The sequence below is a fragment of the Nicotiana tomentosiformis genome, chromosome 11, assembly GCF_000390325.3.
Source record: "Nicotiana tomentosiformis chromosome 11, ASM39032v3, whole genome shotgun sequence".
NCBI lineage: Eukaryota > Viridiplantae > Streptophyta > Magnoliopsida > Solanales > Solanaceae > Nicotiana > Nicotiana tomentosiformis.
In genome coordinates, this window is record NC_090822.1 from 8,793,657 (window position 1) to 8,865,745 (window position 72,089).

Below are 72,089 nucleotides of genomic sequence, written 5' to 3' on the forward strand. Positions count from 1 at the left end.
TCAAGTATATTGTATGGTTGGAAATAGGCCATGCATGTGACAATGGGTTGTAGTATGTGGGGTTAATGAACCGTTTTGGTTAGTTTCTTGCTGAAATTGGTTAAAGGGAGAAAGGGATTACCATTATAGAGCTTTGTAGTCTATTTTGTATACTAGGTGTTTGACAAAATTTCTAAGAGAGTTACACCATGGGAATCCTTCTAATTATTAATTAATTTCGCTATCTTCTTATAGATTGTTATTGCTAGAAGTGTTGAGGCATGGTAGTAACTTAAGGAAAGCTCATACAAGGTAGGTTGGCTAAAACTTCTCTCTTAGAATCGAATCCCATGTTGTTCCCGTAAGTTTCTAGTATGGTTGGCCCATGTTCCTAATTCTTATGTTCCGAGTTGTTCCTAATAATTTTGATTATCCCAAGTAAGCGTTATGTTGAAAGACGTACATACTCAAAATGTGTCCCAATTATTCCTATCTCAATATGATCTCCTTCGGGAATATGTTCGAGTATGGTTTAGGTGTTAAAATGTTATAACTTCAATTCATGTTTCAAATGAAAGTTCATTATGCTCAATTTGGAAAGAAAACTCAATGTGCTTAAGACTCATATCGCTCATATACATATTTGAGGTCTTGATTCCAAATGCCCTTAATTGTCGATAACCTATAATGATGTTTGGGAAGTGAAAGAAAGAATAAGATGTAAAATGTGGCCATGGTTGTTATAGTCAGTGCAATTGATTTGTATTCATGTTTCAATCATAAATCACCATGCTCCCCTTTATAAATATTTCCAATGTGATTTAAGTTCTTACATACTCATGAGTTGAGATTGTGCATTGCCCATTTTGGAAAAAAGTATTACAAGAATAATTGGTGTACCACTCATTTATGATTTTAACTTGTGCTTCAATTGCTAGTAATTTTGCTCCATTCTTTGGAAAGAAAACTATTGTATTTAAAGCTTTCATTACTAATGAACTTGAAGTTATGATTACCGGAATATTCGATATGTTGATGTTTGTGATGATGATCCTTAAAAGTAAACAATTGAAAGTGTGGAATATGAGATACGACCACCGTGCCATGAGTGAAGAATCATAAGTATGACCAAGAGAGCCAAGGAAATAACGATATTATGAATGGTTGAAAGTACTAATGAAGATATATATATATATATATAGGTGAATATAAAATATATTTGTACTTTTGTTTCCCTTATGTGCAAAACAAAATATTTTTGGGAGTATCATTAGTCACCGAGGAAGGGTAGGTTGGAATAACCTAACCCCGAAACTACGCGTGCCGGTGTAGGGTGCATTGTGATTATTTCCCTTATTTGAGATGAGATTGTTGTGATGAGAATATTCCCCTTTATTGGGATGAGATGATTACTAGAAAAGGGTGATGCCGATCCACACAGCATTGTGGTGAGACGGCCTAGCCGGCCGGGTCGTGATCGGATGCCATGCCGCACACATGGTTGTGATTGTGCTGGAAATTGTAATTGAAATTGTGATTGAGATTGCGATTGTGATACACCTCCACCCGCACCCATTGGGGTAAGGCAGTGGGGCCGCTTTGTGTAGAGATTGTGATTGTGATACACCTCTACCCGCACACATTAGGGTGAGGCGGTGGTGTCGCTTTGTGTAGAGATTGTGATTGTGATACACCTCCACCCGCACACATTGGGGTGAGGCGGCAGGGCCGCTTTGTGTAGAGATTGTGATTGCGATTACACTTTCACCCGCACATATTGGGGTGAGGCGGCAGGGGCACTTTGTGTAGAGATTGTGATTGTGGTTATACCTCCACTCGCACACATTGGGGTGAGGTGGTGGGGCCGCTTTGTGTAGATCGAATGTCTTTGGGTGAGACGGACTAGTCAATCGGGCCGTGATCGGACTCCGTGCTAAAACACGGTGGTATATCAGTACTAATGATCTCCCAATCATATATATATATATATATATATATATATATATATATATATATATATATATATATATATATATATCCATATTTTGAAAATTGTTATGTTTTAAACTTGGCATTTGGATATTATTGATTGTTACTTGTCGTTTCCATAGTTTTTCCCCTTCTTATATTGGCGTTCTATTTCGACAGAGGACATTTAGCTTTGCATACTAGTACTATTCCATATGTACTAACATCCCTTTTGTCGGGGGCTCTGCATCTTCAATGGATGCAGGTGATTTATCAGCGGGCGGTCGTGATCCTCGTTAGCAGTTACTCTCTACTCAGCAGGTTTTGGTGAGCCCTACTATGTTCCAGGCTTTATATCATTTGACGTTGTATTTTGTGCTTTGAGGTATAGCCAGGGCCTTGTCGCCGGCACATCCATTCTTCACTTATGTTGTACTTAGAGGCTCCGTAGAAAGGTTGTGGGTGGTGTTTGATGTTGGGAATTGAACTAGTTGGTATTTGGCAAATCTGTTTTTCATCATATCTATAAACTTGTAATATTTTGAAAATCGTAAATGGATATCTTTTGAATAATGGGAAAAGAATGTGGAACACTTTATTCTCCTCAGGTATATCTCTTAATATTGATTTTATATTGGTCATGGGTAAGATTGGATAGAAGGCATCAAGTAGGCTTGCTTGACCGGGGTATCTCGGTTGAGCGCCAGTCGCGTTCCCCAAGGTCGGGGCGTGACATGACCTAATGAACAATAGTCATCGCTTTGCCATGACCGTTCCTAATTTTTTGGCGTTTTATGTCCATAAAACAAGAACTCACGACGATTTTCAATTTTTCATGTGCTAATGTCCGCGCCTTCTTCATGAATTCGGGCGATGGCCTTTGAATCGCCTAAAATTTTATGGGCCCATCCAAAATGATTTAATGAACAATAGTCATAGCTTTACCATGACTGTTACTCATTTTTAAGTATTTTAGAGCCATAAAATAGGAATTCATGCTGAGTTCCAATTTCTTGTCTGTTAATGTCCACACCATCTTCATGACTTTGGACGACGGGCTCTAAATCGCCTAAAATTTTGTGGGTCAATCAGAAACGACCTAATAAACAATTGTCATCATTTCATCATGACCTTTCCTCATTTTTTGGCATTTGAGGGCCATAAATAGGAATTCAGGATGTTTTCTAATTTTTCGTATGCTAATGTCCACGCCATCGTCATGAATCGCCTAAACTTTTATGGGCCCATCGCAAATGACCTAATGAACAATAGTCATTAATTTTTCATAATTGTTCCTTATTATTTGGCGTTTAAGGGCCATAAAATAAGATTTCAAGATGATTTTTAATTTTTTGTGTGTTAATTTTCACGCCATCTTCATGAATTCGGGTGATGGGCTCCGAATTGCTTAAAATTTTGTGGGCCAATGAGAAACGACCTAATGACCAATAGTTATCACTTTGCTATGAATATTCTTTTTTCTTTTGCATTTTAGGGCCATAAAACATGAATTTGCAATGAATTTCAATTTTTCGTACGCTCCGAATTGCCTAAAGTTTTATGTGCCATTAGAAATGACCTAATAAAAAGTATTCATCGCTTCGCCATGACCGTTTCTTATTTTTGTTTTTGCGTTTCAGAGCCATAAAATAGGAATTCACGACGATTTCTATTTTTTCATGTGCTAATGTCAATGTCATCTTCATAAATTCAGGCGATCGGCTTTGAATTGCCACAAATTTATGGTCTATCAAAAATGGACTAATGAACAATAGCCGTCGCTTTGCCATGATCGTTCATCATTTATTGGCATATTAAGGCCATAAAATAGGAATTCAGTACGATTTAAAAAATTTCGTGTGTTGATGTCCACAACTTATTCAAGGGCTCTAAATCGCCAAAATTTTGTGGGCCCATGAGAAATGACCTATTGAACAATAGTCATCGTTTCGCCAAGACCATTCCTTTTTTTTTTGGTGCTTTAGGACCATAAAATAGGAATCTAGGACGATTTCTAATTTTTCGTCTGCTAATGTCTACGCCATCTTCATGAATTTGGGCGACGGGCTCCGAATCACGTAAAATTTTATGGGTCCATTAAAACCGACCTAATTAATAATAATCATGGATTCTCCATGGTTGTTCCTTATTTTGTTTGCATTTTAGGGCTATAAACAGGAATTCAAGACGATTTCTAAAATTTCGTGGCTATTGTCCACGCCATCTTCATAAATTTGGGCGACAGGCTCCAAATCGCCTAAAATTTTGTAGGTCCGTTAGAAACGACCTAATGAACAATAATCATCGTTTCGCCATTACTGTTCCTTATTTTTTGCCATTTTAGGGCCATAAAATAGTAATTCAAGATGATTTCCAATTTTTCGTCTACTACGCCATCTTCATGAATTCGAGCGACGGGATCTGAATCATTTTAAAAACTTTGTGCCCATCAGAAATGACCTAATAAATAAAAGTCATGGATTCTCCATGACTATTTCTCATATTTTGATATTTTAGGGCAATAAAACAGGAATTCATGACGATTTCCAATTTTGAGCAAGCTAATGTCCACACCATCTTCATAAAATTTTGTGGACCCATCAGAAATGACCTAATAAACATTACTCATCGCTTCGCCATGACCGTTCCTTTTTTTTTTTGGTATTTTAGGGCCATAAAATAGGAATTTAGGATGATTTCTAATTTTGTGTGTGCTAATGTTAGGACCGTGATGGCGCCTAACATTTCACTTGCTAGGCAAGCCTACGTTAAAATAATCGTAACCATTTTTTTTATTTCATTTAAACAAATCGAATTAAATGGAAGTCAATTACTGAAATAAAGTGCGGAAGACCATAACAACCGAATCATCCAACTACATCCCTGAATCTGGTGTCACAAGTGTACGAGCTACTAGAATTATACAAATATAGGTCTGAATAAAATTCAAATTATTTGAAAGATAATACACAGCTAAGATAAGATAGAAGGAGACTTCAGAACTGCGGACGCTGTGCAGTTATACCTCAAGTCTCCTCTGGGTAGCTGAATCCGAGAAGTCTATGGTACGTCGCTGGGACCAACTCCAAAATCTGCACAAGAAGTACAGAATGTAGTATGAGTACAACCAATCCCATGTACTCCGTAAGTGCCGAGCCTAACCTTGACAAAGTAGTGACGAGGCTATAACAAGACACGTACGTAAATAACATGTACAAGCATATACAAATACGAAGCAACAATAATACAAAAATTAACAATTTATAAATTTGGGAAGGAACATACGAAGGGGAATGATATAGAAATTTCAGCAGGAGAAATGTCACGTAGCATCCAATTAATTCATCAACAATAAAATGAGCAGTTGATAATATGAAACTGGCACGGCACCACCCTTCGTGCTTTTACTCTCATTCTTCCCATAAATTTATAAATAAATAATAAAATTGGCACGGCATCACCCTTCGTGCTTTAACTCTCTTCTGGCACGGCATCACCTTTCGTGCTTTAACTCTCTTCTGGCACGGCATCACCCTTTGTGCTTTTTTTCACTTTTTCTTACCATGACAAGGATAATATAAATAATATAAATGGTACGGCATCACACTTCGTGCTTTTACACTCTTCCTTATCATGAAAATAATAATATAAATTCGGAAGAGTATTTAAATGCGGGGATATATACTTATCAATCAATTCAATACCAGAATACCAACCTCACTTTCCAAAATATTCAACAATAATTAAACTAGCAATAATCTCATGAAAATTGATCAAATAAACAATAATAACTTAAGCAAGAATATCTTAATTAAATAGGTAATTATTCACAATAAATAAACTTTACTCGCATGCTTTGACTCAACCACAATGCATAAGTACTCGTCACCTCACATATACATTGTACCCGCACATTAAATCACGTAGCGAATAGACAAATAAGTCCTACTCCCTCAAGTCAAGGTTAACCATGACACTTACCTCGCTTTGCAACCAACTCAAGATTCCAATAAACCTTTGCCTCGCAAATTATTGTCGGAATGCCTCAAATCTAGTCACAAACAATTCAATATACTCAATATAAATTATAAAAACTAATTCTATATGAAAATACTAGATTTTTCAATCAAAATCTGAAATTCAATTCAAAACCCGATAGTGGGGTCCACGTCTCGAAATCTGACAAAAGTTACAAAATATGAACGCCCATTCAACCGATGGTAATTCAATATTATTCACTAATAATGATCACAAGTCACTTATCTCAAGTTTTTCCGTGAATTCTTGCTCAAAAAATACCCCAACCCGTACTTGAAATGTCCAAAAATAAAAAAAATCTAGGAACCCCTCTGGTTTTAACACTGCCAGTGTTTTCGCATTTGCGATGCATTTGGCCGCATCTGCGGTCTCGCAGATGCGAGGGTGGAGGTCGCTTCTGCGATTGGCTCGCTTCTGTGGACAAGAGTCCGCTTCTGCGGTTCAAGGCCCCTTAGCCCAGGCCGCATCTGCGACCATTGCATCGCTTCTGCGGTCGCGCGTCTGCGATGCCCCGTCCGCTTCTGCAGACCATCCGCTTCTGCGAGGCCAGGCTTGCTTCCGCGAGCTCGCACCTGCTGTCAAAAATCCGCAGGTGCGATTGCACCAGAAGGCCAAAATTTCAGATTTTTCTTAAGTCCAAATTTTGATCCATTAACCATCCGGATTCCACCCGAGGCCCCCGGGACCTCAACCAAATACACCAACAAGTCCCAAAACATCATATGAACTTAGTCGAAATATCAAATCACATCAAACAATGCTAAAACCACGAATCATACCCCAATTTAAACTTAAGAATTTTTAACTTCTACATTCGATGCCGAAACCTATCAAATCAAGTCCGATTAAATTTTGCACACAAGTCTTAAATGACATAACGGACCTTTTTAGAACTAGATTCCGACTCCGATATCAATAAAAGTCAATTTGTGGTCAAACTTTGAAATCCTTAAGCCTTTAAGCTTCAAATTTTCGTCAAATGGCGATAATTCAAGCTAGGAACTTCCGAATTTGATTTCGGTCATACGCCCAAGTCCCAAATCACGATACGGACCCATCGAAATCGTCAGAATACTGATCCGGGTCTGTTTGCTAAAAATATTGACCGAAGTCAACTTAGTTGAGTTTTAAAGCATTATTTCTCACTTTTATCAATTTTTCACATAAAAGCTTTCCGAAAAAATATACGGACTGCGCACGCAAGTCGAGGAATGCTAAGTGGTGCTATTCGAGGTTTCAGATCACATAAATGAATATTAAATTTAAAAATGACCTTTCGGGTCATCACATGTCCACGTTATCTTTATGAATTCGGGCGACGGATTTCGAATCGCCTAAAATTTTGTGGGCCATCAGAAACGACCTAATGAACAATAGTCATTAATTCTTCATGAATGTTCCTCATTTTTTGGCATTTTAGGACTATAAAACAGGAATTTATGACAATTTTTAATTTTGTGTGTACTAATATCCACGCCATCTTCATGAAATCGGGCGACGGATTTCGAATCGCCTAAGATTTTATGGGCCCATCAGAAATGACCTAATAAACAATGGACATTGCTTCACCATGACTATTCCTCATTTTTTGGCATTGTAGGGCCAGAAAATAGAAATTCACGACAGTTTCCAAATTTTTATGTGTTTATGTCCGCGCTATCTTCATGAATTCGGGCGACGGACTCCGAATTACCTAAATTTTTGTGGGCCCATCAGAAATGATCTAATGAACAATAGTCATAGTTTCTCCATAATCGTTTCTCGTTTTTTGGCGTTTTAGGGTCATAAAATCTGAATTCACGGCGATTTCCATTTTTTCATATGCTAATGTCTATGCCATTTTCATGAATTCGGGTGTCGGGCTCCGAATTACCTAAACTTTTATGGACCCTTCAGAAACGACCTAATGACAATAATTATAGTTTCGCCATGATCATTTCTCTTTTTTTTGTTTTTTGGTTTTAGGGTATACCCAAAAATTTTGAGAAGCAATGAGTATTTATCACTAGTCCGTTTCTTATGGACCTGTGAAATTTTAAATCAATCGGAGTTCGTAAATTTTATTTTTTTACAAAATTAATATGTACTAATACATACGAAAAAGTGAATAATGACAAATTCGTGTTGCATGACTACAAAACACCATATAATGAACAAGAAAGCCATGACGAAGCAATAATTATTGATCACTATGAAGGTTCATATAGACTTACGAAATTTTAAACCAATTGGAGTCTGTCGAAAAAATTCTACAAAAGCAACATGTACTAATGCACAAGAATAAGTGAATATAATCACAAATTTGTATTGCATGACCCCAAAATACAAAAAAGAAAATCCAAAAATCAAGGCAGAGCGATGAGTATTGGTCATTAGGTTGTTTTCTATGGACCTACGAAATTTCAGACCATTCAGGGTCTATAAAAAATTTCTACTACTGTAATAAAAAATTCTATTACATTCGCAATAGGAAAAAAGGAAGAGAAAAAGGAGTAATGAGGATTGAACTTTAACCTACTATGAAAGGATTTCCATTAATAACACGATGGTTGGTGGAAGAAGAACTAATAAAGGGGACAATGAATTCACGGTTAAATTAAATGATATATATTCTCAGTTTAATTTTTAATTACTAAAATTATATTACTTGATTTAATATAAACATCATGTGTTTGATAGTTATGAGTGCATTTGCATGAATAAGTCATTAAATATTATCTTTCTTAAAGGCATCTCGGAAATTTCATAAACTTATGAAATATTTACAAAAAGATCAAGACATCAAGTATTATCTTTATCAAAGCCGAAGTGATCAAAAGACGTTTTCTCTCGAGAACAACTTAAATATAGTCGAACGCTTCTTGACAATCAAATACTTTAAAGAAAAAAAGTCATTATAATCTGTATCACTCTATAAATAATGAAAGCAGGAACCCTAGATGTGGGCAGATTGACTTAATATTTCAATAACAATCATGCCAACAAATACAAAATTTATATGGAAATCCATGATATTCATTGCATTGTGGTTCAGGGTTAAGTTCATTATAATCATTTAAGCACTGTGTAATGCAACAATTTTCATCACAATACTCGTAATTGCATGGACCTAAATTCCCAGCACATCGATAATGGTAATCATCCACTTTTGTCGAATTTATTCCTCTAGCTAAAACCCTAGTCATTTCCATAGGAGCCAAATTGCTATTTCCCATGCCAACTACAATAAGAAGAAAAAATATGAAAAGCAAAAAATGAATCTTGATAAAAAGAATTATATGATTAAATGTAAAATCATATATATGTAGGGTTCTTTTGATTGATGGTATTGAGACAATTGACCCTAGCATGTATATTGTGTATAATTAGTATATAATTTATATGTACTGGGTAAAAAAAGTAAACATGAATCGAGCCGGCTATCTGTGTAAAGAATCCAACATATACAACGTCTTGTTGACCATATAAAAAATAATAATCACCACATAACTAACGCAATATTTGATCGACGATATTAAATGATATCAGTATTAATAGCTTGTTTGGCCAAGCTTCTCTTTTGGACAAAAGTGCTTTTTTTTAGTCAAAAATGATTTTTTGCCAAAAATTTAAGGTGTTTGGCCAAGTTTTTTGAAGTAAAAAAAAAGTGATTTTGAGTAAAAGCATAAGCAATTTTGGAGAAGCAGAAAAAAGTAGTTTCTCTCCAAAAGCACTTTTGAGAAAAATACACTTAGAAACACTTTTTAAAAACTTGGCCAAATACTGATTGTTGCTCAAAAATACTTTTCAAATTAATTAGCCAAACACAAATTACTTTTTACCAAAATTACTTTTTTTAAAAGCACTTTTGAGAAAAAAGCTTCTCAAAATAAACAGATTTTAGAATTTTGGCCAAACAGGTTATAAGTCATGTGTGAATCTATTTATTCTTTTATGCATGATTGAATGAGCAATAAAAATATGTGTATTAACAATGCGGAATTAAGTATTAATTTAAAGATAAAAATATCCTTTTAAAATAAGTAATTTATATAACAATCATAACATTATTAATGATCGCATAAACAATCAATCATTATAATCCCAGCATAATTAATAAGTGAACCAAGCGATCCCATAAATGTCCTAAATCAACATTTCCTTAGCCTATAAATTAATGACGGCTCAGAAGGCCTAGATATTATTTTCCTATCCCACACTAGCTTTCTTTAAAACCTAATTTTTCTGTTCCAATTCATGCGGTACTTTTCGCTTTTCCAAATTTAAACTATGTAATTTTAACCATTATTTTAAGATGTACTATTTTTAAAACAAATTGGCATGAAAAGAATTACGACTTATATAGTACTTTTGTATAGTTTTTGAGCGAAAAGTGCCATAAATTGAGACGGAGAGTACTTTTTATTGATATTGAATCACCAATTCCTATGGGAATAAAATCAGATACTAGACCGAGAAAAATGAATTTTCCAAACTTTCCACCGGTATGAACTGTAGTAATTATTTAAAACCAACTGATGAACATATATGATGTCTTAAAATGTAAATTACATTGAAGTTTGAATCCAAATATAGCTGAACGAATTTGAACTCTTAAAAGTTGTAAAAATCGTATAAATAATGTCATTAAATAGTAATTTAATGGTGTCAAATATTATGAGACGCCATATAACAGATAATTTTATCAGAAAATAAATACGCACCTGACAAAAAAATGTGAAGAAGAAAGCAAACCGTTGTAGAAGGAAACAAAATAGCCATTCTGAGTTGTGAAAAAAATGGTATTGATTTTGCAGTAGTTTTATTTTTCTTGGAAAAGTTTGGCTATATATTGCTGAGAAATGTATTAGGGTATTGATTGGATAGGATTTAGAGTCAAAAAAAGGACTATATTGGCAAATGCATTATATATATTTGTATTTTGTTAATTTTTGTAGATTCTCAAAATCTTTTTAACAAATTTGACTGAGTTATGATGAGTTGACTGTTTACTCCATTTTTTTCTGATAATTTGTTGAGATTTATCTAGTCATTTAAGAAATTCTATTTTATTTCTGATTCGCATTTGAAAGTTTTTCAAACAATTTTAGCTAAAATACATACTAGTAAATAGTTACTATTATTATACTATAGAAACTTGGTAAGTATAAGTTAATTTAACCAAGAATTACAAGTTTGATAGCAATAATATGACGTCTAGAAATTAAAATTTTCGCTAAGAGTGTTTAAGATCATATAATAGAAAAAGTAATATTTAACCTATATACAACATATACAATATATTTTTCGACGAAGTATATTCCACCAATTACCTTGAGCTTATGTGGCTTTGCCACAGATCATATGAGGTTGGACGAACGTCTAGAAAATCAAACAAACAAATAATTCATAAGTCTAATTGACAACCAAAATACTTCGTATCTTTTTTTTCTTTTCCTCCCATTACAATATTAATAATTCAGAAGAAAGTAAAAGATTATAACTAGGATATTATGTTTGAACATGTTTTAAAGCAGTAAGAATCATTTGATGAGAAATGGTTTCTTGTTATCAATAATATTTTCTTGGTTATTCCGCACTCCTTTTGTTAAGTTATATAGCTGATAAAATCACCTATGATTGTGATAAGATGAATAGCATCTCTTTATCGTTAATTAACGATCTCAAATTCGACCTATGAGTATGAAATATTTTTAGTAGAAACATTCCCTCCTTAATTGGCCTTACACAAGATGATTACGATATAGTTTGGACTCAATAGATATACCGATCACTAGGTGAAAAAGCAAAACAAAAAAAAAGATAGATAATAGAAAGTTTTTACCTATAAAAGTGACTATTTAATTGGAATTTAGTTCCTTGTTAAATATTTGGAATTACTTATTGCCAACAAAGCTTATTGTACACTATTTTGACCGTTGAGGAACAAAGTTTTATTTCTTTCAGGTCAAGAATTTACTATTTGCTAAGTGGACGATTTAGCCTTCTCTTTTTGTTGTGCCTTCTCCACGTGATATATAATTATTTTTAGTTTAATCATATAGTATTCGAAGTTCATCGACATGATTAACAAGAATTCACGTCAAGCAGGCCCAGCCAGGGCGGTCCAAGAAGATTGGTGGCCTAAAGCTAATTTTTAATTTAGGGCTTTTCAGAAGGAAAAAAAAATTATCATAATATTGATGATTCATTCCGATGTTCCTACACATAGAACAACACAATTTAGCGCAATTGTCGCACAATAACTCACTTAAACCAACAAAATATAGAGCGAGTAATGTGCTAAAAGTATAGAATTTTGGCCTAACATCAATTGTTAATAGTTTCTTTTATAAATAATTTAGTCTCTCCTAAGATATTGTTGATCTTAGATAATAGAACCAAATTCATATAGATACCTCACTAATGATGTCACTCGTAAAATTTAAATAATGAAAAGTTTTATATTCGTGACAAGGGTTTAGGGGGAGTGATTCTCTTTATGCATTTTTTGCTCAAACGGTTACATCACTACTAAATTAAAAGTTATCTTGAATTTTTATAAAATATTTTATTTTTTATTTTAACATACTCAATATATTTAGACTCTGCCTCTAAAGATTGTTGTGAGATGTATTTGATCCAACTTACCTTAATTAAATATATTAGGTTCAAGTCCTGTGGTTAAAAAATCTTGTTAAAACGTGTTCTCTCTTTTACTAGGTCTTACGCGGTACGAATCTAGATTAGTCGGGATCTCAATACAAATACGAGTAGAAAAACAAAAGAAAAATTGAGGGCCTAAATCCTTTGCTTTAGTGGCTTGACCCTTGGCCCAGCAGGACAGTAAAACGTTTCACATAAAATTTCATTCTCAAAACTTGAATTCAAGATCTCTAATAAACCCAATTATCTCACGCACCTAGTGATCGTTTTTATTTATATCTGATGACAAAGAGTGCTTTACATTATTATTGGTGTTTTTTTTTTTCTTTACTCATATTTCAACTCCAATTTTATATCACTTGTTTCAATAAGCTTGTCAATATTGTCAAAGAATTATCATGCTAAAGCATTATCCAATGCTAAAACATTTTTGACATGTCATTTATGTGAAATCTAAAAGTAGTAGGGGGAGTATTAAGTATGATGTAAATGTTTTCTAAAAATTTGTTTCATTGATAAAATCGTTTTTCCCGTATTTGTTTGCTCTAAATTATTATAAATATTTTATTTAAGTAAAAATAATTTACACCAATAAGAAAGGATAACTTATGTCATATATTAGCATTTTTATTATAAGCATCTCAATTTTTACGTCGTATCACTCGTTTCAAGTCACAAAAAAAATTTGTTTTCAACTTTTAATATTGGTACTTGTCTATTTAATTTCTGAATTTCGACCTTCTTTTGAGTAAAATATTCTTGTTTTTTTGTATGGAAAACACATTGTAGAAACCAACTTTATGATGCAAATCAAACAGCTAAATTAGTAAGATACCACTAAACTAAAGTGACATTGGCAGAAGAAAAGCATTTTTTAAAATCAGAATTCATAGCACTTGGAGTTTAAAAAAAAGTTCTTTATGAAAGGGAGAAAAAAAAAGAGAAGAAAATCAAAACACGTTTACTTTTCGTTTAAAAAAAAAAGAGAAGATGATAAAATGGATGGACGGGTATATCAGGAGAGATACGATTAGAAACGAAGATATTCGGGACAAGGCAAGAGTGACCTCCGTGGAGGATAAAATGCAGAAAGTAAGGCCAAGTTGCTTCAGGCATACGAAGAGAAGGACACAGATTCCCCTGTAAGGAAGTGCGAGAGATTCGCCTTGGTGTGCATGAGAAGAGGCGGAGGCAGACTGAAAAAGTATTGAGAAGAGGTGATTAAGCAGGACATAGTATAACTTCATCTTACCGAGGATATGACCCTTGATAGAATGTTAAGGAGCTCTGACTGGCGGAAATAACATAATAGAGAGAGACAGGAGTGAAATGAAGGAAAAGAACAGTTACTCCAATATCTGGAAAATGAAAAATGTACAGCTCACTCTTAACGGTGTAAGTACTGCTAGTTATAGAAGCTAACCACTCACTCTATTGTTAATTCACTTAGTAGTTATACCTAACTACCTACTATTTACTGAACACTTAAATACGCGGGACCCACAGCAGGTAAATAGATAGTTGAGTGTATTTTTTTTTCTATATCGATAGTATTAGTATTAGTTTTGTATTTCCTTATTTACTTCTTGTTGCATGTTGCCTGCTTTTTTTTAGTGTCTATTCGAAATAGTCCTTCTGTCTTTACTAGATAGGGTAGGAGTAAGTTAAAGAGTCCTTCTGTCTTTACTAGATAGGGTAGGAGTACGGTTTATATAATTGTGAGATTATATTGGATTTACTTTATTGTTGTTGTTTATTACTTTTCGTCCCTTTTGCATTTTTTTTTTAATTATCTCAACTAAATTTTGTTTAAATAATTCTTAAACAATGGGAATCCGAATCGAACCCCAAAATTAGGTGGGAAACCCAAAAAAAAACACCCACAAAAAGCCACCACCAACTAACGTGCTGTTCTTTAGACCATAAACACAGTTAGTGTAGGATTAACTATAAATTCGAGCTGAGCTCCACTCAACTTCCTTCACTATCCCCTGAATTTTGGATTGATGCAGCAATCTTTGCTTGTTTCAGTTCCGGGTCAGTTCCAATTTTATCTCAATTTCCATTTTTTATCCTGTCATTTTTTAGGGGTATGTTTGATTTGTATGAAAAAAAGAATTAATTTTTTAATGGTTCTTGAAAATATAAATTTTAAGTTTTGGATTTGTAGCACTTGATTTTGTTGAACCTATGGTAGTTGAATTGTGGGTTTTTGGTTTTTTAGCACTTGATTTGTTCTTGAGTCGAGATCTATCGAAAACAGTCTCTCTAACTTCTCAACATAGGGGTAAGGTACGCGTACACTCTACCCTTCCGAGACTCCACTAGTGGGATTACACTGTGTTTTTTGTTGTTGTTCTTGTGCGTTGAATTACAATACTTCTGTTGTAGGTACTGATTGCCTAAAGAATAACAATTTACATATTAAAGAAATAGCAGCTTTTGACAAATGACATTTTATGAGTATCATATTCTCTTACCTGCTTAGAGAGATTAAGAACATTTGATGAAGTTATAGATTGTGGAGAAATTGACATCCTATAATTCTTCTGTTATTGTTTTCTTTAGTTTTTTTAATAAGTCTGACATTCCTTAATTCTGATACTGACAAGTAGGTCAATGAAGTTCTTGTATATGAATTTATAGTTATCTATTTACAACAACAACTACGTCTCAGTCTCAAATAAGTTGTGTCGGCTATATGAATCCTCACGAACCATATTACTACATTTAAACTTATCTCAGGCAATTTATGGTTATCTGTTTGATGAAAAAAAATTGGGAACTTGGGAAATGAGTGATGTTTTCTCAATGTTCTTTTATTTTCTGAAACTTGGAATGGATAAACAGCTGATACGATTGGGAACTCTAGCAACTGACTTTGTAGAGACAACGTAGAACAGTGTAGATGCTAGCTAAACTGTCTTTAACTTTTGGAAGATTGGAATCTAATTCTTCTAGCTTAGACCTTTGATTTGTCCTCTCGCATCTTGGGAATTTGATATGGCAGGGCTAGACATCGATCGCACTGAAAAATGTGTGTACCTAAACTATTTTGTGTAATATATAACGTATTATTTTTATAACAGTGGTGTCTGAGCTAGCTTGCGCCGCACTCTCACCTATTCCATCAAGTACTTGCTATCTTCCGCACGGTAACTCTGCCCACCAAGGCTTAGACAGATAAGAAGAAATCACTTAGTGTTTCTTGTCTGTGTTGGGACTTGAACCTTGGTCTCCAAGGTTTGCACCCATTGTGTGCTTGTATAATTTGTTCCTATGTAAGTTTAAAAAAGGAAAATTAGGAATGAATGAGTTAACATGCAAATTGGACAAGGAAGATATAGACCTTATGGGTAATATGCAAATTGGAAAGGAAGATAGCGAGAAAAAAAAAAGAAGTAAAAGAAAAGGAAGATCAGTAATGAAGCCAGGATTTTTATTAGGGGGGTAAAATTTTAAAAATTAAATACACGAATAAGTCAAGGGGATTCAATACATAGCATATCTACTTAAAAAATAATTTTTACCTATCTAAACAATATAATTTTCCGCCGAAGGATGTCAAAATGACACCCTTTGGAGCTATGTGGCGGAGCCACATTGAACTTGACACCCCTTCGCCGGAAAATTACATTATATTGCTAAATAATATTTTTTATTTTATGTATATTTACTATACGTTGACTCCCCTTAACTTTTCGATATATTTAATTATTTATATTTTGACACCCTTTGATGAAAATTCTGGTTCTGCCACTGAGGAAGATAGTGATTCTATGGGTGTAGAAACAGGAAGCTGCAGAGCTCAAATGGTTACTTGACATTCTGTAGAAATAAAAGTCAAGTTAACAGCCTTAAGACTGTTGTGTATCTTTTTTCTCTCTGATCTAGTTAATCTTAAATTGTTACCATGTCATTAATACTAGAGTATTTTAAGTGCAATCCAATCATATGGTTTTTGCTTATTTTTCCTTTTGTTTAAAGGGGAATAAAAAGTGCTCCTTAGATCTGCAAGGTGGCACTACCTTGAATGTTTAATGCATCACATTGGTTAATAGTTGGTAAGCTTTGCAACTTCAAACAATTACCACTAGTCGTAGTTTGGAGGCGCAAATGTGATGCCCTTTTGAGAACCTTCTCCTTAGCATTGTGTTTCCAGGTCGAAAGATTCAAACCTCTACAACTTATGGCAATGCATACATAACTCTGAATCTCAAAGTCTGAGCTACCTATGTATGGATACAATATTGAGTTTCATATTCTGGCAGTGGTTACTGGTTAGGCACCTGAAAAATTTAATTTTAGCTTGAGATTGCTGATTGCAATATGATGTTGACTGCCAATGTCTATAATTTATCTTCTATTTATTTATTCCAAGTCCTTAACTGTTAAGTGGTTATTTATTTGTAAATCCTCACTTCAGGAAGACCACCAGTATAAATAGCGATTACGCATTGGTCATAAGCTAGCTATACACTTTCCAAAGAAACAAAAGAAGTTCACAACTAAGGTGCTTGACCCCAATGGTGTGTCGTAGTGATCAATGAAGTGGGTTGAAAACCATGAGGTTTCAAGTTCAAATTTCAGCGGAGACAAAAAACATTAGGTGATTTCTTCCTATCTATTCAAGCCTTGGTGAACACTGAACAGAGTTACTTGACACACCTGTTGTTGGTGGGAGGTAGCAGGTATCCCTTGGAATTAGTCGAGATGCGCGCAAGCTGACCTGGACACCACGGTTATCACAAAATCTAAGGTGCTTGAAGGTTCAAGCTTGTTTGCTGCACCTTTTGTTAGCATTGTGTGATCCTATAGTTGCTGTACTCCATGTTTTTGTTTCTATTTTATATTGAATGCTACTCGTGTTCATTTTCTGATTCATTCAAATGTCTTTCCTCATGCCATCTTTGAATATTGATATTTCCCTATGATGGTTGGCTTCTTGTAGAGGAAATAATGGATGAGGCACCACCAAAGTCATTACGGCAAAAAATGTCAGCCTATTGGACAACGGCGTGTGAAATGTATTACAACAAACCAATTTCACACTGGATTCTTCTGTTTCTAGGTAGCATGGGGATGCTTGTCGCGTTCCCTGCTTCTAGCCTCTTGTCCCGTATATATTTTGCAAATGGTGGGAAGAGCAAGTGGATAATTTCATGGGTTTCAGTTGCAGGATGGCCTCTCATCGCGATAGTCCTAATTCCTTCGTACTTCTTTCTTGAAGTGTTCCCGACGCCACTTGACTTAAAACTAACTTTATCTTATGTTGTATTGGGATTCTTGAGTGCTGCTGATAACCTCATGTATGCATATGCCTATGCTTACCTGCCAGCATCAACTGCTGCTCTTTTGGCCTCGACTTCCCTGGTTTTTTCTGCACTATTTGGATATCTTCTCGTGAAAAACATTATCAATCTATCAATTATAAATTCTATTGTGATCATTACTGCTGCCATGACGATCATTGCTCTTGACTCTAGTTCAGACAGGTATGGCTATATCACCGACCATCAATACATTATAGGTTTTGTGTGGGATATACTGGGATCTGCACTCCATGGTCTAATATTTGCCTTGTCAGAGTTGGTTTTCGTGAAATTACTCAGTAAAAGATCGTTTCTTGTTGTTCTGGAGCAGCAACTCATGGTTTCCCTCTTTGCCTTTATATTTACAACAATCGGACTTGTTATAAGTAACGGTTTCCATGGGATGAAATCTGAGGCAACAACATTCGAGGGCGGAAAAAATGCATATTACTCGGTTATTGTTTGGGGAATAATCACTTTTCAGCTGGGAGTCTTGGGAGCCACTGCAGTTGTTTTCCTCTCCTCTACTGTTTTGGCCGGTGTCCTTAACGCGGTAAGAGTGCCGGTTACAAGCATTGCAGCTGTTATATTGTTGCATGATCCTATGAGCGGTTTCAAGATTCTGTCTTTGACTATTACATTCTGGGGATTTGGCTCTTACATTTACGGCAGCTATAGACCTGCCAAAAAGGATGCCCCGCAAACTATTTCTTAGTTTTTGTGGTTTTTCCCATTATTTCATCTTTCTCACCATTGATAGGATTGGAGATCACAAAGTGTATGTATATGTTTAACTGGCTAAATTATACAAAGTTGAAACTATATAATAATATACATGCACAAGATGTATGTACTCTCTTGTGTAAAATGTTAAAGTTCTCTCTTTGTGCTATTGGTGTATTTGTCTCTCTTATCATGTCATAGGCTGAAGATGCTAGTTATGAGAAATTAATAATAGGAGGGCTTTTCCTCTTTTTTTTTTTTTTTTTTGAGCGTTAGAAATTGAGCAGATGTGACAAGCCTTTGGTGGACGGAGTGATCGGGTACTTGTGTTGGTGAGGTAGCAGATAAATAATCGAATAGTCGAGGTACATGCAAGTTGCATAATCTTTGTTTGAACCAAGGTCCAATACAGAAAATATAATCATTGCAAAAGGCGTGCACTTTCTCAACGCATACTACTCCCTTTGGTCCACAATAAGTGGTTTTTTAGCCCTTTTTTTGTGGTCCAAAATAAGTGATTTTTTCAGATTTCAAGAATGAATTAATTATTTTTTTTTCTCCATTGCTCTTGGAGTAAATAGTGTTGGAGTATATGTTAGGAGTGTTTATGTGAAGAGATAGTAAAGGTTAATATGGTCAATTTCATTACCAATTAATATTAAAAGGTGAATTTCTTAATTTGTGCGAAAACAGCCAAAAAATCACTCATTGTGGACTAGAGGGAGTATCTATTGTAAGGGGAAGAGTGTTCACTTTCTTATGGAATTTAGTATTCTCGTCATATTGTTGGTAAAGTTGAATCACTCATCATTTGACTGAAATAGCATATGGACTTTTGTAAACTCTTAAATACTCAACAAAGATCCTACTTAGGAACGAAAAAAAAAAAGGAAAAGGAATTTAAAGAAAATTCCGTTGCCGGGACTTGAACCCGGGTCTCTCAGGTGAGAGCCGAGTATCCTAACCACCTAGACTACAACGGATTGCTGTTAGTGTTTGTCAGTGCTAAGTATTAGTTAACAAGAATAACTCAAATAATTATTTATTTAGACCATCCAGTTATTTCTCTAGCCGAAAAATTTCTTCAGGAACAATTCCCTACATGAATGTTATTTAAAAACCATAAGGCTTAAGGTTACCAGCTTGCAACAATAACAAAAAACTCAGTAAAATTTCACATGTGGGATCTCGGGAGAGTAATGTATATACCGTCCTTATCTCTACCTTGAGAAAGTAGAGAGATTGTTTTCGGTAAACCCTCGGCTCAAAAAAGATACAAAAGTAAAGCGAATAAAAAGGCTCGGAAAAGATAAAAGCAAGAAATAACAAGAAGTAGCAATACCAGCAAGGCAATCAGAAAATCAACGTGCAAGAATCAACAGGTAGTAACAGAAATCTGAGAACAAGAAATACAAGACTAGCACTAAATAGTGCGCTAGAACTGCTTGTACGAAGAAGGTGCTCGACTACCTGACCTTCTACCATAATTCTCGACCTCCACTCTCTAACTCTTCAATTCAAAGCCAAAAGATCCGAAACTAGTCAAACATTTTGCAATTCAATCAAAATATACTCCAATGCTTATAATTAATCAATTTATAGAAATTATCAACTCCGCTCAAAAAGTCAATAAAGTCAACCCCGGGGCCCGCGTGTCCGGATTTTGAAAAATTTTAAAGATAAACTTTACCCATAACATTACGAACTCAAATATATGATTTATTCCCAATTTCATATCCAATTTCGTGGTCAAATTCCAAAAATACCAATTCTAGGTCTTTCTTAAAAATCCCAAAATTTTCACAAATTTTTATGTTAAAATTCCATGTTCATGAAATATAACCAAACGTTGCTTAGAAACACTTATCCCCAAGAGATGGATGAAATAGCTCTCCAAAATCGCCCCAAAGTCGGCTCCAAGAGAGAAGGATGAGATGAAATGAGCAAATCCCGTTTTTGGTAACTTATATTTTGCCCAGGCCTCCCTTCTACGCGATCGCCGAAATGACCTCGTGATCGCGGAGGCCAAACAGACCTTACCCATAAATTCCCTTACGCAAACGTGATAAAGCTTTCGCGATCGCGAAGCTCAACCAGGAAAGCCTATGCGAACACGTGTCAAACAAAGTGAACGCGAAGGCAAAAATCCCTAGCCTCAGAAAATACCCTACGCGATCGCGTGAGCCCTTCCGCGATCGCGTAACACAACTCCCCCAAACAGGCCTGCCTCCTCAACTCTCTGCGTTCGCGACTCATCTCACGCGAAGAAACACCTGCTCCAGCTACGCGGACGCTTTTCCTCTTACGCGATCAGGTTGAACAAAACCTCCACCAGCCCAGCTAACCCTTCGCGATCGCATCCTTACTTCCGCGATCCTGATTCATACCAATCACACCAGAAACCAACAGTGGCAACCCAAGGAGAATTGATCTGAAACCATCCCGAAACTCACTCGGGGCCCCGCCCGACCACACCAACAAGTCCCAATACCTTACCCAAACTTATCCAAAGGCTCGAAATACCACGAACAACATCAAAATCATGAATCGACGATCAACTTCCTTCTTTCAACTTTCAAACTTCCAAACATCGACGAACGCGTCCGAATCATATCAAAACATTCCGGAATGACGCTAAACTTTGCGTACAAGTCATAAATCACGATACGAACCTATTTCAATGCTCGAAATCCCAAACGGACATCGATAACACCAAAGTCCACTTCAAACCAAACATAAAAAATTCTTAAACTTTCAAAATGCCAACATTCCACAATAAGCACCGAAATACTCCAGGGCGACCCGATACTCAACCCAAACATACGCCCAAGTCCGAAATCATCATACGAACCTATTAGAACCTTCAAATACCTATTCCGAAGTCGTTTACTTAAAAGTCAAACCTTAGTTAATTATTCCAACTTAAAGCTTCCGAAATTAGAATTGTCCATCCGAATCAACTCTGAACTTCCCGAAATTCAACCCCAACCGCACGTACAAGTCATAATACCTGAAGTGAAACTACTCAAGGCCTCAAACTGCTGATCAACGCGCTAGAGCTCAAAACGACCGGTCGGATCGTTACACTTGAATGGCAGGGTATCCACAGACACAGTGGCGGACCCAAGTGGTGGCTAGCGGGTTCAACTGAACCCGCTTCACAAAAAAATAATACTGTGTATATGTATAAATTAGGATTAAAAATGTTTAAATTTTGCATAAATATTTTATTTGAACCCACTTGACAACTACTATTTTACGACTAAATTTATATACTTTTAAGATTGAACCCGCTTGTACAAAATCCTGGGTCCGCCACTGCACGGACATGCAATGACATGAAACAATGAACAAGTTTGCACAGTTGCAAATGCAAAGGGAAAGAATGCTACCCCTAAAAGTTTGTGTATGGAAATAGATGGATTGAGAGATTAATGCTGGGTTAGACTCTTGTGTTCATATATTTGTGTGAATCACTAAGATTAGGGCCATTTGTGTATGGAAATACTCCAGGGCGACCCGATACTCAACCCAAACATACGCCCAAGTCCGAAATCATCATACGAACCTATTAGAACCTTCAAATACCTATTCCGAAGTCGTTTACTTAAAAGTCAAACCTTAGTTAATTATTCCAACTTAAAGCTTCCGAAATTAGAATTGTCCATCCGAATCAACTCTGAACTTCCCGAAATTCAACCCCAACCGCACGTACAAGTCATAATACCTGAAGTGAAACTACTCAAGGCCTCAAACTGCTGATCAACGCGCTAGAGCTCAAAACGACCGGTCGGATCGTTACACTTGAATGGCAGGGTATCCACAGACACAGTGGCGGACCCAAGTGGTGGCTAGCGGGTTCAACTGAACCCGCTTCACAAAAAATAATACTGTGTATATGTATAAATTAGGATTAAAAATGTTTAAATTTTGCATAAATATTTTATTTGAACCCACTTGACAACTACTATTTTACGACTAAATTTATATACTTTTAAGATTGAACCCGCTTGTACAAAATCCTGGGTCCGCCACTGCACGGACATGCAATGACATGAAACAATGAACAAGTTTGCACAGTTGCAAATGCAAAGGGAAAGAATGCTACCCCTAAAAGTTTGTGTATGGAAATAGATGGATTGAGAGATTAATGCTGGGTTAGACTCTTGTGTTCATATATTTGTGTGAATCACTAAGATTAGGGCCATATGTCCAATCTTGGTTAAACTATAATAGATTATTTTATGGCCTGTAACTACTTCATGTTTTTGATAATAAAAGAAAATTCTTCCAAAAAAGAAATGGGGTTCTTCCTCCAATAGAAAAGAAAAAATATAAATATAAATTAAATCCAACCTATGCATTTATGCGTGTTGTCTAATCCTATTTCTTTCTATTGCCCTTTCCTTTCATTTCGTATTAATGAAATTTGTGCTTAAAATCAAATCTTAATAAAAGATTTTAATTTACTCAATAAAATTTATATATATTTCTATTGGATTTGATCTTTTTCTTTTTAATGGTGGTGTTCGAGTTATAAATCTTATGCACATCTCAAGTATACACTGGCTGCCTCCATCAATAGTTGTATGGGGTAACTTTGCTCAGCAAAACGTAGGTAATATTTTAATGAAATTCAAGGTTAATTAAGGAGGTATACTTTCTAGCAATTTCTCATTGTATAGCGATCTCTTTTCTTTTTTTACTATTAAATAGAATTTCAAAAATAATTTCATATAATTCAAATAACTCAAAGATGTCGTCATCAAATTGTTTCTTTCACTTGGTCCATATTTATTATGAAATTCTAGTTCACTCGTGTGCACAAACTCAGCCAATTTTCTTTTTAAGAAAGTGTAAAATTTGAAATATACACAAAGGGTATACATTGATAAAACCTAGTGAAATCGGGAATCTTCAATTTTTCGGGTCAAAAGCAAATCTTTATTGGGTAAAATCTCATGTGTTGCCTATCTGGACGCTCCTATTTAATATATCACCAGTTTTTTTTCTTCAAAAAATTTAATTGACAGCCAGTGTAGGCAAACTTCAGATAAAAATGTCCATCCATCTCTTCCTCTTAATATCGAAAATTTGGAACTACTAAGCTTAACTTCGGACAAAATTGATTGCTTCAAAATTATCACGCGTATTGTCATGGGCGGCTTTCCAGCCATGCCCCATGATCCCTTGGACGCGCCCCGTGGCGTCCTGGCCAGCCTCCCAACGCCCGTCGCCACGGTCGGCCCCGTGGTCTCGGCAGCTCCAAGTGACAAGCGCGCATGTGCCTCTGTCGCCCCACCGATAGCCATCGCCAGCGCCCAGCCACAGGCAAAAGCCGACAGCGCCGCGCGCGCAGACAATGCCGCGCGCGCAGACCCTGATGCTAAAGACAAAGTTGCTGCCAACGGACTTGCTGCTGCTTTGTAGAAGACTAAGTCCTTTTCATTGTAAATATAGAGTAGTTTTGCTGCATTTTCTTTAAGTGTGATTTTCCAGCTTTCATAGGTCTAGTCATGTAACTTTGGTTTATTTTTTTAAGCATTATTAAGGGGGACCAAGCAATCAAAACTTTCAAGCAAGCAAACAATTCTCTGTACTGGTGTCTCTCCCCCCGACACCGTCTTGTTTTCTGTAATAGCTTTCATTCAATGCAATCAAGCTTTCTTTCATTCTCAATTCTCTTTTCTGCTCTCTTTCAATTGCTCATGACATTGGTTTTCCCGTACGGCACTGACAATCTAGTCTAGCGTACGGAGGGGACCTCAGTTGGCGGACAGCAACCGTACTGACATCGGTTGCCTAGCCTTACGTCGCCCTTCCAAGGAACTTCAGGAAGGCGCCGCGTAACAGTTGGTATCAGAGCCTAGGCTCGACATCGGACGAGGGATCACATTGCAATTACCACCATTTCTGACCATGGTGAATTATGGGGATCGCATCGCGACCCTTGAGGGAACAGTTGACGCATTACGGCCCATCGTGGAAATGGTGCCCGATCTAAAAACCAGCCTAGTGCAAAGGTTGGACGACCTGGACCGCAGACTCATCCAGGCCGAAGTTGACATAGAAAACATCAGCCGCGACTCTGAAGGAGACCGGCAAACAGCAGCCACAGAGGCAGCTGAAATTTTTGGTAAATTTGAGGTCCTCCAGCAGGAGCGTGCCGAGGATTTAGCCAACAGGGAACAAGAGGCAGACAGGGTGACTGCCATGCAACAAACCATAGACAACTTGACAGGCCAGCTCAATGTTGTCAATGCTGCCTTACAAGGCCTACTTCGAGGAGGCGGAAACCAATTTGGGGGTGGTGTGAACCTCGCCCCCATGGCACAAAAGCTGAAAATTCCTGAGCCAAAGCCATACAGTGGAGCTCGGAATGCCAAAGAAGTGGAAAATTTCATTTTCGACATCGAGCAATACTTCGATGCCGTGGGAAGCCTGGAAGAAGCTAAGAAGGTAGCAACTGCTGCCATGTATCTTCAGGGTGATGCCAAACTCTGGTGGCGGGTGAAGTACGAAGCCATCAAGGCAGGTGAAGATGCCCTCGACACATGGGCGGAACTGAAGGCAGCCATACGCCTACAGTTCTTCCCCGAAAATGTTGAGTACAATGCCAGGAGAAAGTTGCGGGAGCTCCGCCAGACCAAATCAGTGCGAGATTACGTGCGGGAATTCTCCGCGCTCATGCTGAACATCCGGGACATGGGGGACAAAGACAAACTCTTCACCTTCCTGGAAGGGTTGAAACCTTATGCCCGGATGGAGTTGCAGAGACAAAGGGTAGACACGTTGCCTAAGGCAATCCAAGCAGCAGAGTGCCTTGGGGATTACCAAGTGGAAGCCCGGAAGGATAGGCCTCAACAGCCTGTCCGAGGAGGATACAAAGGGGGCCAACCAAACACTAGTGGCCCTAGCAGAAGTGGAGGAGACCGGAGTGCACCCAAATCCAAGACTCCCTCTTCCGGCAGTACTAGTGCTGCATCTAACAACAATGATCGGGGGAGGAAGCCCCCCTCAGGATGTCGCCATTGCGGCGGACCACATTGGAATAATGAATGTCCACATGCACAGATGAATGCCCATCAAGCTTTTGAGGATGGGACGGATGACGACGCCGATGATGCGGACCAGACCGAGCCAGTAGGTGCATTCAATGCAATTGTTGGCTCCATTTCTGAGCCCTTAGCGGGTACCAGTGCCGGTATCCGCAAGAAGAAGGACCCCTGTCCAATTGCCAGGAAAGGAAATAAGAAGGCGAATTTGAGGACTCCTCCTCATCAAGAGAGGACCCTAATGTTCGTTGACATGAAGGTAAATGGCAAGCCCATTCGGGCAATGATAGACACAGGTGCCACCCACAACTACTTAGCCTCGACTCAGGTGGAGCGTCTTGGACTAGTCGTAGGAAAGGGCAAAGGTCGTGTGAAGGCTATCAACTCACCACCTCAACCAGTGGGTGGAATAGCCAAAGAAGTACCAGTGAAGCTTGGCCCTTATGAAGGAAAGTTCAACCTGCGCGTAGTGATCATAGATGACTTTGAGTTAATCGTGGGGTTGGAATTCCTGAGACAGACCAATACCATGCCCGCACCGTATGCAGACATGCTGCTGATGATGGGGGCAAATGGGGCCAAGCCCTGCATTATTCCGTGCATTCCCATGAAGATGGCAGCCGAGAACATCTCGGCCTTGCAGTTGAAGAAGGGGGTAAAAAGACATGAACCCACGTTCCTGGCTACCCTCTGCATGGAAGATATAGAACGCTCCTCGGGTCCCATTCCTGCACCCGTGAAGGAGTTACTTCTGGAATTTGAAGACATCATGCCACAAGACATGCCAAAGCGTCTTCCGCCTAGGCGAACTGTGGACCATGAGATTGAGTTGGTGCCGGGTGCGAAGCCACCTGCCCGGGCGCCATACAGAATGTCACAACCCGAACTCGCCGAGCTTCGGAGACAATTGACGGAAATGCTAGACACAGGGATCATTGTGCCCTCTAAGTCCCCATACGGGTCCCCTGTGCTATTCCAAAAGAAACATGATGGTAGTTTGCGACTCTGCGTGGATTACCGGGCTCTAAACAAAATCACCGTGAAAAACAAGTACCCTATTCCGCTAATGGCAGACTTGTTTGATAGACTGGGTGGTGCGACGGTATTCACCAAAATAGACCTGAGGACAGGTTATTGGCAAGTTCGGATTGCCGATGGTGATGAGCACAAGACGACCTGTGTGACAAGATATGGGTCGTACGACTTCCTGGTTATGCCCTTTGGCTTGACTAACGCGCCAGCCACATTTTGCACCTTGATGAACCAAGTCTTCCGAGAATACATTGACGAATTCGTCGTGGTTTATTTGGATGACATTGTGGTATATAGCCAGACACTAGAAGAACACCTGGAGCATTTGCGGAAGGTCCTAGCCCGATTGCGGGAGCACGAACTATATGCGAAGCTATCCAAGTGCTCCTTTGCTCAGAAACAAATTGACTTCCTCGGACATGTCATCGAGGAAGGGAGGATCAAGATGGACCAGCAGAAGATTCAGGCCATTACAGAATGGCCGCCTCCTAAGGATATACATGCCTTGAGGTCGTTCCTTGGCCTATGCAACTTCTATCGGCGGTTTGTGAAAAGTTACTCCCTCATTGCAGTGCCGCTGACAGAACTTCTCAAGAAGGCCACCCCGTGGGATTGGGGCCCCAAGCGGGCAAAGGCCTTCGACGCATTGAAGATGGCTATGTCCAGTAGCCCAGTCTTGGCCCTCCCTGACTTGGCCAAGCCATTCGAAGTGCAAACGGATGCCTCCGACTATGCACTTGGTGGAGTATTGCTACAAGAAGGGCATCCCGTAGCGTACGAGAGCCGGAAACTGAAGGATGCAGAGCGACGCTATGCCGCCCATGAGAAAGAATTATTGGCTGTCGTTCATTGCTTACGCCTTTGGAGGCATTATCTACTGGGAGCCCCATTCGTGGTCAAGACAGACAATACAGCCGTTAGCCATTTCATGACCCAGCCAAAGCTGAATGGACGACAGGCTAGGTGGCAGGAACTCCTAGCGGAATTTCACTTCAACCTGGAGTACCGAAGTGGAAAGACCAATCATGTTGCTGATGCACTCAGTCGGAGAGCTGATCTAGCATCGATGTGTGTTCTCGCCGCCCTAAAGGGAAGCGAAGTAACCACCACCATAAAAGACCAGATACAGGATCTACTCATCAAGGATCCTGCTGCACAGTATTTGGTTGATTTGGTAGGACAGGGCAAGACTCGCCAGTTCTACACCGAAGATGGGTTCCTGAAGGTGAAAGGGAACCGACTTTATGTTCCTAAAGGAGGAGATCTGCGACGGACTCTTCTTGCAGAATGCCACGATACTTTGTGGGCCGGTCATCCCGGCGAGGAACGCACCATGGCATTGCTTCGCCGTGCATATTATTGGCCTCAAATGGTCGATGACGTCGCTCAGTATGTGAAGACTTGTCTAGTATGCCAAAAAGATAAGTCAGACCGCTTGACGCAGGCAGGGCTCTTGGAACCACTAGCTGTACCAAAAAGACCTTGGGAAAGCGTTTCCCTGGACTTCATCACCGGATTGCCCAAGGTCGGAGATCTCACAACTATCTTGGTTGTGGTGGATCGGTTTTCCAAGTATGCTACCTTTATAGCAGCCCCACAATATATATCAGCAGAAGATACAGCTCGACTATTCTTCTCTCATGTCGTCAAGTATTGGGGCTTACCTAAAGACATTGTTAGTGATCGCGACTCACGCTTCACTAGCAATTTTTGGACCCAACTCTTTAAGTGCCTCGGGTCAAAATTGAGTCATAGCTCAAGTTTTCATCCACAATCTGATGGCCAGACGGAGCGATTCAATGGCATGCTAGAGGAATATCTCCGGCACTTTGTGACCGGATCGCAGAAGAATTGGGTGAAGCTTCTGGATGCTGCTCAACTGTGTTTCAATTCACAAAAGAGCTCAAGTACCAACAAAAGCGCTTTTGAAATTGTTACCGGACAGCAACCGCTACTCCCACACACAGTGAACGCACCAAACATGTCAAAATCTCCTCGGGCTGCCAGCTTCTCAAAAGAATGGAAGCAAAATTTGGAGATAGTGCGGAGCTATCTTGTCAAAGCCCAAAAGCGGATGAAGAGGCATGCTGATCAGAATCGCCGCTTTGTGGAATACCAGGTGGGAGACAAAGTGATGGTCAAAATCCCAAAGCGGTACTTGTTTGCAGGGGTCCATGACCCTCGCCTATTGCAAAAATATATTGGACCCTTGTCCATTGAAAGGCGCATTGGGAAAGTTGCATACCGGGTGGATACCCCAGCTTGGTGGAAAATCCATCCTGTTTTCCATGTCAGTCTCCTGAAACCTTTTCGGGAAGATGTGGAGGATCCTTCACGAAGCCAACTCACAATACCAAGTATTCGAGGCCCCAATTCAACCGGAAAAAGGCGTGCTGAAGCTATTCTTGATGATCGAGTGATTCACGCCTCAAGAAAAGATCACCAGGAGTTCTTGGTGAAATGGCAGGGATGTGATGCAGAGGAGAATACTTGGGAGAGGGGAACAAACCTCAAAGCCTACAAGAGCCTGATTGATGATTACCTTGCAAGGAAGGCGCCGAGGACGTCGCCAACTCAGGTGGGGGAGAATGTCATGGGCGGCTTTCCAGCCATGCCCCATGATCCCTTGGACGCGCCCCGTGGCGTCCTGGCCAGCCTCCCAACGCCCGTCGCCACGGTCGGCCCCGTGGTCTCGGCAGCTCCAAGTGACAAGCGCGCATGTGCCTCTGTCGCCCCACCGATAGCCATCGCCAGCGCCCAGCCACAGGCAAAAGCCGACAGCGCCGCGCGCGCAGACAATGCCGCGCGCGCAGACCCTGATGCTAAAGACAAAGTTGCTGCCAACGGACTTGCTGCTGCTTTGTAGAAGACTAAGTCCTTTTCATTGTAAATATAGAGTAGTTTTGCTGCATTTTCTTTAAGTGTGATTTTCCAGCTTTCATAGGTCTAGTCATGTAACTTTGGTTTATTTTTTTAAGCATTATTAAGGGGGACCAAGCAATCAAAACTTTCAAGCAAGCAAACAATTCTCTGTACTGGTGTCTCTCCCCCCCGACACCGTCTTGTTTTCTGTAATAGCTTTCATTCAATGCAATCAAGCTTTCTTTCATTCTCAATTCTCTTTTCTGCTCTCTTTCAATTGCTCATGACATTGGTTTTCCCGTACGGCACTGACAATCTAGTCTAGCGTACGGAGGGGACCTCAGTTGGCGGACAGCAACCGTACTGACATCGGTTGCCTAGCCTTACGTCGCCCTTCCAAGGAACTTCAGGAAGGCGCCGCGTAACAGTAAGTATGAACAAATTCAGACTGTGAAACTGCGAATGGCTCATTAAATCAGTTATAGTTTGTTTGATGGTATCTACTACTCGGATAACCGTAGTAATTTTGACCAAGATCGGGAGATTGCATCGAAGGACGGTCTCGTAACGGAACAGACTAAATCACAAGGACTGGGTACCAAGTTCAGAACCGAGGTACCTGTCGAGATCGAGGCTAGTAGCGATCGAAGCCAAACAAGATAGACATCGAGCAAGATCGAAGATAGCACAATAACAGAAAGACGAGATATCCGTGACTGGTCAAGGATCATGGCGTAAATCTCGGAACGGATCAAATCAGAAATAGTTAATTAGCTAATCATGGAATTTCCTTCTGTAATTAGAGTTATACCATAAGTAGACCTCCTCTACTATATAAAGGGGAGTATTAACCATTTGTAAGACACATTGTCCTTGCATAAAAAAGCCAATATAACTCTCTCTCTTTAGCTTATACTCCCTTGTCCATCAGCTTGTTTTATTCTTAAATGTTTTGGTATCAATCAATTTGAGGGTATCCTATCTCGAGGGTTAAATTCCGTTTCAACACTGGTTCGCTTTACTTTATAGTTCATTTCTATCATTAATCTTCATATTTATCTATTGGTATTAAGTGAAATCACATATCCTTAGAACCTCATTTTAAGTTTAATTGTTATCCAATTTTAAAGGTAAACAGTTTGGCGCCCACCATGGGGCCTAGGATAATAGTGATTGCTTAATACTGATTCCGATAACACACACTGCTTTACACTTATTCTCGTAAAGAAACTTTATTTTTAAGGATAAACATGTGAAACTCACAAGCAGCGCCTACACATGGTGACAACAGCCTTGGATTTCACGGGAAAAATGACAACATAGCAGCCCCAGGAATCGAGGTGCCTCAGGCTGACCTCGAGGAAGCACCAATTGCTAATCCCGTCGATGTCAGTTCACATGTCGCCCAAAATACAAATTTGGGCGTTGAGCCCGAAGGTAGTATACGTAGGGAAGTTCGATCAGGTGGTCTGTAACGACCCAACCAGTCGTTTTGACTGTTAGAACCCCGTTTCCCTAAATAAAACTTCTCGTATGTATTTTTAATGATTTATGACTTGCGGGGATGGTTGGTTCGGGATATGGAAGTGTGTGAGTTGAAATCGGAACACTTGGTTCCTTAAATTAGCTTTAAATGGATAAGTTTGACTTCGGTCAGTATTTTGAGAAAACGACCCCGGAATCGGGATTTGACGGTTCCAATAGGTTCGCATGATGATTTTGGACTTGGATGTATATTTGGATCGGGTTTTGGGAGACCCGGGAGCGTTTCGGCGCCTAATAGTGAAAGTTAGTTCTTGAAGGTTTTTGAAGTTCTTTAAATTTGGTTTGGAGTAGGTTTTGGTGATATCGAGGTCCGAATGGAATTCTGAGATCGGGAATAGTTCCGTAAGGTCATTTAAGACTTGCACGCAAAATTTGATATTATTCCGAGTTGATTTGATAGGAATCGGACGAGCAGAAGTCTTTTTAGAAGTTTTTGAATTCATAAGTCAATTCATGCGTGTTGGCGTCCAATTCTTGGTTTTTGATGTTATTTCCGGATTTTGATCGCTTAAGCGAGTTTGTATGAGGTTATTAGACTTGTATGGATAGTTGGTGTGGAGCCCCGAGGGCTCGGGTGAGTTTCGTACATTCTGAAGGAATGAAAATATATCAGTTTTCTGGTGTTTCTTGGCAGCAGTTGCAGGTCTCGCAAATGCGAGAAATTGTTCGCAAATGCGAACCTCGCATTTGCGAGAAGGGATTCGCAATTGCGAAGAAGCCCGACCTAGGCAGTGTTCGCATTTGCGATACATTTGATGCATTTACGATCCCAGCAGAGTTCGCATTTGCGACTCTTTGGTCGCATTTGCGACCCCAACAGCTGAAGGCCAAGCTTCGCATTTGAGAGAGTTGTGTCGCATTTGCGAACCTGGTGTCGCAAATGCGACATCAGAGGCCTGTGCCCAGCTCATTTAATGCGCGACTTAGGCCATTTATCTCACTTTTCTTTCATCTCTTGGGTGATTCTTAGAGCATTTGGAAGAGGGTTTTCACCTAGCACTTAGAGGTAAGTAATTCCTACATAACATGAGTTACATACATAGATTATTGGTAGATTATAACATATAAATTAGTGAAAAATATGGATTTAGGTGAAAACCTAGGTGTTTGACAAAAATGAGATTTAACCACGAAATTTGTTATGGAACTTAGTAAAAATCATATATTTATGTTCCTAAGATTATGGGTAACGTTTCCATACGAAAATTTCCGGAATCCGAGCACGTGGGCCCGGGGTGAATTTTAAAAAATTTACCATTTTGGATAGGGTAATTTATTTAATAGATGAATTTTGAATTATTGAACATATATTAATTATTTTATATAACTTTTGGATAGTTTCGGATTTTTCGGCATCGAATCGAGAATTTTACGTGATGCGATAATCCGAAAGTGGACTTTGAGACGAGGTAAGTCTCTTGTCTAATCTTGTGAGGGAAAAATTTTCTCATAGGTAATTAAAAATTAAATTTGTTGCTGATTAGGGGGGGTTACGTACGCACGAGGTGACGAGAGTCCGTGCGTAGCTACTATTAATGCTAAAGTTGAGGTAGTTTAGGACTCAAAAGCATGAATTACTTGTGTAAATGGTAGTCTTTACTTAATTAAATTATTTGATATATTTATATATATGTTGTGAATTGTTAGATAAAGTATTAAAGGATGGAAATCCCATATGTTTGAATTTCTATTTAAATTAATTAATTGTTAAGAGAAATTATTCTTCCTCCCGAATTTATCTTGCAATGAATATACTCTCTTTCCGGAGGTACATAAGAAAATGTCCTCCTTTCTTGTGGAGGGGGCCGAACTCCTCGGCAAGATAGATGCATCTATGGATCATGTCGCACGTCCCTCGGCAGTGTACACGACTGTAATGACCCAACCGATCATTTTAACTGTTAGAACCCCGTGCCCTAAAAATAAAACTTCTAGTATGTACTTGTAATGATTTATGACTTGCGGGGATAGTTGGTTCGGGATTTGGAAGTGTTTGGGGTGAAACCGGAATACTTGGTTTCTTAAGTTGGCCTTAAAGTGCTAAGTTTGATTTCGGTCAATATTTTTAGAAAACGACCCCGGAATAGAATTTTGATGATTCCAACAGCTCCGTATGGTGATTTTAGACTTAGGAGCGTGTTCGAAATTTTACTTGGAAGTCCGTAGTTAAATTAGGCTTGAAATGGTTAAAAACAAGAATTTAAGTTTGGAAGTTTGACCGATGAGTTAACTTTTTGATACCGGAGTCGGAATCCAGTTCCAAAAATTTTTATAGCTCCGTTATGTCATTTATGACTTATGTGTAAAATTTAAGGTCAATCGGAGTTGATTTGATAGGTTCCGACATCGAATGTAGAAGTTGAAAACTCTTAGTTTCATTAAGTTTGAATTGGGGTATGATTCATGGTTTTAGCATTGTTTGATGTGATTTAGAGGTTCGACTAAGTTCGTATGATATTTTAGGACTTGTTGGTATATTTGGTTGAGGTCCCGAGGGCCTCGGGTGAGTTTCGGATGGTTAACGGATCAAAAGTTGGACTTAAAAAGCTGCTGCAATTTTCCCTTCTATTGTATATTTTGGGCTGTGATCGAGCCCCAGATATCGAGCCCACGATCGAAGGTTCAGCTCGAGGGCCATGATCGAAGGCAAGGCTCGAGGGCCATGATCGAAGGCAAGGCTCGAGGGCCAGGATCAAGACCCAAGATCGAACTTGATCGAGGCCATGACCATGTCCCAGGCTCGAGGCCTGATCGAGGCCATGACTAGCTCCCAAGATTGAGCTCCCAAGATCGAGCTCCCATGATCGAGCTCCCAAAAATCGAGCTCCCAAGATCGAGCTCCTTGATCGAGTTCCCAAGATCGAGCTCCCAAGATCGAGCTCCCGAGATCGAGCTCCCCTGATCGAGCTCCTTGATCGAACTGGACAGAGCTGTAAGTTATAAAAACAGAGGACATTCGTCCCATTTGCCTTTTTTGACGAACTTGAGCTTGAGCAGAGGCGACTTTTGACAGATTTTCAAGGGAAAAACATTGGGGTAAGTGATTCTAACTCGGATTTTGTCTACATATACAAGTATATCATTGTTTTCACCATAATTAGTGTTTTGAGATTTAAATTTGGGAAATTTTTAGAAATCTCATAGAAACGAATTTTTGAGATTTCGGTATCGATTCAGAGTCGGATTTGAGTGAAACTGGTATGCTTGAATTCGTAATTGAATGGGTTGTCGGATTTTGTAACTTTTGCCGGATTCCGAGACGTGGGTCTTAGGGACGAATTTTTAATTAATTTCGGGATTTTTATTAAAAATGTAGTATTTTCTTATAGAATTGATTCCTATAATTTTTAGTGATTGTATCGAATTATTTTGGCTAGATTCGAGCCAGACAGAGTTGGATAATCGTGGAAAAGGCCTTATAGTGGATTAAATTGGAGCAAGACGAGGTAAGTCTCTTGTCTAATCTTGTGAGGGGGAAATTACCTCATAGGTGATTAAAATTAAATAATTATTGCTAATTGTGGGGGGCTACATACGCACGAGGTGACGAGAGTCCATGCGTAGCTACTATTAATGCTAAAGTCCGGGCAGTTTAGGACTCAAAGCATGCATTACTTATGTAAATAGTATTCTTTGATTAATTAATATTAATTGATATATATGAATATATTGTGAATTGTTAGATAAAGATATTAAAGGATGAAAATCTCATAGGCTTGATTTTCTGTTTAAATCAATTAATTGTTAAAAGAAATTATTCTCCTCCTGAATTTATCTTATAATAAATATACTCTCTTTCCGGAGGCACATAAGAAAATATCCTCCTTTCTTGTAGAGCGGGCCGAACACCTCGGTAGGATAGATGCATCTATGGATCGCGCCGCACATCCCTCGGCAGTGTACACGACACTCTGGATCGGGCCGTACGTCCTCGACAGAAATCGTGCTTAATAATAATAATTACACGATACTTTAATAATTTATTTCAGCTTGTGAAGCTAATTAATAAATTGGTAAATCTTTGAAATTTAATGAATTATTATTCTTGCTTGTTAAGGAATTAATTGTTACTCCTGTAAATGAGATTTAATTGATAAATTAAAAATTATTTGAATTGAAGGAATTTAATTAATATATTGAGAATTGTTACATTTGAAGGAATTTGATTATTTCTGCTGATTAAATAAATTATTGTAAATTCTATAAATCATGCTGATTTAAATATCCTAGTTTTATTTCAGTTATTATTGACCTATAGTGAGTGTCAAAGTCGGCCATCTCGTCTCTATCACTTCGAGATTAGGCTTAATACTTACTGCGTACACATTGTTTACGTACTCATACTACACTTGCTGCACTTTTTGTGCAGGATCTGAGACAGGTACTAGTGGAGGACCTATCATCACCTACCCACATCATCCCGAGGCATAGTGGTGAGTTGCCTTTCTGAGCCGTTCTGCAGCTACCAGTGTCTCTTCTTATATTTACATTCTGTCTATTTCATTTCAGACAGTATTTGGTGTTTTGTATAATCTACTAGATGCTCATTCACTTGTGACACCAGGTCTTGGCACACACATTGGTAGAGTTTGGGTTTATATTTTTCTTGGTTTTAAACTTTATCAATGTATGCTTAATTTATTTGTTGGCTTGCCTAGCTATAGTGTTGGGCGCCATCACGACCTACAGCTGAAATTGGGTCGTGACAACATGGTATCAGAGCACTAGGTTCACGTAGGTCTCACAAGTTATGAGCAGACCTAATAGAGTCTTGGGGATCGATACGGAGACGTCTGTACTTATCTTCGAGAGGCTATAGGGTGTTAGGAAATTAACTTTCTTCACATTTGATCGTGCAATTAAAGTAGCACTAAAAATCCTTCTCTTATTTTCTCACAGATGGTGAGAACGCGCTCGAATGAAGTTCCAGACCAGGGAAGAGCTACTCCCCTAGTTGCTAGAGGCCGAGGCAGAGGCTGAGGAAGGGCTCCAGCCCGTGGTAGAGGGCGAGGACATCCCAGGACTATTTCGGTTATGCCGCTAGTGGATCCAGCAAAGAATCCCATGATTGAGGAGCCTGTGGCAGAGCCAGCTCCGGTGGACTTCACATTTGCATTGGGATTTCAGGATGTCATGGGTCGTATGCTGCGATTCATGGACAATATGACTCAAGCCGGTTTATTTCCGGCAGACCCAGCCACATCTCAGGCGGGCGGGGGAGCACAGACCCCTACCGCGCAGGCTATGGACAGGCAACTGCTGTATATCAGACCTAGGGTGCACTACCCGTGGGTGGAGCCCAGCCAATGGCAGCAGCTACACCTGAGCCCAGGCCAGCTGTAGCCGCCAATCCTCAGAAACTATTGGACAGATGGACTAGACTACATCCTCCTGTCTTCGGGGGTGAGCGACATGAGGATCCACAGGATTTTATTGATCGTTGCAAGGATAGACTGTACAACATGAGGATATTGGAATCCCATGGGGTTGATTTCGCTACTTTTCAGCTAGAGGGTAGAGCCCGTAGATGGTGGCAGTCTTATGCTCTTGGCAGAACAGCAGATTCTCCTCCCATGACTTGGGACAGATTCACCCGTATCTTATTGGACAGGTATATTCCACCCTCCCAGAGGGAAGAGTTGCGGTTTCAGTTTGAGCAGCTCCAGCAGGGTCAGACGTCAGTGACTGATTATGAGATGAGGTTTTCTAAATTATCTCACCATGCACTAATGATACTCCCTACTGAGGCGGAGAGAGTGCGAAGGTTTGTAGCCGGTTTACATACTGGTATTCAGGCCACTATGGCTCGAGAGGTTGAGATGGGTACTTCTTATGAGCGAGTTGTGGAGATAGCCCGGAGGATTGAGGGTGTACGTCAGTAGAGCTGAGAGAAGATTATGAGAGATAAGCGGTTCAGGTACTCTGGAGAGTTCAAAGGTGCTCCGTCCGGGGGTAGAGGTCAGTTCGTGAGGGGGTAGTCCAGCAGACCCCCATATCCAGCACCACCACCTCCTCAAGGTGCTTCAGCGCGACCTTATCTCAGTGCTATCCCAGAGAGTTCTTACCTCCCACCAGCTATTCAGAGTCCTCCCAGTGGGTATTCACGTCCCCAGGGCCAGACACTTAGTCAGCAGCCCATCGCACCGAAGAGTTGTTACGAGTGCGAGGATCCCAGTCACATGTGAAGGTTTTGCCCCAGGCTTCGGGGTAGACCAGTACAGCAGGGTCAGCAGCTTATTCTTACCGGACCAGTTGCTCCACCAGTAGTCCGACCACCCAGAGGTGGAGGACAGGTGGGTAGGGGCCGTCCTAGAGATGGAGGTCAGCCAGGCGGAGGCTAGACAGTTGGCGCTCTAGCTCGGTTCTATGTTTTTCCGGCTAGACCAGATGCAGAGGCCTCAGATGCCGTGATTATAGGTATTATTTCTATTTTTGGCAAAGATTCCTCAGTATTATTTGATCAAGGATCTACGTATTTATATGTTGCATCTCTATTTGCTCCATTCTTGGGTGTTTCTCGTGAGTCCTTGAGTACTCTTGTTTATGTGTCCACTCCTGTGGGCGATTCTATTGTTGTGAACCAGATCTACCGGTCCTGTATTATTACATTCTGTGGTTATGAAACTAGAGCAGATCTCCTATTGCTTGAGATGACCGATTTTGAAATTATTCTAGGTATGGATTGGTTATCTCCATATCATGTTATTCTAGATTGTCATGCCAAGACTGTTACCTTGGCTATTCCATCATTGCCTAAGCTGGAGTGGAAGGGTTCGCCTGTTAGTTCATTTAATCGAGTTATTTCTTTTATAAAGGCTCAACACATGGTTGAGAAGGGTTGTTTGGCTTATCTAGCCTATGTTCGGGATACTATTGCAGAGACTCCGGCTATTGATTCAGTACCTGTAGTTCGGGAGTTCCCCGATGTATTTCCGTCAGATTTTCCAGGTATGCCACCTGATCGTGATATTGATTTATGCATTGACTTGGCTTCAGATACCCAGCTTATATCTATCCCACTGTATCGCATGGCTCCGAAAGAATTGAAAGAATTAAAAGAACAGCATGAAGAGTTACTAGCCAAAAGGTTCGTCAGACCGAGTGTATCGCCTTGGGGTGCACCAGTATTATTTGTGAAAAAGAAGGATGGAACAATGTGGATGTGTATTGATTATCTCCAATTGAACAAAGTCACTATTAAGAACAAGTACCCATTGCCGTGTATTGATGATCTATTTGACCAGTTGCAGGGTGCTAGGGTATCCTCTAAGATCGACTTGAGGTCAGGGTACCATTATTTGATGATTCAGGATTCGGATGTTCCGAAGACTGCCTTTCGAACTAGATATGGTCATTATGAGTTTCTGGTGATGTCCTTCGGTTTAACTAATGCCCCGGCAGCGTTTATGGATCTGATGAACAGAGTATTCATTCCATATATTGATTCGTTTGTCATTGTATTCATTGATGACATCTTAATCTATTCGCACAGTAAGGAGGAACATGAGCAGCATATGAGATTGGTGCTTCAGACATTGTGGGAACAAAAGCTATATGCTAAGTTCTTTATGTGTGAGTTTTGGCTAGAGTCTGTAGCATTTTTGGGACATATTGTATCGGGCGAAGGTATTAAAGTTGATCCCAAAAAGATTGAGGCAGTTCAGAATTAGCATCGTCCCACTTCGGCGACTGAGATCAGGAGTTTTCTGGGTTTAGCAGGTTATTATCGTCGGTTCGTGGAAGGTTTTTCATCTATTGCAGCACCTTTGACCAAATTAACCCAGAAGGGTGTTCAGTTCCGATGGTCCGATGATTGTGAGTCAAGCTTTCAGAAGCTCAAGATAACACTGACTACAGCACCAGTGTTAGTGTTACCATCTGGTTCGGGAATATATACAGTGTATTGCGACGCGTCACGCGTTGGCTTGGGTTGTGTATTGATGCAGGAAAGGTAAGTTATTGCATATGCATCACATCAGCAGAAGCCCCACAAGAAGAATTATACAGTACATGATTTGGAGTTAGCTGCGATTGTTCACGCTCTAAAGATTTGGAGGCATTATCTTTATGGGGTGTCTTGTGAAGTTTACACTGATCATCGCAGTTTGCAGCATTTGTTCAAGCAGAGGGATCTAAATTTGAGGCAGCGCAGATGGCTGGAGTTACTAAAAGATTATGATATTACTATCTTGTATCATCCGGGCAAAGCAAATGTGGTTGCAGATGCCTAGAGCACAAAGGCAGAGAGTATGGGTAGTTTGGCTTTCATTTCAGCACAGGAAAGGCCATTAGCCTCGGATATTCAGTCCTTGGCTAACAAACTTGTGAGGCTGGATATTTCAGAGCCCAGCCGAGTTCTTGCATGTGTGGTGGCCCAATCTTCACTATTTGAGCATATCAAGGCTCGCCAGTATGATGACCCTTACTTGATGGTTCTTCATGAAACGGTACTACGAGGTAGTGCCAAGGAAGTTACTATTAGAGAGGATGGTGTTCTGCGACTCCAGGATCGTCTATGTGTTCCTAATGTGGATGGACTGAGGAAAACGATCCTAGAAGAGGCACACAGTTCTCGGTATTCTATTCATTCGGGTGCTACTAAGATGTATCGTGACTTGAGGCAACATTATTAATGGTCATGTCTATCAAGGAGCAGACCATTCGCCTCGGCAGTATAATAGATTCATCTATGGTTCGTCGCTCGACCCTCGACAGTGTACACGATGGGATCGGGTCGATCGCCTCGGTAATATCATATTTTTTCTGAGATCTGGCCGTACGATCTCGACATAATCGTGTGTTATATCGCTAACAGTCCGAATATTCGCGAGATTTTCCTTCCACTAATGCCTTGCATTTTATATGAGAATTCTTATCCGTTTGTTATTGGCACTTGATAATTCCGAGCTGTCGAGATAGAATACGAGATTGAGAAATTGATATTGTTAATAGAAATTTTGGACGATTGTGTTAGTTACATATTTACCTCACTACTATTGTTACTCCTTTCTGTTTATGATTTACCATGTTGATTTATTGGATCACTAGTAAGTTTCGATATCGACCCCTCGTCACTACTTCTCCGGGGTTAGGCTAGATACTTACTGGGTACCTGTTAATTTACGTACTCATGCTGCACTTCTGCACTAAATGTGCAGGATCTGACATCTTCATTTGATGCTCATCTTGGCGTGTAGCGCAGCACTTGAGGAGACCTCATGTGAGCTGCATTTCAGGCTACGCACCGCAGTCCACATAGTCTCCATCGTACTATTTATTTTATCTTGTCTTATTTATATTCTAGACAGATGTTGTATTATTATTGTACTCCTTAGTAAATTCCCATGCACTTGTGACACCGGATTTTAGGGGTACCCACTGGGTGTTCATTATTGTACTTCGCATAATTATTATCATTTCACCTTGTAATTTATACCTTATATGGAAATTGGAAAATAAAATCACGGGTGTTCTACAAGTACTAAATTTTATACTACTTATTCAATAGGACGCATGATTTCGAAAATAATAAAATGAGTAATTAAGTTGATTAATCACCGTTGGCTTGCCTGACGGCGGTGTTAGGCGCCATCATAATCTATAGTAGATTTTGGATCGTGACATCAAGGATGGATTTATAGGGGAGATTATGGGGCACGTGAATTCATTGTCTTTCCTCAAAATTAGATATTTTATGTACATATTTTCTAAAATTGGTATAATATTAACGGTTGGTATCCATGCTCCCATAAGGTTGAATGATGTACTTGGTTAAAGGTTGGGTTATTTATCAAGAGGAATAGTGATTAATTCCCACTTAATATATTTGTTTCTCCTTTTTTTAGCAGTGCATCCATTTACTGAAAATCCGCAGACCGATGAACAGTCAGAGAGGATAATTCAGATTTTGGAGGATATGCCCAGGGCATGTGTGATCGACTTTGGAGTTTAGTGGGATCGTTTCCTGCCTTTGGCCGAGTTTGCTTATAATAACAGTCAGCATCGAGATGGCTCCATTTGAGGCTTTATATGGTCGGCGATGTCGTTCACCTATCGGATGGTTTGATCCAGGTGAGGCTAAGTTATACGGTACTGATTTGGTAAGGGATGCATTGGAAAAGGTAAAGTTGATTCAGGAGCGACTTCGTACAGCACAGTCCAGGCAAAAAAGTTACGCGTATCAGAAAGCGCGTGATATATCATTTATGGTAGGTGAAAAAGTTCTCTTGAAGGTTTTGCCGATGAAGGGAATTATGAGATTCGGGAAGAAGGGCAAGTTGAGCCCAAGGTTTATAGGCCCATTTGAGGTGTGGAAACGAGTTGGGGAGGTTGCTTATTAGCTTGCATTGCCTCCCAGCCTATCGGAATTTCATCTGGTTTTCCACGTATCTATGCTCCGGAAGTATCATGCCGACCTATCACATGTGTTAGACTTTAGCACAGTTCAGCTAGATAATAGCTTGGGTTATGAAGAGGAGCCAATTGCCATTGCTGATAAACAGGTTCGCCAGTTGAGGTCCAAGAGGATTTCTACAGTAAAAGTCCAGTGGAGGGGTCAACCAGTCGAGGAAGCAACTTGGGAGGCCGATGAATACATGCGGAGCAGATATCCATACTTATTCAACACTCCGGGTACAATTCTAAACCCGTTCGAGGACGAACGTTTGTTTAAGAGGTGGAGAATGTAATGACCCAACCGGTCATTTTAACTTTTAGAACCCCGTTCCCTAAAAATAAAAGTTCCAGTATGTGCTTGTAATAATTTATGACTTGCGGGGATGGTTGGTTCGGGATTTGGAAGTGTTTGGGGTGAAACCGGAACACTTGGTTCCTTAAATTGGCCTTCAAATGCTAAGTTTGACTTTGGTCAATATTTTTAGAAAATGACCCCGGAATAGAATTTTGATGATTCCAACAGGTCCGTATGGTAATTTTGGACTTAGGAGCGTGTTCGAAATTTTATTTGGAAGTCCGTAGTTAAATTAGGCTTGAAATGGCTAAAAACAAGAATTTAAGTTTGGAAGTTTAACCGATGAGTTGACTTTTTGATACCGGAGTCAGAATCCAGTTCCAAAAATTTTCATAGTTCCGTTATGTCATTTATGACTTGTGTGTAAAATTTGAGGTCAATCGGAGTTGATTTGATAGGTTCCGACATCGAATGTAGAAGTTGAAAACTCTTAGTTTCATTAAGCTTGAATTGGGGTATGATTCATGGTTTTAGCGTTGTTTGATGTGATTTAGAGGTTCGACTAAGTTCGTATGATGTTTTAGGACTTGTTGGTGTATTTGGTTGAGGTCCCTAGGGCCTCGGGTGAGTTTCGGATGGTTAACGGATCAAAAGTTGGACTTAAAAAGCTACTGCAATTTTCCCTTCTGTTGTATATTCTGGGCTGTGATCGAGCCCCAAATCGAACTCAGATATCGAGCCCACGATCGAAGGTCCAGATCGAGGGCCATGATCGAAGGCAAGGCTCGAGGGCCAGGATCAAGACCCAAGATCGAACTTGATAGAGGCCATGACCATATCCCAGGCTTGAGGCCTGATCGAGGCTATGACCAGCTCCCAAGATTAAGCTCCCAAGATCGAGCTCCTTGATCGAGCTCCCAAGATCGAGCTCCTTGATCGAGCTCCCAAGATCGAGCTCCCAAGATCGAGCTCCCGAGATCGAGCTCCCCTGATCGAGCTCCTTGATCGAACTGGACAGAGCTGTAAGTTATAAAAACAGAGGACATTCGTCCCATTTGCCATTTTTGACGAACTTGAGCTTGAGCAGAGGCGACTTTTGACAGATTTTCAAGGGAAAAACATTGGGGAAACTGGTATGCTTTAATTCGTAATTGTCTACATCTAACTCGGATTTTGTCTACATATACAAGTATATCATTGTTTTTCCCATAATTAGTGTTTTGAGATTTAAATTTGGGAAATTTTTAGAAATCCCATAGAAACGAATTTTTGAGATTTCGGTATCAATTCAGAGTCGGATTTGAGTGAAACTGGTATGCTTTGATTCGTAATTGAATGGGTTGTCGGATTTTGTAACTTTTGCCGGATTCCGAGACGTGGGTCTCAGGGACGAATTTTTAATTAATTTCGGGATTTTTATTAAAAATGTAGTATTTTCTTATAGAATTGATTCCTATAATTTTTAGTGATTGTATCGAATTATTTTGGCTAGATTTGAGCCAGACAGAGTTGGATAATCGTGGAAAAGACCTTATAGTGGATTAAATTAGAGCAAGACGAGGTAAGTCTCTTGTCTAATCTTGTGAGGGGGAAATCACCTTATAGGTGATTAAAATTAAATAATTGTTGCTAATTGTGGGGGGCTACATACGCACGAGGTGATGAGAGTCCGTACGTAGCTACTATTAATGCTAAAGTCCGGGCAGTTTAGGACTCAAAGCATGCATTACTTATGTAAATAGTATTCTTTGATTAATTAATATTAATTGATATATATGAATATATTGTGAATTGTTAGATATATTAATTGATATATATGAATATATTGTGAATTGTTAGATAAAGATATTAAAGGATAAAAATCTCATAGGCTTGATTTTCTGTTTAAATCAATTAATTGTTAAAAGAAATTGTTCTCCTCTTGAATTTATCTTATAATAAATATACTCTCCTTTCGGAGGCACATAAGAAAATGTCCTCTTTTCTTGCGGAGCGGGCCGAACGCCTCGGCAGGATAGATGCATCTATGGATCGGCCGCACGTTCCTCGGCAGTGTACTCGACACTCTGGATCGGGTCGTACGTCCTCGGCAGAAATCATGCTTAATAATAATAATTACACGATACTTTAATAATTTATTTCAGCTTTTGAAGCTAATTAATAAATTGGAAAATCTTTGGAATTTAATGAATTATTATTCTTGCTTGTTAAGGAATTAATTGTCACTCTTGTAAATGAGATTTAATTGATAAATTAGAAATTATTTGAATTGAAGGAATTTAATTAATGTATTGAGAATTGTTACATTTGAGGGAATTTGATTATTTCCGCTGATTAAATAAATTATTGTAAATTCTGTAAATCATGCTGATTTAAATATCCTAGTTTTATTTCAGTTATTAGTGACCCATAGTGAGTGTCAAAGTCGGTCATCTCGTCTCTACCACTTCGAGATTAGGCTTGATACTTACTGGGTACACGTTGTTTACGTACTTATACTACACTTGCTGCACTTTTTGTGCAGGATCTGAGACAGGTACTAGTGGAGGACCTATCATCACCTACCCACGTCATCCCGAGGCATAGTGGTGAGCTGCCTTTCTGGGCCGTTCTGTAGCTACCAGTGTCTCTTCTTATATTTACATTCTGTCTATTTCATTTCAGACAGTATTTGGAGTTTTGTATAATCTACTAGATGCTCATTCACTTGTGACACTAGGTCTTGCCACACACATTGGTAGAGTTTGGGTTTATATTTTTCTTGGTTTTAAACTTTATCAATGTATGCTTAATTTATTTGTTGGCTTGCCTAGCTGTAGTGTTGGGCGCCATCACGACCTACAGCTAAAATTGGATCGTGACACCGACACTCTGGATCGGGAGTGCTTAATAATAATAATTGCATGATACTTTAATAGTTATTTCAGCTTGCGAAGCTAATTAATAAATTGGAGAATCCTTGAAATTTAATGAATTATTATTCCTGCTTGTTAAGGAATTAATTGTTATTCCTGTAAATGAGATTAATTGATAAATTGGAAATTATTTGAATTTAAGGAATTTAATTAATATATTGAGAATTGTTGCATTTGAAGGAATTTGATTATTTCCGCTGCTTAAATAAATTATTGTAAATTTTGTAAATTATGTTGATTTAAATATCCTTGTTGTATTTCAATTATTATTATTGACCCATAGTGAGTGTCAAAGTCGGTCATCTCGTCTCTACCACTTCGAGATTAGGCTTGATACTTACTGGGTACACGTTGTTTACGTACTCATACTACCCTTGCTGCACTTTTTGTGCAGGACCTGAGGCAAGTACTAGTGGGGGACCTATCATCTTACACCCACGTTATCCAGGAGTATAGTGGTGAGCTGCACATTCTGAGTTGTTTTGCAGCTACTAGTGTCTCTCCTTGTACTTTTTCATTCTGTCTATTTTTATTTCAGACAGTATTTGAGGTTTTGTATAATCTACTAGATGCTCATACACTTGTGACACCAGGTCTTGGTACACACATTGGTAGAATTTGGTGTTTTATTATTTTTTTGGTTTTAAATTTTATCAATATATGCTTAATTTATTAAGTTGGCTTGCCTAGCTGTAGTGTTGGGCGCCATCACGACCTATAGGTGAAATTGGGTTGTGACAACATGGTATCAGAGTACTAGGTTCACTTAGGTCTCACGAGTCATGAGCGAGTCCAGTAGAGTCTTGCGGATCGGTACGGAGACGTCTGTGCTTATCTTCGACAGGCTACAGGGCTGATAGGAATGCTTCCCTTTTTGATTCATCATCGTGCGATTCGATTCCTTTTAGGCTTATGCCTACATTTTCTTCCTATTCAATCTTATGCGACGTGAAGCGCTTGTTATAAATTGGGGATCGAGGAAATTTTTAATGGTACTACAGATGTAGTGCGGGATGCTTCTCCCTGTGTAATTAGTTGGGCTATTGTCGTCGCCTTGCGGAAGGCCACTCTATCGTTTCAGTTCAATATCAATACTACCTAAGGTTTTGAGATTTGGCATTAATTGTTATGACGATTCATGCGTTCCTATCGCATAGTGTTTATGTAATGGTAGAATGCATGTCTATGTGTTAGGGCAGTAAACGACTTGAAAGAAGGTTTTTCTCAGTACATGATTCAGAGGTTCCATGTTTTAATTCCAGCGGAGAAAAAGCAATCGGACTATGAATGTTCAGGTTTGGGGTTGATGGAGTAACGAAGCTTGATATTTTTGAGTGTGGTAGAATTCTTAATTTTAATGTGGTGTCATCGCCTTGTAAAATATGTTAAGGTTCGCCGGTGTTATGGTTTTCTTCAACTCTCCTTCACGATAGGGTGTTAGGAATTTGTATAGGGGAAGCAGTCATTAGAGATCACGGTGTCCAGTGATTCAGGATTGAAGCAGCATTCCTAGTATTGATGTCTCGAGAAGGATGATCGTCAGAAGGGTTTAAAGCTGGTGACGAGCTATTGGTTCAAGTGCTACAGAGACGGATTTTTTGTAAGGCAACAACTAGGCAGCGAAGGATGAGAAAGGACATGTGGAAGGTGTCTTGTGGTGGTTAAGTTCCTAGAAGGCCAAGTGTAAGAAAACAGAAATCGAGTAGTTGCTTAAAGGATAGGGTTTGACCAAAGTGGGAGAGTGGAAAAATAGCATATGGGTTACGTGGTAGGATAACTACACGGCTTGAGGAAAGTTTGAAGTGATTTGGGATTCATGGTGGACAGTGACTAGGTCTACGAGCTTAATTTGGAATATTGGCTGCTATATTGAGGAAGATTTGGTGTGATAGGAGAGAGTTGCTTGATGTGAAGAAGGATACAACATGACTTTGGATTGGAATGTATTGTCGCACCTTTAGCTTATGTCCACGAGGAGTGAACGCACTGATGCAGCTGGTGAATGAGCTTGGACTCAGGATGATCTACTGATTTCGTAGTATTTGCACCTAGTGCAGCGGCGTTGGAATATATAGGCATGTAATTTCCACGGGTGGGTTATCTCCTGTGAGAAAGTTAGCGGTTGCGTGGTATTGACGAAGCTTCTGCGAAGAATTCTACTGGCTACCCGGGAAGAGATTTAATATGTAAATGTGGCTAATGGTTCGGAGTATTTATTAAAGGTTAATAGAAGGATTTCGAGAAAATTTGGCGAGTTGTGTGTGCAGGATCATGTCAACAATGAAGAAAGAATCTCGGTGGATTCCAAAAATTTTGTAATTGTAGCTTCAAGCTAAGTGGGAGAGCCCCACCGTCTATGATTGGATTGTGTAGTGTCAACTTGTGCATTTTCTGGTTATCGGTGTATTGGTGGGTCATTGCAACTAAGGAAAGAAAACATCAGTGGTAATTTGAGCAAAGTATTTGGGGAATGTGTGCCATATTTGGCCTTATTAATTAATATCCAGGTTTTTGGAAGACTCGGAGTTTATGCTTCGTGTAGATGTAATGCACAGGAAAGTGAAGTAGTCGGATGTTTCCTAGATAAAGTGTCCATGTGCTAGCAGGTCCTTGGAATTGATCATGTTTGGGAACAAGTCAGAGCAAGTGACTCTCAATAACGGTCCTAGTGGATTCAAAAATTTAAAGTGTGGTATCTAAGGATCTCGAGTCTGTAGTATGGTTGAGTATCGAACTTTTGCAGCAGATTATGAAACGGGGCTTGGAGTACTCTGCGTTATCTTCGGGTTGTGGTGTAGCAATATAGAAATGGAAGAAATTAACTTCGGATTCATAAAAGAAGTATCAGAATGGGTGTACCAATTAAAGATGTGAAAGTGCGCATAAGGAGGGATATGAGATGATTAGTGGGTTTTGAAACAGCGTGGTCTCGTGAAATAAGGTCACTAGGGATGAGTACGGATTTGAGTTCATGATGTAATGAATGGAGCTATTATCATTTCTAAGTCAAGTTGAGAATAAATTGAGAAAAAACAGGTCGGCTAACAATGGTTGAATCGGCATGATGGTGGCAATGATCAGTTCCTTCAACGCATTGAATTATGCGTGTGATTTGTGGCGGTACGTGCAAGGCTTGACGGCCGCCATAATTGATTTTATTTGGAGGAATTCAAGTATTATGACATGTTATGTGTAGAGGGGTCCAGAAGAGTTATGGTGGTGTAGACCACTACTTGAGGCCAGTATTTTCTACGGATATGGGAATTCAGTCAGGTGTTGCAATGGTTCTCTTGAAATAAGTTAAGTAGAAGGTTTCTATATGATGAAGTGTTTACCCTATTAGTGGTTTTGGGAGTTATGATGGAATTCTTGTACTCCGGCGCATTTGCATGATTAAGTACACTAAGTAGCATGGAATTCGAAAGTTGAGGATTCAAGATTTCGGTTCGGTGTTGACAAGGATGTCATGAGCTCGGATGAGCAGGAAAAGGATTTAGATGTTTAAAGTAATATGGTATTATTTTTGTCATCATCTAAGGTCGATGTCAGGTGTAAGAGACCTTATGTATTGATTTGTGGATTCTTGATATTCTTTACAGCATTAGTGTAACCGGTAGCATGGATGTGCAGACTTGTTACCTGGTGCGGAAGGTCGTGGGAGCGTGTCTCACGGAACGATTGTGTAAGAGTGACATGTAGTCACTTGATTGAGTGAAGATTGAAACCAAGTATAAATATTGTGATAATATCGCTGATTCGAGAATTTATGCCTGGAGGGCGCTTGGTTCATTTGGTTGTCGATTGTGGAAGTATTGTTCCGGTTATGATGGCTATTCTTGTATGTTATGGGAAAAAGGGTTATTATGGATACTTGAAAGGTTATTAGCCTAGTACGATGCTATCAGAATCAGCTTGAGGTCTGTGGATGGATTTGAATATGAATATGGGCTCTATATCAGGCCGGATGTGTTCATTTCAGAATAACCGCTCCCTATGGAGGAGTATTCAGACGTTGTATGTAGTTTCGTCGTCAGTTATTTCATGTAATACTATAGTGTGCCGTGTAAGTTGAGAAATGGCTTGATAAATTTCTTATGTGTTGAGGTTCCGCATAGCGATGGTTATGTGAGCAGGATGGCTCTCGAGATTCAGATCATATATCGCACCTTAGTTGTGCTTGAGTTTTGTAGCGTATGGCGTTGTCGGTCCTTCCAAGGATGGTATTATGCACTTAGCGTGCTTGTGTCCGATGTTCGGATATTTTGTAAGTAATTAGCATTCTAGCTCGGTAAGTATTTTTTTTATAGATTCTTTTTGTGCGGATCGGGTTGCACGCCGCAACAGTGTGATGTTGAGTACAGTTCCCTATATTCTATTTTGTGTGTTTTGTGTCCCATTTTCTAAGGAAGGTTCGTGACACCTTTTCAGTTGTTTAATTAGTCACGTGGGTTGAGTAATCCTTTCCATAGTCTGTTTTCCTTAGGTATCGCAATCGAGTCTGTAGCTTATTAGATCATTATGGCGTCATATGAGACTTTTTGTCATGTCTGAGGTGGCTTATTGCCAGAGCAGCTTATACTAAGTGAGATGAGGTTATTGGATTCGGGATCAGTACGATCGGATTATATTAAGTATAATATAGAGCAAATACCATTATTTAGTCCATAATGAGGCAATGGTTCTTGTCAGAAGGAGAAACTCAATAATTTGTTGGCTCAACAGTTGGTTATGAATTTCTACACATTTTTTCTATCGTGGAAGCAGTTCAAGAGTTGGAACAGGAATTATATGTATCATGAGGTGTGTTGTGAACATTAGATTCATGGAATTTCAGCTATTGTTATCGGATGATGATATTATGATCATGTGAATGGTGCGGTGCATGGTCTAAATTCAACCAAGGTATGCAACCCTGTATTGGTGCATCGTGTAGTGATTGATACGGTGTTCGTAGGTTGGAAATAGGCATGGTGGAGAATTTTGGATGTTAGAGTTGGGCTCTAAGGCTTAATCACCTAAATAAAGGGGAGAATCTTCAAATTGGCTTGAGCTAATGTGCTCAATTGGGTGTGGTAGCACGGGTAGGTGCTCGAAGTGTTAAACTGTGATTTTGGACAACTCCGGAACAGTCCTTAGCACGTTCGAGGACGAACGTATATTTAAGTGGGAGAGAATGTAACGACCCAACCGGTCGTTTTGACTGTTAGAACCATGTTCCCATAAATAAAACTTCCCATATGTGTTTTTAATGATTTATGACTTGCGTGGATGGTTGGTTCGGGATTTGGAAGTGTGTGAGTTGAAATCGGAACACTTGGTTCCTTAAATTAGATTTAAATGGACAAGTTTGACTTCGGTCAAAATTTTGAGAAAACGACCCCGGAATCGGGATTTGACGGTTCCAATAGGTTTGCATGATAATTTTGGACTTGGATGTATCTTCGGATCGGGTTTTGGGGGACCCGGGAGTGTTTCGGCGCCTAATAGTGAAAGTTGGCTCTTGAAGGTTTTTGAAGTTCTTTAAATTTGGTTTGGAGTAGGTTTTTGTGATACCAAGGTCCTAATGGAATTCTGAGATCTGGAATAGTTCCGTAAGGTCATTTAAGACTTGCACGCAAAATTTGGTGTCATTCCGAGTTGATTTGATAGGAATCGGACAAGCAGAAGTCTTTTTAGAAGTTTTTGAATTCATAAGTCAATTCATGCGTTTTGGCGTCCGATTCTTGGTTTTTGATGTTATTTCCGGATTTTAATCACTCAAGCGAGTTTGTATAAGGTTATTAGACTTGTGTGGATAGTTAGTGTGGATCCCCGAGAGCTCGGGTGAGTTTCGGACTTTCGGAAGGAATGAAAATACATCAGTTTTCTGGTGTTTCTTGGCAGCAGTTGCAGGTCTCGCAAATGCGAGAAATTGTTCGCAAATGCGAACCTCGCATTTGCGAGAACGGCTTCGCAATTGCGAAGAAGCCCGACCTAGGCAGTGTTCGCATTTGCGACACATTTGATGTATTTGCGATCCCAGCAGAGTTCGCATTTGCGACTCTTTAGTCGCATTTGCGACCCCAGCAGCTGAAGGCCAAGCTTCGCATTTGCGAGAGTTGTGTCGCATTTGCGAACCTGGTGTCGCAAATGTGACATCAGAGGCTTGTGCCCAACTCATTTAATGTGCGACTTAGGCCATTTATCTCACTTTTCTTTCATCTCTTGGGCGATTCTTGGAGGTTTTGGAAGAGGGTTTTCACCTAGCATTTTGAGGTAAGTAATTCCTACATAACATGAGTTACATACATATATTATTGGTAGATTATAACATGTAAATTAGTGAAAACCATGGATTTAGGTTAAAACCTAGGTGTTTGACAAAAAATGAGATTTAACCACGAAATTTGTTATGGAACTTAGTAAAAATCATATATTTATGTTCCTAAGATTTTGGGTAACGTTTCCATACGAAAATTTTCGGAATCCGGGCACGTGAGCCCGGGGTAAATTTTAGAAATTTTACCATTTTGAATAGGGTAATTTATCTAATAGATGAATTTCGAATTATTGAACATATATTAATTATTTTATATAACTTTTGGATAGTTTCGGATTTTTCGGCATCGAATCGAGAATTTTACGCGATGCGATAATCGAAAAGTGGACTTTGAGACGAGGTAAGTCTCTTGTCTAATCTTGTGAGGAGGAAATTTCCTCATAAGTGATTAAAAATTAAATAATTATTACTAATTGTGGGGGCTATGTACGAACGAGGTGACGAGAGTCCGTGCGTAACTACTATTAATGCTAAAGTCCGGGTAGTTTAGGACTCAAGGTAAATAGTAGTCTTTACTTAATTAAATTATTTGATATGTTTATATATATGTTGTGAATTGTCAGATAAAGTATTAAAGGATGGAAATATCATATGTTTGAATTTCTGTTTTAATTAATTAATTGTTAAAAGAAATTATTCTTCCTCCCGAATTTATCTTACAATGAATATACTCTCTTTCCGGAGGTACATAAGAAAATGTCCTTCTTTCTTGTGGAGCGGGCCGAATGCCTCGGAAGGATAGATGCAACTTTGGATCGTGCCGCACGTCCCTCGGCAGTGTACACGACACTCTGGATCGGGTCGTACATCCTAGGCAGAAATCATGCTTAATAATAATAATTACACGATACTTTAATAGTTATTTTAGCTTGCGAAACTAATTGATAATTTGGAGAATCCTTGAAATTTAATGAATTATTATTCCTGCTTGTTAAAGAATTAATTGTTATTCCTGTAAATGAGATTAATTGATAAATTTGAAATTATTTAAATTTAAGGAATTTAATTAATATATTGAGAATTGTTGCATTTGAAGGAATTTGATAATTTTCGTTGCTTAAATAAATTATTATAAATTTTGTAAATCATGCTGATTTAAATATCCTAATTGTATTTCAATTATTATTATTGACCCATAGTGAGTGTCAAAGTCGGCCATCTCGTCTCTACCAATTCGAGATTAGGCTTGATACTTATTGGGTACACATTGTTTACGTACTCATATAACACTTGCTGTACTTTTTGTGCAGGACCTAAGGCAAGTACTAGTGGGGGACCTATCGTCTTACACCCACGTTATCCGGGGGATAGTGGTGAGCTGCACTTTCTGAGTCGTTCTGCAGCTACTAGTGTCTCTCCTTGTACTTTTTCATTCTGTCTATTTTTATTTCAGATAGTATTTGAGGTTTTGTATAATCTACTGGATGCTCATACATTTGTGACACCGGGTCTTGGCGCACACATTGGTAGAATTTGGTATTTTATTATTTTCTTGGTTTTAAATTTTGTCAATATATGCTTAATTTATTAAGTTGGCTTGCGTAGCTGTAGTGTTGGGCGCCATCACGACCTATAGGTGAAATTGGGTCGTGACAGAGGTACGCAGGGCGGAAAAGATAGTGGAGTTAGCCTCCAATTGATATTCGAAATTTTACAGGCTCAACAAGCCACTATAGCACAACTACAAAATCAACACCGAACACTAAGTAGGATCGAACCAGAAGTCATACAAAAGACCGAGCTTGTGCCGAAAAGGTCGAATGCCAACGAATCGGGGATTGACCCCGCCATTATAAAAATATTCGAGGAGCTCACTAAACGGATTGAATCGGGAGAAAAGAAAATCGAGGCAAATGACAATAAAGTAGAGACATACAACTCCCGGGTCAACCAAATACCGGGGGCACCGCCGATTCTAAAGGGTATGGATTCAAAGAAATTTGTACAGAAGCCTTTCCCTCCAAGTGCGGCACCGAAACCCATTCTGAAAAAATTCCGAATGCCAGAAATTCCTAAGTACAATGGGACCACCGACTCTAATAAGCATGTTACTTCTTATATATGCGCAATAAAAGGGAATGACTTGCAAGACGATGAGATTGAATCTGTTTTACTGAAGAAATTTGGAGAAACCTTGTCGAAAGGAGCAATGATATGGTACCACAATTTGCCTCCTAATTCCATCGATTCCTTCGCCATGCTTGCAGACTCCTTCGTAAAGGCACATGCCAGAGCGATAAAGGTTGCAACTAGGAAGTCGTACCTCTTCAAGGTGAAACAAAAAGACAACGAAATGTTGAGAGAATTCGTATCTCGGTTCCAGATGGAACGCATGGAACTACCACCGGTCACAGATGATTGGAATGTTCAAGCCTTTACTCAGGGTTTGAACGAATGCAGTTCGGTGGCATCACAACAGCTAAAATAGAATTTAATTGAATATCCAGCGGTAACCTGGGCCGATGTACATAATCGGTACCAGTCAAAGATCAGGGTCGAGGATGATCAATTGGGGACCCCTTCCGGTTCCGTTTATCCAAACAGGCTCGTCGGCAGAATTCAAAGGGATATCGACAAAGAACCCCGGTCGAACAGAGATTGGTATCAACCATACAACACATATCATAGAAACAGCGGCCCAGGACGCAATCCCATCTGAAATGATCGAAGGAACAATTGAGGACACAGCTCTCGAGGGCTCATGCGCAAAAGTGGCTTCGATAAACATGTCGATCCCACAGAAGCACCACGATTATCAGAATACAACTTCATCATCGACGCATCAGGTATTGTGTCAGCCATTAGGATAATCAAAGATACTAGATGGCCCAGATCCCTAAAAATCGATCCATCACAAAGAAACCCCAATCAAATATGAAAATACCATGGTACACATGGTCATAGAACCGAAGACTGCAGACAACTAAGGGAGGAGGTGGCTCGTCTATTCAATAAGGGTCACCTTCAAGAATTCTTAAGCGACCGAGCTAAGAACCATTTCAGAGACAAGGATGCAAATAGGAAAAACGAGCAGGAAGAACACAGCTCGTGATTCACATGATCATTGGCGAGGTCGATATTCCACAAGGGCCCGTGTTCAAACGCACTAAAGTATCAATCACAAGGGAAAAACGAACTCGAGACTATGTGCCAGAAGGCACTTTATCAATCAATGATGAGGAAGCAAAAGGGATATCACAACCTCATAATGAAGCTTTGTTAATCTCTATCCTTATGAATAAAATTCAGGTTAAACGTGTTTTAATTGATCTAGGAAGCTCGGCCAATATTATTTGATCGAGGGTCGTGGAGCAGCTCGGCCTACAAGATCAGATCGTACCCGTAGCTCGGATTCCCAATGGCTTCAACATGGAGAGTGAAACAACTAAAGGAGAAATCACCCTACCAGTAAATGTAGCCGGAACTATTCAAGAAACAAAGTTCCATGTGATCGAGGGCGATATGAGATACAACGCACTGCTCGGAAGACCCTGGATTCATAACATGAGGGCAGTCCCTTCAACCCTTCACCAAATGCTGAAGTTCCCAACACCGGATGGAGTAAAAACGGTGTATGGGGAACAGCATGCTGCAAAAGAGATGTTCGCGATAGACAAAGTAATACCGGTATCGGCGCTTTCGTCAACAAAGGGATCGAAGTCCAAAGGAAAATAAAAAGCTATATAGCAACTACAGCCACCAGCCTCGACTCAGTCGGAGAAGCATGGAACAGAAAAGGACGATGACTATTGGATCCCTCGATCCTTTATAATCCCCGAGGATTCCAACACCACCAAATCGACTGTCGAGGAACTAGAGCAAGTCATACTGATCGAGCATCTACCTGATCGAAAGGTATACCTGGGCACGGGGTTAACCCCCAAGCTCAGGGAAAAACTCATTAGATTTCTTATTGATAATATGGATTATTTTTCTTGGTCCCACCTAGATATGACAGGGATCCAGCCGAAGATCACTACACATCGACTGAGCTTGGACCTGAAGTTTCGCCCGATAAAACAAAAGAGAATGTCTCAGTCCGAGGTAAAACATGCATTCATCAAGGACGAGGTAACCAAACTTCTCAAAATAGGATCCATTCGGGAGGTAAAATATCCCGAATGGTTAGAAAACGTAGTCGTAGTCGAGATCAGTGGGTACGATATCAAGTATCGACCCCGAACGGCCATCAAGTCTCAAATCTTAGCGGACTTCGTGGTCGACTTTACGCCAGCCCTCGTACCCGAGGTCGAAAAGGAACTATTAATAAAGTTGGGTACATCATCGGGGGTGTGGACCCTCTTCATAGACGGTGCTTCGAACATGAAGGGGTCCGGGTTAGGCATCGTTTTGAAGGCCCACGGGTAATACAATTAGACAAGCTATCAAAATTGCCAAGTTAACTAACAATGAGGTCGAGTATGAGTCTATGATTGCAGATCTCGAGCTAGATAAAGGTTTGGGAGCAGAAGTCATCGAGGCCAAATGTGACTCCCTGCTTGTGGTAAACCAAGTCAACAGAACCTTCGAGGTTCGAGAAGATCGAATGCAGAGATACTTGGAAAAACTATAGGTGACTCTACATCAGTATAAAGAATGGACCCTACAGCATGTGCCTCGAGAACAAAATAGCGAGGTCGATGCCCTCGCAAATTTGGGGTCATCAGTCGAAGACGACGAGATTAGATCGGGGACTATCGTACAACTTTCAAGGTCAGTAATCGAAGAAGGCCACGCCGAAATCAACTCCACAAGTCTGACTTGGGATTGGAGGAACAAATATATTGAATACCTAAAGAACGGGAAGCTTCCATCGAGTCCTAGGTAATCGAGGACTCTACGTACGAAGGCCGCATGATTCACATTGGGCGAAGATGGAACACTGTGTAGAAGGATGTTCGATGGACCATTGGCAATATGTTTGGGACCAGGAGATACCGACTACGTCATACGATAAATCCATGAGGGCACCTGTGAAAATCATTTCAGTGCTGAATCATTGGTTCACAAAGTCATCAGAGCAGGATGCTATTGGGACGATATGGAAAAGGATACAAAAGAGTTTGTTCGAAAGTGCGAGAAATGTCAAAGGTATGCGCCGATGATTCACCAACCCGGAGAGCAACTCCACTCAGTCTTATCCCCATGGCCATTCATGAAATGTGGAATGGATATCGTTGACCCTCTACCATCGGCCCCAGGTAAAGCTAAATTTATTTTGTTTATGACTGACTATTTCTCTAAGTGGGTTGAAGCACAGGCTCTCGAGAAAATTAGAGAGAAAGAAGTCATAGATTTCATCTGGGACCACATTATATGCCAATTCGGGATGCCTGCCGAGATCGTATGCGATAACGGAAAACAATTCATCGGCAGCAAAGTGACAAAGTTTCTCGAAGATCACAAAATAAAAAGGATCCTATCGACGCCATATCATCCCAGTGGGAACGGACAGTCCGAATCGACAAACAAGACCATCATTCAAAATCTAAAGAAAAGATTGAACGACGCTAAGGGAAAATGGAGAGAAATATTGCCTGAAGTCTTTGGGCATATCGAACAACTTCAAAATCTAGTACGGGGGCAACACCGTTCTCTTTAGTATATGGCGCCGAAGCTCTGATCCCGATTGAAGTTGGGGAACCTAGCGTCAGGTTTCGATATGCAATAGAAGAGTCAAATCATGAGGCTATGAATACAAGTATCGAATTGCTATATGAAAAATGGGAAGCCGCCTTCGTTCGGATGGCCGCATAGAAATAGCGGATCAAAAGGTACTACAATGGAAGAGCCAATCTTCGACACTTTAAAATCGGGGACTTGGTTCTGAGGAAGGTCACCCTCAATACTCGAGACCCAGACGAAGGAAAACTTGGCCTGAACTGGGAGGGATCGTATCAGGTCCTCGATATCATCGGAAAGGGATCCTACAAACTTGGCACGATGAACGGCGAACAGTTACCAAACAATTGGAATATATCACTCCTCAAACGATGTTACTGCTAAGGTACGACCTTCTCCATTTTTATTTATATTTTATACTAACCATTTACAGGTGTTTAATCGAAGACATCGAAGGATTCTTCAAACACAACATCCTTAGGTTTGAAAGCATGTGTTGCACTCTTTTTCCTTTAGACCGTTTTTTGTCCCAAATGGGTTTTTCCGGCGAGGTTTTTAACGAGACAACCATTGTTCGTGCTAACTTAGAGAAATTTAACAGTATTCGAGGCTCCTTTACAATCAACCCCGAATACTGGGAGGCATCACCCTCGGATAGGAAAATACTTCGTGCCGACAGGGTCTCGATAGGCAAATTTTATAAGGGTCAAATGATTGAATGAACCATGCCCATGTAGATTACTCGAACCCTAATGGCAAACATGTACGCATGTTAATCTATTGAAAAAATTATTTTTCCTTGCCGGATATTTTATGCCTTAAAGAAATATTTACTTTATAATGTCGTGCTTGTAATCTATTGTGAAAACTGGCTTAAGGGTCGGTCACAACTAAAGTTTGAACAATTGACCCCGCACTCGGGGACCACCATCAGAAAAATCAACATGATCGAATTACTAAAACCTCGAGATCATAAGACGTTAAAAAGGCAACCCTCAATTTTATAGGCCACGGCCACCGCACTCGGGTACTGATACTTCGAACGAGTTGGAAGTATAACAGGGGGAAAATCCCAAAAGATGAGTCCCAAGCTAAAGGCTACGGCCAAATTAACATGGTTCGGAGACGTCCGATTTCTGTTATAAAACAGGCCTTCGAATATTTTCATAAACCGGTTAAAAAGGCTACCCTAGGCTGAATTACTAAGGGTCTCGATAATATCGACCCTCGAAAACCCTAATGGATACAAAGTTGTTCGAACTCTTGAACAAATTCTTTATTTCATGCTAAGGCACAACAGATTTTATATGATTAAATAATAAACTTTTCAAGCCGAAAAGGGGGAGAAAGCCATTTTTTTACTATGGTCGTAGCGGCCTAATTCAAGAGCCTAAAGGGCCATTTTATTTTTGAGTTCGAGAAATCATCCTCACTCAATTAAAACCTAAGGGTCACCCTACTCCGAGTTCGAGTAAGTATTCACTCGATTATAAAAACTACACTAGTCCGGCTTTGATCAAATTGCCTAAGCCTCGAACTTCTGAACAAAATTTTCATAAGGCATGAATGAAACAAAATTTTCACAAGGCAGAAAATAAAATAAAGACAAGTAGGAAAAAGATCTTTATATATGTGAGAATATTTACAAGGTTCTATCAGGATCCTACACAAAAAATCAAAAGTAAAAAATCCTAAGGTTCCTAATTTTCTCCGGGGGCAGCTTCTTCTCCATCGAGGTCCCCCCGCTCTCGGACCCGCTCTTTCTCTTGGAGTCATCATCATCGGAGGAGGAGGCCAGCGCTCCAGCATCGGCTTCATGCCCTCTAGCCTTTATTATCTCATCGGTAAGATCGAAACCTCGAGCGTGGATCTCCTCGAGGGGTTCCCTCCGAGATTGGCATTTGGCGAGTTCAGCAATCCAATATGCTCAAGTTTGAGTGGTCTCGGCTGCCTCTCTCGCTTGGACTTGAGCGGCTTTAGCATCGGCCCAGTAGACGGCCACGATCGCATCTGCCTCGGCTTCAGATTTGGCCTTTGCAAGTTCGGAAGCCAACCGAGCTTCGAGCTCCACTATTTTATTTTCCTGAGCCTAGCTCTTCTCCTTTATGCCTCGAATCTGACTTTCAGCCGATGACAATTGGGATAAAGCAGTCTCTTTTTCTGTAGCAAAGCGGTCCATACCTTCTTTCCACCCCAAGTTCTCCGCCTTCATCATATTGACCTCCTCGCGGAGCTGCTCGATCCTCTCGACCTTCTGCTGCAGCTGTGAGATTGAAATGTTATCCATCATTCCCTAATTAAGCCCATGAGCTTTTAAGATTTTCATTACCTGCTCGATTAGTTCAGTATGATCTTGGTGAGCCTTGGCCAACTCGGCTCGGAGGTCCTTAGTCTCCTTTTCTTTTTGCCCACAGAGAAGTCTAAGGGAATTTCTCTCCTCCGTGAGCCCTCGGAGGTCGGCCTCATACCGACTCAGCTCAACTCAAGATCGAGAAAATGCTTCCTGATGAAGCGCTGATGCCTACGCAGAAAGAAGAAAAGAAGTTAGACATGAAGAGAAAAATGAACACAAGGGTAATACCAACAAGGGGATTTAAGGCTTACCCGATTCATAGCTTGTTGTGCTTCATTGAAAAGGTTCGATGCCTCGCCCGAGTCCTTCCTTGAGACCTCCAAGTCGCTCAGACTGGTAGCATATTTGACCCCAGTAAAGTAATCATGGAAGTAATCCCTTCCGTGGACTCCTTCAATGGAGAGGGTCTTCAAGGCCCGAGCCTCTTGAATCATCTCTTCGGAAAACGAGGGGAGCAGCGGGGAGCCTTCAATTTCTATTGTCCCAAGTGGATCACTTGGGGAGTTCTCTCCATCTCGAGGGGGCTCGAGACCAGCTCTTACAGCCGTACCCATTGTTGGCTCATTATGGTGGGAGACATCTTCAATCCTCGATGACTCGGGGACTTTGCCCAAGTTTCTTCCCGAGACCCCCTCATCTCGAGACAGAGTCTCTACAGTCTTCACTGATTCAGTGGCTGTTGGGGCCTCGGTGCTCATTCCCACTCAGGCCACCAGCCCGGAGTCGTCTTCTTCCTCTTCTTCGTCTTCATCCCTTAGACGCCGAATAGAGTCTTTGGTCAGGAGGATGATGTTCTTCCTTGGCTTACGAGCCGCCTTCTTCTTAGGTTCTGGATCCTTGGAGGTTGAGATCTTTTTCCTCTTTTTGTCCTTCGCCGGTTTCAGTGCCGGGATCAAAGTCTCCTCCTCACCAGATAAGGGCCTCATGACAACATCTTTGCCAAGGCCTGTATGAAAAGAAATTAAGTAAGAAACGCTTTAACAAAATCATCAAAGACGTGGAAAAGGGGCTTACCATGTGTTTTGGCCTCCCATCGGCCCTTTGATAAATCGCTCCATGAGCGCTCGGCATACGTAGAGGTCGAGGCCAGGTCCTGAACCCACCTCTTGAGGTTAGGAATTGCACCGGGCATCCATGCGACCGCTACATCACGAAAAAGGATATCGATGAGAAGGAACAAAGGAACAAAACAATAAATAGGAGCTAACAATGGGATTGTACTTATGCTTCATATTCCATTTCTCGAGAAATGGAATCTTCTCGGCCGGGATAGGTCGGAAGTTCTCACTCGAACGAACTGACCCATCCAGCCTCGGTCCTTGTCCTCGTCTATGCTTGAGAACAACACTTTGGTAGCCCGGCGTTGGAGTTTTATTAACCCACCTCGATTGTACAACTTGATGAGGTGGTTGAGGGTGAAAGGCATCCCCTCGACTTTGCTCACAAAGAATTGGAGCAGAATAACAATTCGCCAAAAGGAAGGATGGACTTAGTCTAGGGTTATTTGGTATTGACGACAAAAATCAACGACGACGGGGTCTAGGGGCCCCAGCGTGAAAGGCTAAGTGTAAACACTTAGAAATCCTTCCACATGGGTGGTGATATCCTCTTCGGGGGTCGGGATCACCACCTATTTGCCCTCCCAGTTGCAGTCTTTCTTTACCTGCTTAAGGTATCTCTCGGTTATCGAGCATATATACCTCGACACTGGCTCACATCAACCAGGAATCGACAAGGCTTTATCAGTTTTAAAGTCGGAAATGGGGATGCACCCCTCTCCCCTCCCCCCCGGAACACACTCCTCAGAGCGCGGCTCCACCGGTGTTTTGTCACCAGCCGGCCGCGATGAAGAAGCGTTTTCCTTTTGAGGAACAATTTTTGACGTTTTCGCCATTCGGATTTGAAGTTAAAATAGATGGAGATGATAGGATTTGGTGTTCTAAGAAGAGGTTAGCAGTAAGAATCGTAAATTTGCAGATGAAGAACTTAGAAGATGTAAAAAGCTTTAGAGGTTGGAAATTTGAAAGTAAAAGTTTGAAATGGTGAAGAGATGAGCTATTTATAGATTTCACAATGACGGTTCAAAATTGGTGGTGGCCGATCATCGACTGACGCGCATTTAATACCTTGGTAACTGTACAGATGGGACATTTCGGTCACTGCTTACATTATGAGGATGACGTCATGACAGATCGAGGTAGAAAAATCGAAGGCTCAATTCGTTTCTTGTCGAGGATGCGCGTAAATCATGAGGATTACGCGCATTTAAATCCTCGTGATTTACTATTTGACCGATACCGAGAGATTGCATCGAAGGACGGCCTCGTAACGGAACAGACTAAATCACGAGGACTAGGTACCAAGTTCAGAACCGAGGTACCTGTCGAGATCGAGGCTAGTAGCGATCGAAGCCAAACGAGACAAACATCGAGCAAGATCGAAGATAGCACAATAACAGAAAGGCGAGATATCCGTGACTGGTCGAGGATCACGGTGTAAACCTCGATGACTGGTCGAGGATCATAGCATAAATCTCGGAACGGATCAAATCAAAAACGGTTAATTAGCTAATCATGGGATTTTCTTTTGTAATTAGAGTTATACCATAAGTAGAACTCCTCTACTATATAAAGGGGAGTATTAACCATTTGTAAGACACATTGTCCTCGCATAAAAAAACCAATATAACTCTCTCTTTAGCTTATACTGCCTTGTCCATCAGCTTGTTTTATTCTTAACTGTTTTAGTATCAATCAATTCGAGGGCATCCTAGCTCGAGGGTTGAATTTCGTTTCAACACTGGTTCGCTTTACTTTATAGTTCATTTTTATCATTAATCTTCATATTTATCTATTGGTATTAAGTGAAATCATATATCCTTAGAACCTCATTATAAGCTTAATTATTATCCAACTTTAAAGGTAAACATTATGATTACCGTCGAACTCGTAATTATTGGTTTTTCTCTTGGTTCTTCATTTTCTCAAGTTCCGATCGTACATATATAATTATATTTCTTATCATATAGTTTTGCTATAAGAATAACAAAACTTTTCAAATGTGTATCAGAGTTAATTAAAGCGGAATTTCTCAAATCATGACTAGTAGTAAAATCTCAACTAAGTGACAAAAAAATGTAATCAAGTCATAATAACTCAATAAAATTAGTTAAAGATTATAAGAATCTACAAAAAAGACAAAATGCAAAATATAATGCATTCATATCTGCAAAATAGTCCTTGTTTGACTCTCAATCCTATTGAATCAGCACCACAATACATTTCTAAGCAATATATATAGCCAAACTTCGCCAACGGAAATTAAACCAATGTATATCAATATTTAAAAATTAAAAAAATCCAAATCCATAGTTTTCAGCACCAGTTTCCTCACTACTCGTGAGGATGGCCATTTTATTTCCCTCTCCGACGTTTTGCCTTTTTCTTCTTCCCATTTTTGTATTAAGTAAGTAAGAGGCAGACGCCTTTTAAACTTGATTCATTCAATTTTTAAAATTTTTAGCATTGAATTTAAAATATTTTTAAAGTTATGAGTTTATAATTTAATATTTGTTGAATTTTTATTATTTTTCATATATATAGAACTATTTTCAGTAGAACCCGTGACACTAAGGCTACATATGCAATTGAGGTAGGTGGTCATCTTTGTTTCCACTTTATCTGTCTCAGTTTATGAGATAATGTTTCTATTTTATGACAGCCCATAATATTTGATGCCATTACGTGCTATTAAGAATTTAAATTCATTTAAATATTAAGATTCACACTTTTAAAGTGACATTCTATCAATCAAACAACTTTTTTAACCAATAATTAGTAATAACATTCTAAACATCGTATTCATCAATGGTATTAAATAAAGTTGGCAACGACTGTTATTACTTTTTCTCTATTTGTGCTTAGTATATACTCCACTATCTTTTATATATACAATTGTTGTAGACGACTAGGTTCCTTGAATTACAACCCAGGGACGTGGTTGAATGAATGAATTCTTTCATATATACTAGATGTTTTAGGTTTGAGTCCTAAAAATGGAAAACTTTTTGGTAAGAAGCGTTTTATCTTCTAAGTGAACCTACATGACACGAATTCAAATTACTCGGATCGATATATTTTGAATGTCCAAATCGATATCTAAAGAAAAAACCACTAGGTTTATGAATTGTTACCATTTATATATACTAGTATTGTTGTGATGTTAGAAGATGTGTTGATTTAGGAACCCCTACAATAATTTTACCAATAGTAAAATTATTTCCGTGTGACCTATATATATGTCACCGGTTTGAGTCGTAGAATTAGCCACTGACGCTTATGTCAAGATTGATTGCCTACATCATACCCTTGAGATACGACCCTTCCATGGATCCTGCCTGAATGCGGAATGTTTCGTACACCGGATTTTTTTTATTTATTTATTATAACTATAACTCTTTTTATTAAGGTTCATTTTTCATCTTTTTCTCTTCTTTTCCTAATGTAGCTGGCAAAGGAAATAGCAACTTGGCTCCAATGGAAATGGAGAGGGGTGTGGCTGGAGAAAATTGGAGAGAAGTTGATACAGTATCAGATTATCGTTATCGATGTGCAGGTAATTTGGGTCCATGCAACGATGAATATTGCAATCAAGATTGTTGCTTCACACAATGCAGAAGCTATTATAGTGGACTTCATCCAGAACCACATTGCAATGAATTTAGTGGATTTGAGTATAAATTTTGCATTTGTTGGCATGACTGTTTTCACTAAGTTAGGTTTTGGAGTTAAGAGCTCGTTTTGGCTTAACTGGTTAAAAGTTGCCGATAAGTATTAAGTGTCGAAGCCAATCTGATAAATGATTAGTTGCGTGTTTGAATACAAGTGCTAAATTTGATTAATAGACAGTTGGTGTATTCGATAAAAGAGTGTTGATATTGTTGAAATGACTTTAAAGCTATTTACAATGATTTTAAATATATATATATATATATATATATATATATATATATATATATATATATATATATAAAGTATTTTTACATGGAAAAGGACGAATAACGAAAATGTTATGAAGAGTGAGTGAGAGGTTTTGTTTTCGGAAGAATATTTGAAATAAAATAGTAAAAATCTTGATTTAACCAAACGCGTTCATAAGTTGAAATTAAACCCATAAGTTATAAATGATTAATATATGCCTTTTGGAAATAAGTTAAAAATTACTGTATGACAGTTTAATCAACTTATAAACTTACCCAAACTTAAATTAGATATTCAAGAAAAGGAAAGGATAAGGGGTGTATGTTGGATAATTTCGCTTGTCGCGCTCAATCAGAATTGATACCGCAACGGTTTTATTTTACTTTTTGATCGAATCCGCTTGTACAATATTTCGTGTTCGTCAATGAACTTAAAGTAATTGTCATTTAACACCTTGTTTAATTTTAAACCCAAAAAAAGCCACTTACAAATCCAATGAATAGATCTTATCAAGTTCATGCCTACTAAATGGATCACCAATTATAACAACAATATTTATTTGTATTATCCCCCTTATCGTAATAAATCTTTACACTAAGTTACTAATTAAATAACCATTTGTACGAAAGAACAAGAAATCATTCAGAATATATATGTTGAAATTTACCTAATATTTTTTTAAAAACAAATTGTAGTTAATCCTTTTACTTTTCACCATATGAAATTATAACTTGTGCTTTCACACGCTTTTGGGAATTGGGAGGCAAAAGGTGATGAATAAGATTTTTCACTTATTAGGTCTTCGCGTCACTTATAGGTCATGGGTTCGAGCCGTGGAATCAGCCACTGATACTTGCATCAGGATAGACTGCTTACATTACACCCCTTGAGTGCAGCCCTTCCCCAGGTCCTACATAAACACGGGAGTTAAGCAGTGACCTTAATAACCGAGAGTTTTCTAAAATTCTCTGCCACAAACTAAAGAATTGAATTATCTTGCGCCGGTATCATTTGGCTTGAGCCGGGAGTTAGGCCGATATCATTAGATAGGTAGGCTGATCTCCGCTTTTGGATTCCTATTAAGGGCAAGAGTGAGACTTGTTTATTCCTACTAAAGGAAAGAGAAGAAGATCACAGCTCCTCTCCTTACAGTCAAGTGGCTTTCAGCTCCTCTCCCTGACCTATTGATCGAGGAGCTCGGGAATGGAGCAAAAGAAAGACGAGTTAGAGAACGGATGTAAGTCAATTCTCTACTACAGTTAATAAGCTATGCATGATGATATGTGATGCATGCTTTGACTTCTAAGGCTTGACAGGTCCTTTTGGTCGATTTCCAGTTGATTGCCTCAACCTATCGATTGAGTGAGTTAGAGAAGAAAGTCTTAGAAGGCTATGACTCTATAAGTTTCGCGTCTTATTTACACTCCGAGTGTCACGCGGGCCTTCATTCTTGAAAGGGCTAAAAGTAGCGCCTTCGCTTTGTTTGTAATGAAAAGGAAAGAGAAGATCTTCGGATATTTTTTTTCAGGGGAGGACTTTCTTGATCGCCTCATCACAAACCTCTCTTATTTCTTTTCTATTGCGATTTCTGTGGTTTATTATATGATGATTTTTGAACTTTCCATATATAGAAAAGAAATAGAAAGAGATAGTCTAGAAATGACATATGTTATGTCAATTACACCAAAGGGATATTAAATGAATGGAATTGGGATATGGATGGAATATAATGAAATAGAGCCACTTTGAGAAAGGTTCGCTCATGCTGGAGGGAGCATCCCCACTTAGTGATCGATCCGTTTGTTCACGACCCTAATCTTGTGTTAGCTTTGCCAACTTATTGGGTTGCGGGCGGAGAAAAGCGAACGTAGGGACTCGGGTCGGGGCACATCCCTTTACTTCCATCTGTCTTCATCGTATTAAACCAACATATACCTCATAGTGGTTTCAGTGACTGATAGGTATAGTAATAAAGCAGCACGTCAGCATTGGAATCAATATTTTGCTTGGCATAGTTGCAATACAACTTTCCTGGTCTATAGTTCTAGCTGAAGCAAGCCGAGATCGAGAGTTTTCTTATCATACTGCTCCTGGTTTGAAATAAAGCTGGTGTGCCAAGGCTGAAACTGCCAGACAGAGACGAGCTAGCAGGACTCTTTCGTAATATGAGTATAGAAAAAAGGTTTCATTCTGTTTTATAGAGACCCGGGGAAATTCTAGCCGGGAAGGGGCCTAGAAGTGCCTACTACTACACCACACTACACTTGACTCTACATATTTACAGAGATAACCCCTGGCAGAGTGGTGCTCTTCTACAGTTTCTTCTACATAGGCTCTGTAACTTCTGGAATTGAAAAAAGAAGCTTTTCCAAGCCCGAACTTCTTATATATGTAACCTAAGCAGCTACTTTTGTCCGTGTATATCTTAAATCATGCTTTTCACAAGTTCGGTATGCTAGAGGGTGATGATGGAATACTAGTTCTATTGGCTTTAAGCCCGCATTCTTCCTAGCAACCGAGTCGATGTCAAAGAACCCGAGCGAGGGCCTTCTCAAGAATCAATCCATTACCAGCAAGATATGATACGGCTTAGCCAAAAAAGGTGAGCACCTAGCGCGAGACTTATTGAAAACGGCGTAGCTAACGAGCAATCTTTCTAAAGCAAGAAGCAAGGGCGAAAAATTGTTAAATCTCTCCTAATGCCATTGATCTATGGAAAGACAGCATACACCATGGCGGACGATCTCCATAAACATTACTCCGGTTTAATAGGGAAAAAAGAATGCTTGATGCTTTCTAGTCATATCGAGAAGTTCTTTAAATCGAGATTTCCTCATATTGTAAACCTAATGACTTTAATCCGCTCTGTAGGATGGTTAGCATCAGCTAGGGGAGATTGAATATTTCTCTCTTGTCTTTCAACCCTTGCTCTTTCCTTTGTAGCAGCTTCTGCACTCATTGATTGTGCAACTTCTAACATCTCGAGTTTAGAATTCTCCTCACGCTTTTTCCATCACGATTTTCTCTTCGAGAACACTCGCCTCGTCGATTCTTCCCCTCGTTCTTTTTATTAGTTGTAGTGTTTATATGATAGGATATTTTTGTGCATGTGGTAATTTTTAAAAATGGTTGGTTTACTTCCTCTAAAAAATTATTTTTCATGGGCCTCTCCTATTCAAAAGGATCTTACTCAATTCAATAGAAACTTAAATTCTATCCCACTTTTTTTCTTTTCGGGCTAAATTGTTATCTAACAATTTATCTTTTCCTGATCAAAAGGTTGATAAAAAAGATAGGGGTAAGTATTACAAACAAAAGCCTATATATGTAATTTGTAATTTTGATATAAGCATTCTGCCGATCCAGTTAAGTCTACCTATGGTATGCCCTCCTAAGGAGTGGGATGTTGTAGAACGACTTAAAGTGAGGGGAGAGGTGCCTAAATCACTATCTGATATTACTGGAGGTTATTTAAGCGAACTGTTAACGACTCAGTACATGGATGTCACGAATATATTGGCATAGAATATGGAATCTTTTCTACGTAAGTAGATCGAGAAGTCGTTCCGCCCCTTGTCCCCGAATATGGGGAATATGTTCTCATAAAATCTCGCTCCAATCTGACTTAGCTGGCGAGCGATCCCAGTTCGCGACAGAGAACAAGACAGCAAGCGAGCGTACTTTTGTTCGCTTTTTCTCCACCAAGCATCAAGTTCTTCTTTGATCGGTCGTTGTTAGAACACCACAATATTCGTCTTTTTGGGGTTAATGTTCTCAATGGTGAATCGATCATTCGATATCCTTTTCCTTCTACGACGGAATGGAAGAAAAATAATGATACCTGTGATGGCTACTCAATAACCTCCTTTTACTTTCTCAATAATAATATTTCGTGTATCGGGTTGTCCTTTGTTAATGGTTCAATTATATAGTTCACCATCCCACTACATACAATTATAGTCTTGTTTGATTTATCAATCTATAGTTGATCTCCTTAATCTAGTTGGTCAACGCTAATCTAGTCGGTCTCCCTTTCTTGTTATTAACCTTAAAAGACAAGAAAGAAAAAAAGAACTTGTATTCTTTCTAGCTAGTTAGTATAGACACTTGGAGTTGAATTAGACAACTAATTATGATCCATATTTAAGAACATTCAGTAACTCAACTGAATCATTATTTTTAAAGATTAACAAAATCTAATGTGCAATTTAATTAATGCCATTTGATCCCCATTCTATTTAAAAGCTAACCTCAGAGACATTTGATTGAAATACATATAAAAAATGAGCAACTCATGTGAACCATTGATCAAGAATTTCTCCATGCCTTAGACAAAATCAAGATCTATATATTTCCAGTTTCAAAGGATTTCAACTCCTTTTCCCTCAAGATATATTCATATGGCCATTCTATTACGGTCCCCAACTTTTTGTGCCTTTGTTGTTCTAATTCTTTTTACAGGTTGGGAATGCTTCTCTTCTGATTTTCCTTTTAATTTTCTTTTTTTTTCTCCCTTTTTTTAAAAAAATAAAATAAAATCTTACCCGATATCTGGTATCTGCTTTCATGGGCGGAGCCAAGGGAGCAGAAGAGAATTTATTTTTTTATATATGTGTTGAATTGCCTTAACTTCTTCATATGTTTACTAATTTTATATTTTGAATCCGCTTATTGAAATTTCTGATTCCGTTACTGCCTGCACTGGAGTCCGACTAAATCCGGATGACCGGGACTTGAATTTAAAATTTTTAATTAAGAATGATAAATATATTTACCACTTCACCACAATCAATGTTAGTTCTTTTTCTTTTTCTCATGTGTATAGTTGTAATAGGTGGAATGAAAGTTACTAAAGTACCCTAATTGGGGCGGCATGAGCCTTTTAATTATCAAAAAACTTAAAGCGTTAGGAAGAATACATATTTATTTATTTGTTTAAGAATGCATTCTCTTTCACGTACAGACTTGATTCTTTTATCTTGAGTCAAATACATAAAAAAATTATTTGTTGTTAATGCTACTTGATAATGAGATTAAATCAGAATCTCAAACAACTACCAAAACTCCAATTATATTATATTAAATTAAGAGCGCGCCCTCTTTCACGTACAAACTTAATTTTCCTATCTTTAGCCCAACTGATAGAAAATTATCTTCGTTGATGATCGTTGCTAATAAGACTTGGATCTCGAACATCTAACTACCAAACTCTAATTATACAATATTAAATAAAACGTCTTGTCTAAAAAATTAAGTTATTAAAATCTCTTATTTAAATCTTCGATATTTTTTTGGTTTTGATTCTTCCCCTTTTCTTAGGTGGCAAGGGAGATACCAACTTGGCTCCCACACAGATGGACGAAGAAGGGGAATTACCAAATGATATTGTGAATATCGATAGTTATGATTATCAATGTGCAGCTAATTTGGGGCCATGCAACTATACTTACTGCAATGAAGATTGTTGCATTAGGCAATGCAGGAATTACTATAGTGGACTTTACCCACGTCCACTATGTGAGGATTGGGGATCTAAGTATAAGTATAAACTTTGTGTTTGTTATCATGATTGTTATCATGGATAGAGGTCATATATACGTGGATTCAGAATTTGAAGTTTATTAGTTTTTACAATAACCGTAAGTTAATATTATAATAATAATTATGTTTACAGTCAAATATTTATAAATATTTATTGCGTTTCTTAGTATATATACAATGTATGGACAAAAGTCATTGAATTCACTGAATTTATACCCGAGCCTCTATATTCCCCCCGGTCTTTGGATATCCAAGGTATTAAGGATAATGAATTCTAATTTTTATATCGGTCTTATCGGAGACAGCCTTTTTATCCCACACAAAGTAGGGATAAGGTCTGTGTACAGTACCCCATCTTTTTCAGACCCCACTTGTGAATCACACTATTATAATTATTGTAATTCTAATTTTAATATCTCTCTAATAATTGCATTTTGTTTTTTTGCGTGTATATGTTAACAAATGTTGGAAAGAGAAAAATAACAGAATAAAGGCACATTTGAGAAAAACTTTAGTGTGTGTGAAAACGACTTCACTTAAAGAGATCTTGTCTGTATATTATTTTGGAAGAAAATCAGTAGCAAGCCATGAATTCTAACAACGAAATCTAAAGGTCAAGAATACGAGACTCGGGATTTAAACCTACGGCCTAAATGATTTTTTAACGCAATTTTCGCAATTAAAAAAAAAAAAAAGAAGCTTCCCCTATGTAGAACGGATTGAGCAATAAATGTGCAAAAAAGAATTGCTTTGGTATAATATAATATTCTAAAATTGTAACGTTCTCAAATCAGCTCAGAGCGCCATTCAAAAAAAAAAGATCATTTTGCTTCATTGAAAATTATTGTACTCATTATTATTTTCACATAAAAATTGAAGCAAATGAAATGATCGTGAAATTATGTACTCATTATTGAACTAACTAAATGTCACAAAAATCACATTTCAGAGACAAAAATCTCATACATATTTCATGACTTCATTTCCTCCCCCCAATCAGGGGCAAATGGAGTATATAAATAAAAAGTTTTGATCAACTGAACTCAGTATTTAATATGAAATATAAATATATGTATTTGAAAAATTATTATATTAATAAATATTAAAATTAAACTTATAATTTTAAAGGTTTAATGGACACAATAATAAAAACTTATAGTTTGAACTCACTTTAGTTAACTTTGAAATCGCCTCTGTCCCCAGTAATCCATATTTTACCAAGATTTTTTCTTCCCTATTCATTTGAGGGCGAATGACAACACGAGAAGCAAAAGAAGAAACTCCCCAAGTTTTCGTTTATCTTAATAAAAACTAAAAAGCACTTGGGGAACTAAAGAAGAAAATATTAAAAAAATTAATTCAAAGTTGTAGTAGGTATTTAGGATTTGGTATTTATAAGTTTATTTAATTTATGTCTAATTAGGGTTTATAGTCAAATTAATATGGAAATAAGTTTTTCAGTTTCTAATTAAAATAGATATCTATTATAAATAGAAATATTGCTAGTTTATTTTATGTGTTCAGACGAATGCAGAATTATACGGAGCATTCAAAGTTTTAATAAAATAAATTTTCGTTCAGAAATGCTATAATATCTCTTTTTCACATATGTGATATTTAGTTTTATACCTGAGAGATCAAAAATGAACAATTACTTAGTTTTAACATTGTAATTAGCCATGAAGGCCTATTTCCTCACTATAATATTGTACATGGACATTTATCATTCAGATGTTGGGCATTTAATGATGCATGTGATTAGGAGAGAACCTTAGAAATAAATGCAGTAGCAACATCTTTGTGCCTTATGTATTTTATTTTCGTTTATTTATTATCTCTTATTATAGAGAGAGAAAGAATGACTTGCATATGATATTCATCGATATAGAAAAGGTGTACGATAAAGTTCCGAGAAAGATTTTGTGGAGATATTTGGAGACTAGAGGTGTATATGTTGCCTACGTTAGGTTGATTAAGGACATGTATGATGGAGCAAAGACCCGAGTGAGGACGGTGGGTGGGGACTCGGATCATTTTCCGGTTATGATGGGGTTGCATCAGGGGTCGGCACTCAGCCCTTTTTTATTTGCTCTAGTGATGGACGTACTGACGCGCCATATCCAAGGAGAGGTGTCGTAGTGCATGCTATTTGCAAATGATATTGTATTAATTGGCGAGACGTGAGATGGTGTGAACGCGTAATTAGAGGTATGGAGGCAGACCCTAAAATCTAAAGGTTTCAAGTTGAGCATGACCAAGACAAAATACTTGGAGACTTGGAGTGTAAATTCAGTGGTGAGACTCAAGGAGGGGAAGGGGAGGTGAGGCTGGACTCGCATGTCATCCTTATGAGATGAAGTTTTAAGTACCCTGGGTCTATTATTCAGGGGGGTGGGGAGATTGATAAAGATGTCACGCATCGTATTGGGGCGGGATGGATGAAATGGATCGGAGACTCGCTTCCGGTGTTTTGTGTGATAAGAAGGTGCCACCGAAACTTAAAGGTAAGTT

The 72,089-nt window shown here is 39.1% G+C and overlaps 1 protein-coding gene, 1 long non-coding RNA gene and 1 other non-coding gene across 4 annotated transcripts; 1 reads left to right on the top strand and 2 right to left on the bottom strand.

The window, feature by feature from the left end:
• Window positions 1-8,903: 8,903 nt before the first annotated feature.
• LOC138900782 (uncharacterized) lies at window positions 8,904-10,872 on the bottom strand. Its single transcript, XR_011412050.1, has 2 exons — window positions 10,689-10,872; window positions 8,904-9,205 (listed from the first exon to the last, which is right to left on the bottom strand). It is a non-coding gene; the product is annotated as an uncharacterized lncRNA (long non-coding RNA).
• A 3,618-nt stretch (window positions 10,873-14,490) lies between these two features.
• On the top strand, window positions 14,491-18,834 carry LOC104091307 (probable purine permease 5). Of its 2 annotated transcripts, XM_009596618.4 has the most exons (3): window positions 14,528-14,667; window positions 17,057-17,389; window positions 17,582-18,834. In XM_009596618.4, the coding sequence occupies exon 3, from the start codon at window positions 17,590-17,592 to the stop codon at window positions 18,655-18,657; it is 1,068 nt and encodes a 355-aa protein (XP_009594913.1). In that variant the 5' UTR covers window positions 14,528-14,667; window positions 17,057-17,389; window positions 17,582-17,589; the 3' UTR covers window positions 18,658-18,834. The 2 variants fall into 2 exon arrangements, with proteins under 2 accessions (XP_009594912.1, XP_009594913.1); XM_009596617.4 differs by lacking the exon at window positions 17,057-17,389 and having other exon boundaries at window positions 14,491-14,667.
• A 741-nt stretch (window positions 18,835-19,575) lies between these two features.
• Window positions 19,576-19,648, bottom strand: TRNAE-CUC (transfer RNA glutamic acid (anticodon CUC)). Its single transcript has one exon. It is a non-coding gene; the product is annotated as a tRNA-Glu (tRNA).
• Between the last annotated feature and the right edge of the window lie 52,441 nt (window positions 19,649-72,089).

Excerpts from the sequence above, each read along its gene's own strand:
- LOC104091307 (XM_009596617.4), top strand. The coding sequence starts at position 14,637 with ATGCAGCAATCTTTGCTTGTTTCAGTTCCGG. Across the intron at positions 14,668-17,581 it reads TTTGCTTGTTTCAGTTCCGG|AGGAAATAATGGATGAGGCA; the intron begins GTCAGTTCCAAT and ends GGCTTCTTGTAG.